Genomic DNA, 72,089 nt, shown 5'->3' on the forward strand with positions numbered 1-72,089 from the left:
GCATGGAGCTCAGGAGCAAAGGCCAGAAATTGTACCCATAGGGGTGCCTGAGATCATCCCCCATCTAGTACCACTATGTGGGCAGTTGCCACCAAGGCGTAGTGACAGAGTAGACAGAGAAACCCAGGATGAACGAAGGTGCCAGGTGGGTGGGGGGTCATCCACAGCATCTGCAAGGGCCTGTGCAGCTCTGCAGGCACGTTGGCACCAAAAGGTACCAGTGCAGAGGAGCGGAGGAAAGGCGGGCATCGCATGGCAGGTGGTGTCGGGGGGAGTGGTAATAAACAGAGGTACGGGGTCTAATGAAAAGACTACGAAGACCCTAGAGTTTTTGGCAAACAAGGCCAGGACAATTTTGGGAAAGTGGCACTGTTCATAATTATACCAGGCATAAACCAACTGTCTTGGGCAACTTAAGACATAAGGGGCTCTCTACCAAAAGCAAACGATCAGCCCTGATCAAGCCTTTGAGGCTGAGTTACGACTTTGGGGTCAACAGCCCAAGTTCAAACAGAAACACTACTGCTTACTGACTCTGACTTGGGCAGGTTGTGCCACTTCTCTGTGCTGAGCTTTCCCACTTGTAATAGTAACACCTGCAAAGCAGACTTGGGGAAGGGACTAAAGGCGTTCATTTCAAAGGCTGAGCACAGTGTGTGGCGCATGGATGTCACTCAATAACAACAATATTATTATCATAATACGTTTATTAAGTACTTTCATGTAGGTATGCCTATGGTGCCCGAGAAATATTTCATTCAAATGGCTGGGGGAAGAAGAGTGCACGAGACAGGAGAAAAGAAAGATATCAGAAATTTTCCTAGAGCCCTTGCCGGGTGGCTCAGTTGGCTGGAGCAGCATCCGTACACCAAAAACGTTGCATGTTGGGTCCCGTCAGGGCTTGTATGGGAAGCAGGGCGGCAAGAGTTCGATGTTTCTCTCCCATCGACATTTCTCTCTCCCTCGCTCTCTCTCTCTCTCTCTCTCCCTTTCTCTCTCTCCCAAATCACCAAACATATCCTCAGACGAGGATTGAAAATTTTTTTTCATACTCAAAAAGCGGCGTAATACTTGGTAGATTATGACAAAAATCTCATTAATTCCAATCTCACTAAGAAAAAATTTTTAATTGTGCGGCTACTTAAACAAGTGTGAAGTTATGGATGCAAAATTTTGGTTATCATATGTGTAAATATAAATGTACCATACTCCAGATAACAGTGGGAAACATGAAGCTCCCGTTGAAAGAAGTTTCTATGCCTTGTAGAATCAGCCCTTCAACATCACACTTCAGTGCTCTGCCATTTCCTCAGAGCAGGACACCCCAGATGGCGAGACAGTCCTTCAGCTGGTTTCAGAGCACCGACTACCATGACATACATGAAACCTTCCTCTCTCATTTCGGCACTTCGGAGACTCAGTCTGATTTTCCACCATTTTTATTCTGTAGCCTCTTCAATTTATGAGTATTCACTCGGATAACTCTAGTTAAAATTCGGCCCTGCTCTGGGTGAGTGGCTCAGTTGGTTGGACTGTCATCCTGTAACCAAAAGGTCGTGGGTTCAATTCCTGGTCAGGGTGTGTAAGGGAGGCAACGGATCGATGTTTCTCTCGCGCTCTTCCCCCAAACCCCCATCTAAAATCAGTAAAAACATATCCTCGGGTGAGGCTAAAAAAAGTCAGCCCTGATGATGGGCAGTGTTTCGGAAGCAATTCCTGTGCCCCAAATGGAATGCTAGATGCTTTATGAAAATTAATTCAGTGACTCTCTGATGTGGGGATGCTGTCATTCCCGTTTTACAGGGAGAGCACTGAGGCCCAAGAATGGTGTAGCGAGTCACCCGGGGCCACTGAGCTAGGAATCAAATATAATCCTGCCTTAAACCAAGCTCAGGCGCCTGCACCCACCACAGTAACTGTCAGCTGCTGCTGTGTGCCAGCTTACTCACCACGAGCAAGCCTAGGTCGGTCTATGCATGCAAGCTTTCACTATTTCTCTCCTTGACCAGTGCTTTTGGAATCACAAACATATAACTCCCCAATTCTGTAATGCCCTCGCTGGCCCTCTCCCACCAAATCTCATTCTGGAAGGCTTTGCTTGAAATCTGCTGTTCCCTCTCCCCGTCATTCCCCTGCCTTACAGAATGTTCTCTCCCTGGTCACAGAAAGAAGCTATCCGTTTGATTTTAATCACTCTCCATACAACCCCAGCTTAAGGGGATACAGGTAAAAACAAGAAAAGGAGCCAGCTGAGAAGATAAAGTTCTTGGCTCCAAGTTAAAAACAATTCCGAACACTCCATATCTAAAAAACGTGCACATGAGTCCTGGGAGGGATTTGGAAGAGTGTGTGCTTCTTACAGTAATATGTCAACTGTCAGCCTCTTAACATTGCAGGGTTAAAGATACATGCTGTTCTGGTTACAAAGGCGTGTTCTTGAGGGTACACCTGCAGCGATTTATGACTACTTCAAAATCAGTACTTGCAAATGTCACCTATGTTTAAAATCCAGCATTTATGTGCATTTTAGGAGGCATATAAAATAATCTTAAATGAGATAATATGTGTAAAAATCAGTGAAAAGTTCAAAGCTGCTTATAAATGGAAGTATTGTCATCATTGGAAGAACATTACCTTGTAATGCGTGTCAATCTTTCACACAATATTTTCCTGGAGAAGTGGGTTATGCTGTTAAAACTATTCCAGTAAATCCGACTTTAAATGAAACACAGACATTATTTTCCCATCTCTTGTTTCCATCCTCTGAGTGTTGACATCTTTCCAATCAGTGAATGAATCCATAAGGTGCTCAAAGGAAACATGTGGTCTTCTCCCTCCAGAACACTGTCACCAGTGATCTGTAATACAGCAGATGGGACAAGAAATGCTGAAAATAACTCTTTATTATTATCTGTACAACCTTTTCAGCTCAGACCCACTAATTTGAACATTTCAACTGAATCTGTGCTGAAATTTTTCTTTCTACCCTCTCTAATGAAACTAGTTGTTAAGCAAATAAAAATATAAATAAGAGTTCAGAGGAGAAAGTGAACAATCCTTTTTTGTTTTGAATACACACCCATGCAAAAGATCAAGAAATACTGTATCATGATTAAATATAGTCAATCACATATTCCTAAACTTTTGTATCTCTTTAAAAAAATTTTTAGTGGTTGCTCACAGGTTTACAATATATATGTTCAGTTCATCAATCTTTCTTCAAATAACATGGCATGCAAGATGGCATTCAAATTGCTTTCCTTATCTAATAGATGGAAATGAAAATATAATTAGAGTTACAATGCCCTACATTTGTCTATTTTCATTAATTCAGACTAACCAGAAACTTTCCCTCCCTTTACTCTTAGCTTGCTCTTAGATCCTGGGGTGCTACAAATATTCTATGCCTTAATTTGGGTGATGGTTACATGGGTGTACACATATGTAAAAACCCATTGTGTACTTCATTACATGTATGCGATACCACAATTTTTAAAATGTGATGCACAATCTAAGTCTTTATCATTGGTCTCCCAGAAGACAGTGCCACGTTACAGAAAATATGGCTGGAGCATATTGTGAAGGCCGTCTGGGTTCTCTGTGTCAATACGCAGAGCTCAAGAGGCTGAGTCTCTGTTGATCAGTTGTGACCATTCTAATCCTAGAATCCCAGCCAGCCAACTTACAGATGTTGTCTATTGCTCAAAAAAGCCAGAGTCACATCAAGGACGTTGCATCTTAACTACATTGCAATAACTACAGTCCACATTGCTACTGAAGGCTGGTGTTGGATATTTCGTGTTCTTGTCAAGTATGAAGAATGCCATCTAATTAATGATGGGAAATCCCAGGCAATTGAGAATTATTCACATTTACTTATTCATCGAGCTTTCACTGTATGTTCATTACGTGCCAGACTCTGTGCAGGAATGCAGTCATTACTCACCGTATTTGGGAATATACAAGCAATTACAATGCTGCAGCATGGTAAGCATATGACAGAGGGCACTGTGCAATGCCAGCGCAGGGCAGAGTGGGGCTCTCCTCAAGTTGGAGATGAAGAAGAGCAAAGGGCAATGAACTGAAGTCTTCTTGGAACATATGAAACATGATCATTGAAAATAGTCTATCAATCTCAATTTCCATCTTCCAATCAAATTCTCAACTTCCATTTTCTTCCACTTCTAAACATATTCCTCCCTCATTGGCCTTACCTTAGTTACACCATCATTCTATTCTTTTAGTTATTAAAATAAAAATAGAAATCTAGGAGTCCTGCAAAGAGCACAAAGAATTATTTAAGATTGGTAGAAATATTCTGTTTCTGTATTGTAGAGGCGGTTTCAAAGGTGTATGCAAAAGTCTACACTCATCTAGTTGAACACTTTAAAAGGATGTTTAATCAATAAAGTTGATTAAGAATCTAAGAGTTTTCCTTGATTAACCCTTTTCTCTCATCCCAAACTTATCCAAGTGCAATCCATTTAATATCTAAAAAAAATCCCAATCCATCCACTTGTCTTCATCGATACGGCTTTTGTCCAAGCCACCACCACATGTGGCCTGGATGATTGTGGTAGCCTGGTGACTGGTCTTCTACCTCTATTCTTGCTCTCTATAATCCATTTTCTCCATCTGTTTATAATGTAAATCTGGTCATCTTATCCTTTCCTTCAAACTCTCAAAGGGCTTTCAATCACACTTAGAATAAAATCTGAATTCTTTACTGGGGCCTGTAAGGTGCTATATGAACATTTCAACTGAATTCTAAAATTTTTGGTCTCAGGACTCCCTTATACTCTTAAAAATTAGTGATAAACACAAAGAGTTGGATTATATTTCTTGAAACGAAATTAGAAATTAAAGCTGAAAATTGTTTATGCCTCTTGTGATATAAATTTTAGTGGAATTCTCTAGAATTTACAGTATATATCTGTAGTCTACCTTCAATTAATATTACATGTTTCACATGGCAGGAAAGGAACTTAAAACAGTGTCTTCTGGGCCCCCTCCCCCCTTCTTTTACTGTTGTTTTATACATTTTACATATTTATATAATTTATACCTAAATTTTTAAAATATGCAATGTATTATTACTTGCTTTAGGCAGTAAGTTATCTTTTAGAGCAATTTAAAGTGAAAAAAAAGGAATTTTATATTTACCTTCATTAGTGCCATTTCCAATGCTCTTCATTTCTTCATATAGGTCCAAGTTTTTATCATAGTGTAGTCTTCTCCTGAAAATTTTCCTTTAACATTTTTAGTAGAACAGATCTGCTGGTATCTGAAAAAGTCCCTGCTTCATGACTTCATTTTGAAAGACATTTTTGCTGGGTATAGTATTCTGGGTTGACTTTTTCCTCCAGTGCTTTAAAAATGTCACTCTATTGTCTTCTGGCTTGCAGAGCTCTGATGAGAAGTCTCTTGTAATATTTGTCTTTGTTTCTGTTTAAGTGATGTCCCTTTTTTCTTGTATCACCTTTAAGATTTTATCTTTTGGTTTCAGAAGTTTGAATATGATGTGTCCAGGTTTTTGGTTTTTAGTTTGTTTTTGTTTTTTAATCAGTTCTTGGTATTCTCTAAGCTTTTAGATCTGTAATTCTTCATTGATATTAGAAAATTTTCTCAGCCATAAATTTCAAATATTGCTCCTGTCCTGTTCTTTATCTCTTCTCTTCCTAGGATTCCAATCAGATGTATGTCAAATTGTTTGATATTGTTCCACAGTTCTTGGATGTTTGGTTCTTTTTTCTCTCTCTGTCTTATCCATATGTTTCAGACTGGATAATTTTTATTGACCAGTCTTCAATTTCACTTATTCTTTCCATAGCTGTATTGAGTCTACTGATAAGCTTATCAATGGTATTTATCTGTTTTTCATTTCTAGCATTTTCATTTGATTGTTTTCTATAAATTTCATCTCTCTGTTGAAGTCCATCATCTATATATTGAGTGCTGATCATTTCTTCTACTAGAACCTTTAATATATTAATTATATTTATTTTAAATTCCTTGTCTGAAAATTTCAACTGAAGGACTTGATGGGGCTTTGTGCCTTTCCCAGAGGGGTTGTTGTTTCCCTCCTCCAGGCCTGTACCTCCAGCAAGGTTTACTTTGGAATCCCATTCTGCCTCTAATCTTTCTCAAGAGTACCCAGCGAGGACCATGAAAAAGAGCTTGTGAGTGGATGTCAAGTCCCCTTGAGTTTGAAGCTTCGGAGGGTTCTACACTTTCATATTGGCCATGCTCAGCCTTTTGCTCATTCATTCAAAGTTTTAGCTGACTTTTTTTTATTAGCTTGTTATGGCTCGTACACCTTCTCTCCATGGAGGCCCACATCTTACCTTCAGTTTTGGATTAGTTGTTACACTAAGACCTCAGAAATTTGAGGGATTCAAGAAAAGTTATATATATCCTCCAGAAACCTCTGTCATGTGCTCTTGAAGAATAAAGGTGAAAAGGGCAAACAACATTTAGTATTATTATGAAAATAATTTTAATGTTGTGCACTCTGAAAAGTTTGGGGAATTTCCAATTGAGCCTTTAAGGCCTGCTGTCCTACATGATTCCATCTCCACCCACCTTTCTAACTTTATTGCCAAACACTACCCCACCTTACACACTACCTCAACCATGCTGGTCTTTTAATTCTGCCTGCACATCAAGGTCTCTGATGATCCAGATTTGGGACCTCACTCTTTCTGCCACATAGGATGCTGTTTCCCTGGGCCTTTGAATGACTGGCTCCTTATTAATTTCCAAATTTCAGCTTGAAAGTAGCTCATTCAAGAGATCTTCCACAATCACTTTGGTTTAAAGAATCTACATAAATATTTTATCACATCCACTATTTATTTTCTTCCTTAAAAAATTATTTGGAGTGACCAAATTGTATCAGTCATTATCATGCTAATTATGCCTTTTAAAATCATTAAAAACAACAACAACAAAAAGATTCTCTTGGGATTGTTTTACTGGCCAGGTATAGTTAGTATATAGGGGCAAATGTTCTTTGAACTAAATTGGATTTTAGTCTGGGCCCAGTTGAACTCACTTCAGAGACAGGCTTAGCCACCAGAGACATGGAAGCACGGCTGAGATTCTAAAATATGATTTTAACACATGATAAAGCAAGACTGTTTCAACAGCGTGGGAGGTGCAATTCCCTAAACAGCCAACACTGGCTTTCCATATCACATTACCTGGCAAACTATTGCTTTCTTTTCAATAATCTTTGGTTTACCATCCTTAGGCAATGTGAAAATCTGAAAAATAAACTCTGAGCCAGGAGACTAGTGGAAATCCCCGGGTTTCAATTCTGCTCTACTTGGATCCCCAAAGTGATATTTCTACAAATAAAGATGTCAGGAATTAATGTAGACTCCAGAATTTGGCAAAAACCCATGATTAGGTACCTGATTAATCTCAAGGTGCTTTTTTTCCTATGGAAGACTAGAGAAGATTGGGGGGTGAGGAGGTAGGGTGGAGCATGGTTCTTTTTTTATTTGGAATTTAAGAATTTAATTTGGAATAGGTTTAAGTGCTGGTAATTTGGTGTTTGTTTTTTTTTACAAATTAAATAGATGTTTTAGAAACAAACTCTTACTCAACTCTCTTAATATAATTGATCACCTTTCCTTGGTGTCTGATTTTAAATGTATGTTACCAAGGTGTTAAATCTTTTCTCTAAGGCTTTGATAGGGCACATACAGAAAAACAAAAACAAACAAAAAAACACAAGGGTAGCGATCCATGCCAGTCTTCAATAGTCTGAAAAGCCCCTAACTCAGTCCTAGCAAAAAGGTATGATATGGTGGAGAATGGAAATTATGGGACCAAAAATGTAAGCCATATTCATCTATATGTATATATTCATGCATGTGCATTTATTAATTCAATACGTATTGAGCCCCTACTGTATGACAGGTGCTGTGCCAGGTGAACAATGGTCAATACACAGTTTCTCTCATACTAGGCTTCAGAGTCTAGGGGGAAATGAGGATAGAAGCATATAAGCAAATTACTGTGTCCTGTAAAATCAAATATGCTATGAGGAAAATGAATGAGTTGACATGTAAGACTGACATTCAAAGGAGAGATTAATGATAAAGTTGAAAATTTGGAGGATTAACACGCGAGCATTTTCTTAATGCTTGATGGGCAGCTTTCTGACCTAGAGTGAGAGAGTAAGTACAAGACACAAGGAATCAGAGAACACTTTGATTTACAGTGTGGTTCAGAGGTGAAGAAGCCAGCAAATAAGGTTAATTAAAAGACATAAAAGAAAAATTATAGAAAGCCATGCCACTGAAGGCAAGTCAGTCATTTCAAGGAGTGGATATTAGTTTCAAATACTGTGGAGAGGTCGATGGAAATGGGTACCTAAAATAGATGTTGAATTAGACAATGTGGGAGCCACCAGTGACCTAAATAAGATAATTTAGTGGTGCAATAAAAGCAGCAACCAGATCAAAGCAAGTTGAAGAATAATAGGGATTGTCTGGACCAAGTAGATGGACTGAACACACATTTAATTCACTTCCTTTCAAAACTTTAGTAAGACTACAATAAGAGGATATATCTATGTTTAAAGACACAAGCCACAAAAGATGGGGAGAACAGAAGAGACAAAAAACAACAAAATTTTGGAAGCTTGAAAGCAGATGGATGAGTAGTAAATGGCTTAGCAGACTCAGGAAAGCTAAGTTCCAAGCCAGTCATAAGGAAATCTGAGCACAAACCAATTTGCACTAGAGTCCTTAACAGACACAGGAATTAGCATCAGCTGGTAACCCTAGAACTAGGGGGTTTGAGAAGTTTACTAAAATCAAAAGGACTGGGTGAAAGTTGTTTGGAAAACAGATTCCTAGATCCCCTCCTCCGTTTCACCTTGTTGGGTAGCTCTCCCTTCTCTACTCCACAGAAGTCTAGAGGGTTTTTTTCTATAGAAAATAAAGCAGAAGATCTCTGGATTAGTTGATGAAGCGAAGGCTGTACTGAAAACAAAGCAGATTAAATGACCACATGACATAAAATGCTGAATACAGAGACAGTGATCTCTGTTTTCTTGTTTGGCTCCAAGATCACAGGAATTCAGAGCCTACTCCTTGAGGCAGGAGGTGGGAAGACACTTCCATGGGAACCCAATCAAATAAAAAAAAAAAAAAAGGATCTAAAGTTACTTACACACGTTGAGGGTTCACCCAAAAATGACCCACCTGGGTGCCCTGTAGTAGAGCTCAAAGCTGATAAGCCTTACCAATACACACAGGTCATCCCATTAGTTCAGTCCCCAACCCTCTTAATCATGGCCATACGGTCAAGGATCCCCGTATGAGAGAACATCTCTAACACAGAGGACAGAGGCCATTACAATATATAGGGGGAAAGTGACTTGGAAGAAACAGTCACTATGCAGAAATGAACTTCGAAAAATTACCATTTTTAATAGCTTCCAAATGGTAAAAGAAATATATTGCTTCCATAAGCAAAATACGACACTCTTGAAAATTAAATACATGATAACACAAATGAAAAATTATGTAGATAAATTGGGAAATAAAATTAAGGAAATAGCTCAAAAAGAATCACGAAATAAATAAATAAATAAATAAATAAATAAATAAATAAATAAATAAGGAAAGTAGAAGAGGGAAACGTAAGAAAACTAGGAAAAAGTCCAGAAAGTCCAACTTCTAAGAAATAGGAGTGCCATAAACAAAGGAAAGAATGGAGTAGAAACCATCAACAAAATAACTCAAGATTTCCTGAAGGACATTAGTAACTAGACTGAAAGGGCCCACTGAGTGCTCAAAATAAAAGATAAACACATCACTGTGGGTGAAGATAAGTGTCTACACATTTTCAGAAAGAAAAGAAAAAAATAATAGATCAGAAACAAAGGATCAGAAATCAGAATGGCTATGAACTTCTCAATGCAGGACTGGAAGCAAGAAAAATGATTTTCCACCTAGAACGGCACTCAGCTGAGCTATCAGTCAAGTTGAGGGTAGGAGGATCCTGGATAAACATGCATATCCTCAAAAGAAAGTGTCTCCTATGTTACATTTCTTTAAAAGATACCAAACAATGAGTTCCATTAAAAATGAGAAAATAAACTAAAAAATGGGTACAGGAGACCCAATTACAGGAGAGAGGCAAAGGGAAGAATCCCGGGATGGCAGTGATGGAGATTCCAGAGTGACAGGCATACACCAGGCATAGAAGGCTCTGAGCCCAGATTGGATCAGCGTGACTATGGAAACAGAGGTCCCAGGGCTGCCGTCACCATAACACCTGCTGCGAGTTCACTCTGACCTTGGGACAGAATGCCCCAGATTCTTAACTGTACTTGGCCAGCATAAGAAACGTGCTGAGGAGTCCCTGTTCCCCCTTCTGTCCTTGCTGCCTTGATCAGCTGAGGACATTTCACCATCCAGAGCAATTCTGTTCTGACATACTCCTCAAAGGGAGGTCATGGTTCAACTAAAAGCAGAATATATAGAGTAGCCCAAATCTTTCAAGCATATTTCTGCTGATGTCAGAACCTGTTCCAAATGTCCCAGCTCTGGGGAGCCCTGTGTTTTCCTGGTCCTCTCCTGCCCTTGCCCACTTGCTTCTCCAGAAGAGACCCATAAATTTTCAAGAAACTCAAAGCCAGACTGTGACTCAGAAATGCTGTTGAGCTTCTTTTGCCTGGAGCCCTTCCTCTAATCATGAAGATGTTGTCCTTGCCTTGCACAGCCAAGCTTGTGTTTGCTACTTAGTTTTTCAAAACCAAACAGTAGGTTAATACATACAAAGAAGGAGAAGGGAATGATTAACACAATGTCATAATATGCTTACTTTTGGAGTAGGGGATGTGGAAGGACACAAAAGAGGATTCAAAGATATGGATAGTACTCTATTTAAGTTAAAAAATGGTCCATGGGAATTCATGTTCATTTTATCCTTAACGTTGCATAAATACATTTTATACCCTCTTCCATATATGCAAAATACATCTGAAAGTTTCAAAAATTTTTATCATAAAATAAAGGAAATTGAGAACTGCCGCTGTTATGGTTCGCTTATCTGGGTAATCAAAGAAAGGAGGTAGTAGCCAGAGGAGAAGGTGGAGTCAAGAGAAAATTTTATTATGATGGGAGACTTGAGAGTGTGATTTTATGCAACAGAGAATTTGGAGCTGTCAGGAAAATCAGGAGCACCAAAGAGCCAAAGTCCAATTGTAATCTCCATAGCATAAACCCTCAACTGCAGTCTTTTGTTCCATTGTATGTAATTTAGTTGAAAATATTTTAATAGGTCATGTAAGTGTATGTATAAAAATTGAATCTAATCTAGAATCCAGAGTCAGGTGATTCAATCTGAAGAATCCTAATCAGGCTAGCATTTAATGACTAATCAGGAGTCCTCAATCAAGCCATCCTATAGCAAGCATTTCCAGTATCTTCACATAAAGTTATAGCAGACGGCTCATGCATCAACATAACAGATGTTGGAAGCAATATTTTCCTTGGTGCAGTAAATGGTATTCAAAATATGTAGTAGATTTAATATGTTCTAAAGAGTTTTCACCCTTACAAATATGAGGCGAAGGAATCTACGAATCTAGTAGCCTAACAATGCTACTATAGGGGTGCCATTCGTAGCATGTAGGCCCACATCATGGCTGTTTCTGCTGCCTTATACCACTAAGTTAGGTAATTCACTTTTCATTTTTAATCCCTGCCTGAGGATGTTTTTATTGAGAAAGGGAAAGAGAAAAAGAGAGAGAGAGAGAGAGAGAGAGAGGGAAACATGGATGTGAGAGAGAAACATTGATCCATTGTCTTCCATACATATTCCAGTGGGAACTGAACCTGCAACCTAAGTAAGTGCCCTGACCAAGAATTGAGCCAGCAACCTTTTGGTGCATGGGACGGTGCTCCAACAGACTGAGCCACCCGGCAGGGATAGCTTAGATAATTCTATCATCAGAGCCTGGCCACTTTTGTCTTAGAGTGACTCTTTCACTGAAGGTATTGTTTAGAGATCTTAAAACAACAGAGAAAAAGATTAGTCACGGAATTACAGACGAGGCTTGTTAGTAAGTGTTCATATGTGGGGTAGAAACGGGTTTGGGCTTGTCTCAGTGACATATCACCTGATAGAAAACTTTAGATGTAGGGAAAGAGACATCCACTCCCCACTCAGCTCTTATGGCCAGGCTACCAATAGTTACTGAATGATCTTGGCAAATGTGAATGAACAAACTAGGCTCGTTTAAGACACTTGTCCAGCTTAGTCACTGGATAAACAGTGATCAAATTTAATTTTCTTTTTGGATTCCATCCTTTTTTTCACTGCTTCCAGCTAAAAATGCCCTATCTTCTCTTGTAACCAAGCCCCCTCACCTCATTATAATATCAAACCATTTAAATAATTAGACAATTTATATTCTAATATCTCTTGACAACTCAACTGTATGCTCAGTTATCTTAACAGTAATAACAATTATAAGAAAAATTAATCTCTCTCTGACTCTCCTGTGCATACAATGTGCCAGACCTTGCTTTACATGCTTAATGTGAATTAATTCCTATGCTCTTCACAATAGCTCTCAGTGGCAGCAGGTACCATCAACATCCTCATTTTACAAGGGTGAGCGAAAATGATTCAGAGAGCGTTAAGAAAGTTGTCCAAAGTCATGCAGCTGCATTCAAACCAAGTCATCCAGGGTCTAGAATCCAAAACTCTTAACTCTGAACCCACAGAACTGTAAGATTTAAACCTGAGTTGTTTTTTAGGCACTGTTTGTCACAGTGACATCAGCAATAGAAAAGGAGAGTCCAAGACTACCCCCACACCCACTCAAACCACGAGCACAATTCCCTGCATAAACACATTTTAAAACATAAAGATTGAATAAATATATATTTGTTGAATTTATTACAACTACCAAAAAGGACTTAGAGATGCAGAAAACACAAAAATACAGTTATCGTTAAGAGAAATGACATAAATGTGAATTTCCAAGAAGTGGTGAGGGAACCAAGAGTAGAGATCAGAGACCTTGGTTCTAGGTGTCCTTTTATCTAGAGCCGCCTCATGACTTGAGCACATTTCTAATTTCTCTGGGCCTCAGCTCCTATGTTCAAGAACAAGCGAGTTGGATCAGGTCATTTGGTCTTCTTTTTAGTATTGGAATGTTTTTCTAAATATATTTTCCTTCTTTCCATTTATTTGGATCAAATAATAATGTACACACTATTTCCTCTGAGAGAGCCAAAATATATGATCCCAAGAAGGGCTAATAACCAGATTCATGATGAACTGCACAAGGAAATGCCCACAGCTGACCTTCAGGACCACTGTCTAATATAAACCTGAGGTTTCCTCCTTCCACTGTAACTGGTTCTGCTGAGTGGCTTGCCGTTCATCACAGAAACTGATCGCACAGACCACAAGAGTGTCAATCATATTTCTCGAGTCTATGCATTTGTATAACCTCATTGTCTCCAGAGAATGCACAGAATAAAAATTTCTGACATCCCTTTCTTGGCTGAAAAATAATAGGCACTTGTGTAGTACTTGTGATACTGGTTTTATGCTGGCCAGCTCAGTCGTTTCCAGTTTCCAGTAGAACATGCTTTTATGTATTGTTTTTATAACAGTACTGTTACTGTAAAAAAATAATGGGAAAGTGTGCTGGGGAGAAGGGAGGGGTTGGAAAAGAATGAAAGAGAGGAAGTAGGGCTGCAGTTGAGGGGGCTGGAAGGCGCTTGAAGCTCTTTGGCCTTGTATCCACAATTGACAAAAACAATTATTATTGTAGGTTGTGCAGTTCGAGTTAGGATTCAGTTGTCATTATATATATATTTACATATATATACATATATATTATATATACAAATTAGATGCAAGAAACTGAGCAGAACAATCATTATGTGCGGAAGATTGGCAGATTCAGGACCAACCTCTGTTGCAAATACTTGGACAGATGACATAGGTTGGGCACAGCGAACATCCTCACAGCCACACAGTAGCCAAGGACGAGCAGGACATTCAGCAAAGGGAACGCCTGTGAGATATTTTCTCAGCAAACAATCGGATTGCATCCAGTTTGAGTGTGGAAAACACAGTATCTTGCATAATGAAAGGATTAAAAATATGGGGGGGCAAAGTGGAGAAAAATTCCCTACAGATGCAACATCATTAGGTGACTGCGGGGAAAAGAGATGTAAGATAACAGGGGTTTCTGGGAATCGATGCCTTGGGTACCAAAGGAAGCAAAATATAGGCTGAGAAGGGAAAGAAAAAGAAAGAAAGAAAGAAAGAAAGAAAGAAAGAGAGAGAGAGAGAGAGAGAGAGAGAGAGAGAGAGAGAGAGAGAGAAAGAAAGAAAGAAAGAAAGAAAGAAAGAAAGAAAGAAAGAAAGAAAGAAAGAAAGAAAGAAAGAAAGAAAGAGGGAGGGAGGGAGGGAGGGAGGGAGGGAGGAAGGAAGGAAGGAAGGAAGGAAGGAAGGAAGGAAGGAAGGAAGGAAGGAAGGAAGGAAGGAAGGAAGGAAGGAAGGAAGGAAGGAAGGGGAAGGAAGGGGAAGGAAGGGGAAGGAAGGGAAAGGAAGGGGAAGGAAGAGGAAGGAAGGAAGGAAGGAAGGAAGGAAGGAAGGAAGGAAGGAAGGAAGGAAGGAAGGAAGGAAGGAAGAAAGAAAGAAAGAAAGAAAGAAAGAAAGAAAGAAAGAAAGAAAGAAAGAAAGAAAGAAAGAAAGAAAGAAAGAGGGGGGGAGGGAGGGAGGGAGGGAGGGAGGGAGGGAGGGAGGGAGGGAGGGAGGGAAGGAAGGAAGGAAGGAAGGAAGGAAGGAAGGAAGGAAAGAAGGAAGGAAGGACGGAAGGAAGGAAGGAAGGAAGGAAGGAAGGAAGGAAGGAAGGAAGGAAGGAAGGAAGGAAGGAAGGAAGGAAGGAAGGAAGGAAGGAAACACCAAGAAGACACGAAAGTGGTATAAAATTTTAAAAAATTAAAAAGCTGTGCCAAAGAGAAGAGAAAATAGAAAACCCCGTGCTGGGCGAGGAAGGTGTGGGGAGGAAGCGGGCCTCGGCCTGCCTGCCAGGGCACACATTAGCCGTAATGCCTGCCCCCCGCGGCCTCCTCTCCCCTTTCTCGCTTTGCACACCCGAATGGGGCAGAGAAGCAGGTGCCCCCAGCTCCCCTTCACTTCCACCTTGAGAGGGACCCACAACCTGATTTTCTTTCCCAACAAGACAGCAGAACAATGGGTCTCCACAAGAGATACTTTTATAAGGCAGCAGTGAGGTCCCCCAGGAGGAAGCCAGGGTGCTCTAGGAGAGGCAGGTGATGTTGGGCAACCACAGTACAATCCGTATCCACAAAAGAACCGGTTCTCTGAGCAGGTCCTGTCTTGCGCTGAGCTCTCACCACTCACAGCTTAATGAAGGAGAGCTGATGAGCAGAGATACCTAAAATATATGCTTAAAGCTTATAAAGGATGGAAAAATAGTTTTTCCCTGACCCACCCTCTTGATCAACACTACAAATAAGGTCTCAATATAGCTTTCCTGTGCTGCTTCTGCTTCTACAGTAAAAGGCCCCGATTAATTGAACACTGACTTCTTAAAATTTCCATTAAAATACAAAAGCATCATTTATCATCCCTCAAAAATTAAAATTAGCCATACTCAGTCATTTTGTAGCTTTAATGTTTATATTTTCCTTGTGATTTATGCACCCTGCCCCCATTTTTAAGAATTAGGTAGTCCAAATTTTATCACGCAGAAACAAACTGCTGCTTTTCATTGCCATTGCCTAAAAGACAAGCAGGTGTTTTTTGGGTTTTTGGGTTTTGCTTTTGGCTCATTGGTCACTGCATTCTTAATTTTTTTAATCTTGAAAAAACTTTTTTCAACAGTTTTTCTTCATTGAAAACACTATTCAACTCTCCCAGAATCTGTCATGTTATATTATTTTGCACCTAAAATTATACACTATTATTGTAAAATGCATTTATAAGTGACTAAATAGCAAATATTTACATACATATGTACAAACAGGTATATATTCAATATTTACCTTATACATAAATTTTGTGAGGCTGTGTGTGAAGTGGGTAGTTATTAAAACGTCAAAATCTGGTTCTAGGGTTCTAGTTTCATAACTTTGGGGTAATTATGCATTGATGAGAATTAGTCTAGAAATATTAAGTGAAAAGAATAAGCTGCGCATCAATATACACTTTGATCTAATTGAATTGAAAAAGCACTCATTGTAGATGTATGTATTCGTCAGGTTCTGCTGTGGTAACTACTTGACCCTGAAATTGTAGTAATTACACACAATGAAGGTATGTTCCGCTCGTGGTTCATGTGCCACACAGAGGCCATCTAATCACACCGTCGCTCAGGACGGAGGCGGCAGGGCTTCCAGCGTCTTGTGCCTGCACCGTTGGCACAGGGTCCCCCCAGCCTCTGCCACAAAGGAAGGAGGCGCTCGGAGACCTCCTGTCGTCCCTGCACCAGCCGGGCCAGGGGCTCGGCCACTCAGCCTCCGGCCCATCTGAGCTGCAAGGCAGGGAATGGGAGGAGAGCGCTGGCGTCAGCTGGCGGTAAATGTCTCTGACCCGCTAAAGATGGGTATGGGACGCAAATAAAGACCTCCAGGAGGAAAAGCCATATTTAATGAGAAGGGGGAAGGGGAAGGGCATCAGATTAAGGAGAGAATGAAGATCAAGTCCACATTGTGTATTATACGCTTCCAATTTTTTTCATTTTTTAAAATAAAAAGCAAGTTTCAAGTTTGCTATTAAATTATCTTAAAAACTGTTCATTAGGAGTCATTCTGAGTTACCCAGTTAAAATGAAACTGATAAATAAATGGTTAAAAAGCAATGTACAAACAGTTTCCATCAGCTGCTCGCATCGGGAAGGGGCAGTGTTCAGGGCTCAGCCTGATTTAGTGGCTGTTGGTGAAATGACAGAGTGGGGAGCTTGCTGATGAAGTTCACGGGGAAAGCTATGTTAACTAAAACTTCGGGGGGAGCTGTGATTAAGATCCAGCCAGCCTGTCAGGAGTGAGCTGTGCCGAGTGTGGGGTGCGAGTGTGCTTGGGTTTGAAGAATGAATCTCCGAAGGCTGCCAGGGTCAGACAGAAGTACTTTGGTGCCTCTGGATTCTGCATAAATCACCCACCAGATAAGCGTCTGGAATAGCTGGAGTTGTTCCAAGAACTGTGGCACTGCTGGGTGTTTCAAACGCTAAGAGAAGACAGGAATGGAAGGATGGAACACGCAGTGCTTGCTCTACTCAAGATCAGGAAAACAATACATATTTACTGAATGTGGTCAGCTGTGTAAAGCCATGTGCTACGGTGGCAAGTAAAGCAGACATCATCACTGCCTTCGTGGAGTTACAGTCTAGCTGCTTTTCTTACAGGCCCTCGCTCTCTCTGTCTCTTTGTCTCCCTCGGTCCCTAGCAGAGCTGCTCTCTTAAAGTCTTGCTATTCGGAGTGTGGTGCAGGAACCAGCAGCAGCAGACTCTCCTGGGCACTGACTGGAAAAGCAGAACCTGCTGTCCAACCCCAGTCCCACCGGATCAGGGTCTGCTTTTTAGACAAGGCTCCCCGGGGGTTCGTGTGAACACTCAAGTATGGGAAGCAGGCGCCTGCGTTCTATCTGCCTCCCCACCCACCCTATTAAGGAGAAAGATTCCTTACTTACTTTGCAGTCTCCTCGCCTTTGATTTTTTCTAAAATGGATAACAGGGGAACTGGAAGAGACATGAGAGGCTAAGCAGACATCCCTAATGAAGAGATGAGCAGATTCAGGCAGGGTGAGCCTGTGTGTGCATGAAGTTTAGGCAAGACTGCGACAGGAAGGAGAGAGAGAGGGCCTTTGTAAGTAGACACAGAGAGAGGCGGGGAAAGCGAATTTGCACTATTGCTGTGCAATGGTAAATGGGTCTCCACCAGCTGTTCTTTGGGGGACTTCATAAATTTCTGCTTCACTGTCTTTAGATATCATGACTGGTGTCGTTTCTGTGTGAAATCAGATGGGAGGGGCCACTAGGAACCCTGGCTTTAGGTGAGTTACATATTTGTGAGCATTTCTTGTCCACTTTTAGGCTAAAGGGCAGGGCAGCAATAAAAATTTAGGACAACTCCTACAATCCAGGAATATGCAGTTAACATTCTATACTATTTCCAAAAAGGAAGGCTATTTTTTACTATTTCGCAGTGTTTGCGTTGACTTTTGTCCTTTTGTCCATCTTAGCACTGAATATTCAATAACACTAACTTAGAGCTAGATCCCCAGGTAACTGTAATTTAGCAGTTACAATAGAAGGGGGGGGGGGGGGCTATAGTTCTGTATATCTAAGGCTCCTGTAAATGAAAATAATCTGCAGCTCCTAGAACTAAAATATCGGTAGGATATTTCAGCCTTGGTCTTCAGCTAAGTGAATTGCTTGAACATCAACAGCCTTTATTCTTTCTGTGTATGTAGCAGAGTATTGATTTGTGAGCTTAAATAAAGGAAGGGGATAGTGGAAAGGGGAATTTATCAACCAGTTGGTAAAATGCAGTAACCCCAGCACTTGGGACTGTTGTGTATAATCTGTGCACATCAAAAAAATTATAAAACAGCAAATCTGTCATGAGAAATCTTAAAAGTGGTTGGAGATGAAGTGATGGTTCTCCTTAGAAAACAACTTTCATAACACTTCTTTTTAAACAGTTTTTAGATTAGAGGAAAAAATATCAAGGGAACTCTTCTTGGCTCCTTTGCTCTTTTGGGTGCCTGTTGGATTTGAACTCAAGATTGGGGATTTTTATGACAACGAAATGAAGGTTTCTGTTTCAATTTAAGCATCACTATTGGTGCTGCGTCACCTGCACGTGTGACATACCATCCAGCTTGAATGAGACATGTTACCGTGTATTTAAGGACAGAACAGTTTCAAAGACCTTCATGGGTCTAGGTGCTCTTTCTCTATGAGGGGATATTTAATTAGCTCATGGAAAGAGGCCTTTAACACACACACACGGTGAGATAAGTGTTGAACTTCATCAAAATATGGTATGAGTGCTCAGTTTTTATGAGCTATTATCACTGATTGCTGGTGTGGATATCACCAGTTTTTCAGTTGAGAGAGAGAGGGAGAGAAAGTGCAGATCTGACTGTGCTTTCCAAAGACCTTATCAAGTGTATAATAAATACCTCAAGTGTTTCACAGGCTATATACAAATACGGTAAAGGCAAAAGAACTGTGTTGGGATCACTGCTCTCAAAGCTCACTGTGTAAACCTCCAGGGCATGGGCACTGTATCTCTCAGTAGACTTTTAAATCCTCAGGACATGCTCTGCTGTCAGTGTGTCTTCGGGCTTGGGTGTTAGTACATGAACTCTAATTACAGTTACAACACTAATCCTAGGTACTGATCTCCAGTCCCTCAGCTATCAAATCCATTGCACAATTGGCCAAAAGTCAAAGCCAGGGATTTTTAAGGGAAAGTAAAATGCTGAGAGTTACAAGGCTCTATTCGTCTTCTGCTTAAATGGTTTCGCATGGCTCTTGGGATTAAGACAAAATCTTCAGGATAAATTACCTGGTGCTGCACAACCTGGCGGCTCCCTAGCTCATCCTGCACCCGCTCCTCCCTCAGCTCCCTCTCCTTCAGCTATACCGCCTGCCTCTGCCCAAGGGCTTTGCCCAGGTCACTGCGCCGGGCCCACAGCCTTTCTAACCCTCCTCACCCTTTAAGTGACAGTGTGAATGTCAAGTCCTCAGAAGTTCACCTTCGACACCCAAACCAGAGAGTCTGTTCCCTGCGTAAGGTGACCCCATAGGACCCTAACTCTTTTCATAACATATGCCATCAGTGCAATTGTACTGTTACCTGGGCAGGTCTTCCTGCTCCCCTCGGCTTTACGCTCCACATTTCTAGCACTGTGTCCATCACACCGTCTCAGTAAGTCTTTGTTAACTGAATGAATACAGTGAAAAAGAGATCTGATCAGTCCAATAAGCTTCCTCAATACTTTACCTGTACATCTCTAAGAACCCCTTTTACCAATATTGTAAATTTTTGTTTCTTAACCTGTCACCCCTTGACCTTTGGACAGAGAGTCTTTGTCTGTCTGTGTGCAAAGCTCAGGGCCCAGCACATACACAGTAGCTTGAAGATAAACCACTTGGAGACACACTGGGGGAAGACATGCAGACAGAAGTGGATTACAAGAAGGAAGGAGAGGAGGTAGGGATGTGATAGAAATAAAAATGAAAACAATAAAGGGTAGAGCTTCTAAGGTCTCAAAAGATGGTCATAATCTAGATATTTATTAGTAAGTTCTTACAAATTAGATGAAATATTAATACAAGAGAAAATTTCTAATTAAAACCTTCCTTGGGAAGAAGGAATGGCTTATGCAACCTTCCTGGAGTTGATGCCAAACAAATGTGGCATGCTGACAGCAAAGTGTAAATAATACTGATTAAAATTACTTTTCTAAAGATAAACAGAAGGCTAAAATTCCTGCTGCTAATACTCAAACTATTAATAATTTTGATTCCAGTTTGATACTTTTGGGGGGAGGAGAATAGAGGATTTTAGAGGGCATTTTAAATAGTTAGAAACCAATGTATTACTGCTGGTATTAATGATTCTTGGGGAAATTCATGATGTCACTTGCTTTGAACAATATGAGGACCAGCTGTAAGTGGTACAGAGTGAAGACTAATGACAAACTGTTCACATGCAAAATTCAGGCTTGTTGAAGAGGACCTCTTGGGCAGCACCAGATTGTTAGGCTGAATTATTAGCTCATTTTAATTGCAAGTGTGAAAAGATATTGCGCTTTGCAAGATGGTACTCAGCCAGCGGTCTGATTCTTGGCTGAAAGAACTTCACTCAAAGTGCTGTGGTGTCAGAGCTCTCGAGCACACGTTGCAGATAGTCAGTGTTGATACCCTGTATTTTTATAAGGTGTGTTCAAAATGTATTTGGTTATATTCAATAAGTAGTTCTCACCCCAAGGTTTTCAATTATCTTATATTTTATACTTATCCAAGACAATATATTTGTGTACTCTCAGATGAGGATTACTAATCTGCCTTGGATTTTTTATTTCCAGCTCATACACTTTTATTGACAATCTTATGCTTTCTGTAGAAAAAAAGGAAACTTAATGAAATTTATTAGTAAGGGCTTCATTCATATTCAATAAAAGATGTTTGAATATCTTGGTTTGACAGTCTCTTAAGTCAAGCCTGATGAGTTTATAACGTAATTAGTCAGATTTTGGGCAAAAGCAGGCAAAAGCTAGACTGCATGCAGCAGCAGATGGTACCAATGAGTGGGATTTGCAATGACTGTGTAAGTGGCCACATCTGAATCCTGGGTCATAAGAAGATCTCACACGGAAGCTGGTAACCATAAATCAAGCAAGATCCCTCCTGTTTCCTCACCCCACACTATGTTCACTCTAACTCCAATCCCATTCATTTTACTTCCAAACTACATTTTGCACGCACGGTTTTTCCACTACCTGAGCTACCACAATGGATCTCTTGGTTTAGATCCTTTGTTTAATCCATGCTCCACATGGCAGCCCAAGGGATTCTGTAAAAACACAAATCTGATCATATCACCCTCAGTGAATTTTCTTGCACATAGGATAAAGCAAAAAACTCTTTACACCGACCTAAAATGTCTTGCCATCCTCCAAAACTCATTTTACATTACTTTTCATTGACCTTCTTAATATTTACTTTCATCTTAAAAGTTAAGGTTTATTAGCATCATGCACACATTTCCCCCGGTGTCCCCACCTCTCCTGCATCGCTCAAGTGGCTCAGCAAGTATGGCACTTTTCTGGATGAGGCCCACCCCTGGTGGCTTTAGAGGTCAGCGGGAGGCATTTGGGGCTATTTTAAATGACAGGGAGAGCCATTGGAGCACCGTGGTTGAGTATTATCTATTCTGATTCATGTTTTTAAGTTCACTCTGGCTGTGTGTAGAGAGTGGAATGTAAGGAAGTCACAATGGCAGCAAGAGCCACTCAGCAGACAGTGAGGTCTTTCACACCCAGCGCCACGCTCTGGGCTAAAGAGAGCCGTGCCCGGCTGCCCCGTGAACAAATCAACAGTGAAGAGTTAACAAACAGTAGACCCAAAGAACAGGTCAAACCAAGGGTGACTTATAGCCCGTAGAAACTCACCTCACATCCATTTGTGACCTTCCCGTCAGAAATCGGGACGACCGACCCCTGCTGCTCTGGAGGCCAGCCAGCCCTGTGCTCCTACATCAGGCAGAGTGCATTTTATGATTAATCTTAACCCCCCACCTCCCGTAGGAGGGAATCATCTAAATGTTTTACTAAGGGAGGAGAGACAGTAAATGATCTCTCCAAACATCCCCTTTAAACTCCTTTCAATTAAAGCAAATTTCCAAACCCACACTTTCCAGTGGGAACTCAATGGTGGTAAACAAATACCCTCCTTCTGCCCGTGAGATCTTAGAGATGGCCCTGCGTCTGTCATCACGGAACAAAGATAGTAGCACAGGCAAGATCTCTACCCTCCTTGTCACCTTCACTTGGGCTAACTATATTCCACAAGGCAGAAGTTGCCGCGTTAAGTGAGGAGGTTGCTGTGGTCTTGCCCACTTGAGTCCTCACACACCTTCCTTTTCTTTACTGAGCCTTGTTGCCTTTTCCTCCTTGCCATGGATGCCTCTCCCTGATCTGCAGATTTCCTCCGGGGTCTATCTAAACAGCAAGCTCCTTTGATCTAGAGCCCCGTCAAAGGAAGGATCTATATTTCCAACATCCAGCACCGGCTGCCTCCCTGTTGACATTCATCTTCTGTCTTTGCCAGATCCTGACAATAGGGGATGGAGAGTGTTAATCTAAAGATTCACCAGACACCAAACCATAAATCTGCCCTGGGGAAGGTAGACTTGGGGCATTTTCGATTTGCTCCTCACAGAAGACTCTAGGCTCTGTTTGATCCTGCTCTGCCTTTGTCCTGAGAGGTTGAATCACTCACAATGCTGAAATTCAGTTCCTGCAGAGCAACTCATATCCAGAAGAGCAGAGAAGGAGAACAGAAGCACCAACTATTCACTTCAGAAACTGAGTCAGAAAACCCAAGGGAGACATTGTAGAGATAGCATAGTTAGTTGTTTTGGGAAGCTTTGTTTTCTAATAGAGTAAAGCAAGGGAGATGTTTCTCATTTCATAGCCATATTCCTAATGAGCAACACTGAGATTTTTTTCTACTTGCACTGTCTGTGAGTGCTTTAAAAAAAAAAAAAAAAATCTGTTAGGATAAAAGTTCTTAATTAGAATCCAAATAATAAGATGTTTACAAGAGACTACTACCAATAAACTAGATATCTGCAGTATATTTTCACAAAATCCAATTGTTAAATAGCAAACCTGATTTCCCTGTATACAAAATGATAGATTAGGCCATTGTTACTGCATCATTATATCTTGTCTGCAAGCACAATTGATAAATGATTTCCCTTGCGAAGTGATTTCGTATTTTTGTTTGGACTTTTGTTTCCCCTGAGATTAACTGGGCTGTCGAGGTGTGTGGCTACAGACTTAAAGATCATTTTTCCTCTCTCTTTTTTTTTTTGTCAAAGAAATCTTGGACATACTAAATAAGTTACATCTCTTAACCCTTCCTACTTGTTCTGGCTTAAGAAAATCTCTATTTGAGAATGCCAGTCCTATGGACCAGTGCTAAAGCTTCATAAGTAGTGGGCAATTCTCTGTGTCAATTAAACATCTGCATTGCACCTCTCCAAATAAAGTTTAGGCTCCTTTATACTCTTGGGATCATCCATACATTGACACTTAAAAGGGATGCCCTAAAGTGTCCAGAAAGAAATGTTTCATTTTATATGTCAAGAATGAATTTGTAGTGGCTTCTTAGAGCTCTGTGTTTGGAAGGATTCTGAGGCTACATCCATCCTTAGTATGAAAGAGTGCCAAGATCAGCAAGGCCGCCTTCCATAGGAATGAGATGTTTCATAAGGGCATGCATGAGCTCCCTCTTCACAACTGACCTCTAATGTGTTTTCGATGGACAGACTTCACCTTGAACTGCTCACTTCACCCCATCACTTGATAAACCAAAGACTTTCCCCCCACTTTTTTTCCAGTTTACCTCCACGTGAGGGAATAAACCTGGGCATGCACTTCAGCCTCAACTTACCTGCAACATGGCTCAGTCTTTGTGCACTGGTTTCCAGACTAATTTTCTAAGTAATTTGTAGTAGAGTGAGCCTAAGGGAGAATTTCATAATGAATTATGCTTTCCAGATAATATTTTTATATTTAAATGCCAACCTGGGGCTTTAAAAAGCATGAAAAATAGTTTCTCCCCCACACAGGCACACACAGACTTTTGTGCCTTACTGCATCGTACCAAAATGGCCAGTCTTACCTTATTATGTCAGCCCTGGAAATCCATTCCTTTTCTTTGCTCTTGAAAGCAATGCTCAAGAATGTCTTGAAACCTCAAGATTAAGGTTCTATATTCAGAAGTGAGCTCTAAGCCTATGCACAGAAGAGGCCATCATCTTCTAGCATACAGAAAAGATTTGGGTTGCAATTTTTACTACAGTGCACTTTGATGAATGAAACTAGCTTAGCATTCCTTCCACATTAAATACTAATGCAGATTTCAGCTCTTTTAATAACTGGCAATCAAGAAACACAGCTTAAAAACCAAACTTCTTACAAAAAATAACCTGGGCCCGGCCAGTGTGGCTCAGTGGATTGGGAGTCGTCCCATGCACCAAGAGGTCATCGGTTCGATTCCCTGTCAGGGCACATGCCCTGGTTGCAGGCCTGATCCCCAAATAGATGTTTCTATCTCTCTCCCCTTCCCCTTCCTCTCTTTTTAAAATCAATAAAAACATATCTAAAATATAATCTGGGAAGAGGGGAAATAGTCACATGTGGTTAAATACACATTTGTAGTCAGTGCAGTAAATCATGGAACAGATTAGTTAATTATCCAGAAACATACAAAATTGTTCTCTGAATTGTTCTTCTAATGTGCCAGCTCTCCATTGACTCATTACTAAATTATTTGCCAGTTAATGAATTTTCTTTTCTTCAAATGGTTTTTGAGCTAGAAGGAGCGTGCACTGACGAAATCCTTTCTGAAAGGAGAGAGGCTGTACCCATACAGCCCTAAACCAACTGGTTATAAAGCTGAAAAATTCTGTTGAACCACAAGAAAGTTTTCTTTTTGTGTAAACCAGTGGTTATCAGCCATTTATTTTATAACACCCTCTTAACTATTCTGAAATAAAATTCACAGATAATATAACACATCAACATATCATTTAAATAAATAAATATGCCCTAAGGGAGAAAGTCACTTATAATATATTATGCATTTCAATATTTGCATGTTTACACACTAAACTAAAATTCATAATAAAGGAGTCAGAAGATTTCATCCGTGCATAAGAGCACAAAAGCTACCCATACTCTCGACCCTTGGAACAGCCCAAATTGTACTCAGGTACTTCCCCCACAGCCCCCAGAGGGATGCGCCTTGATTGAGAACCACTGTTTCTACAACACTAAACGGTTGGCTTGATAGTCCGTTTTTGATCGTATAGGTTCCTGGTTTGATTCATGATTGGATGAGCTAGTGCTGTCATAGCCATTGGTGAGAACTTAGAACCACAAGCCTCAAGTTTTTTCATCTCTGTTTCTAAGTATAATTCTCTAAAAGCACAGTTCTAATGAACAGAGCTTAGAAACTTGCCCAGTTCCATGGCCTGCCACACACTTGAACCCACAGAGAAAAACAGCAGAAACCTAAGGGGCAAATAACAACAGTCCACCCCACAGACAGCCTGAGGTTTGTCTTTTGGGCAGAAGTTGTAAGGTGTTCTCTATGTCCCTTGAGCTGGGCCTCTCTAAAACTCCACGAAACATCTTCCTTGTGAGCGCAGAGTCTGAGAGTGGCTTGCTCGTATCCCCAGAGTTTCCACACTGATTCCATTTCTCACTGGGAGTCAAGTATTTCACCTTCTCCGTGTCTCACCTGTGGGGGGCTGGAGCCGTACACAGGCCCGCACCCATCCTGGAAGGCAATGAGTGTGTTCCCTCCGTTAGGCTTCACTGGAAATACGTCCAAGATAGAGAGGAACAAATTATTCCCTCAGGGTTGTTCTTCTTAAGTTACCCTGGAATAAAAATAAGTTTGGGTTTGTCTTCAGGTGACTCGCAGGGATAGAACAAAAATAAATCAAAGCATTTCAGTATGTCAACAGTATGTTTCCTTCTTCACTTAGACCTATGATAAGATCTCCTGCTTGCTAATAGGTATCAGTGGTGGATATATATATATATACTCTATATCATATTATTCTGCACACAGGATCCAGGTATTCAGGCTACACATACTTTGTTCTTTTTATCAATCACTAACTTACAAGGAGTTACCCTCCAGTCCCTTGGATAATTTGCTGCCTGAAGAGAACAGATAATTTTCATGATCAGTCCATAAGCAGGCAATAACTAAAAATAACATAACTCAAGTTCTATACTTTCAGTATTGGACAAGCAGGACAGGTACAAACGCATAAGATGTCAGGACCCGAGTTTCATGTGAAGCAGATTTCAGGAGAATCACTCAGCATGTGCATTACAAAAATCTTTTGTTCTGGTTTTTAGACTCCACCATCCACGACACAGACGCTTCATCAGGTCAGCGCTCCTCGTGGTCACCAGATGGCTGCCACATAGTTCCAGGTTTCACGTGTGGATGAGGCAAGGTCCAACAGAAAAGACACTTAAGAGTGAAATAGAACCTTCTAGAAAAGCTCCTTCTGAGAAGGTCCCCCAGCTAGCCTCTCATTTTGGGGGTGGGGGTGGGGGTGGGGCAGAACTAAAATAATTGACAAGGGGAGTTCTTGATGAGCTCAGACAAATCAAGACCCACGGACCTACGCTTCAGCTGGAGAGGTTCCCTTTCCTGAAGGAATAACTTGAGGAAGATGGGAGTTCTATTGAAAGGAATGAGAGGACTCCCTTTTTTGTAGGGTATGAGAAAGAAGAGAGAAAATACTGTCACATAAGGTTTCTAGAAACTAGCAAGAAATCTTCATTTTCTAAGTTCCCTTGTTTGGAGCTTTCTCAGCCACTTCCACAGGCCACGCCTTCCGGACGGTGGCACCTTGCTTCCCACCCGCACTGCATCCCATCGGCGCCATTGCTTGTACAGAATTTTCTCTTTAATTGCTCACTGAGACTTCCAAGCCAAGTCATCAGGATGCCTAAAAGAACTCACTCAGTTGCAAATTGTTATTATTTATTAATAATCTAAATGACTTGAAAGTTGCCTTTTGCTGAGTGTTTACTAGGTCCTAGGTGTCAAGCATTGTGCTAAATGCTTCCCAGGTGCTCCCACGCGTGGACTTATTTAACCATTGTAGTATCTCAGAGGAAGGCACTTTTTATCATTCTTCTTTGATCAAGAAACCGAGCATCAGAGAGGTTAAGGAACGTGTTCAAGTTCACAAGTTGAAAGTGGCAGAGCAGGTTCTTACGCCTGTGCTTCTCTGACTCCATAGTCTATGTTTGATGTCTTCTTTCTAATTAGAAGCTATAGTAAATGAATTGATATGATTGATCGACTTCTGTGTTCATAATTACACATAGCTCTTGCCTTCCTAATAGCTCCGTGAGTACAAACATTATGATATCCTATCCTCAGAGTTTGTGAGAATTCAGAGTGGGCTGGGGTCATTCCCAGAATGGCTAAAGGTCACCAGATGAGTGAATCAGAGGAAGAGCTGAGAATGAAAATAAGAGTTTTCACTCTGAGATCATCAAATTCCTTATTCAAAAGACAAAACATTCACCCATGAAGTTTTGGTTCTTAGCATCATGGTCCAAGTTGCCTCCTCATGACTCTAGTGAATACTAGGTAATGATATTAACCTTGGTAGGAGGAAGCACACCCCATAAAGGAGAGTTGTTTTCCATGGCAAGGAGACGGCTCAGAGGTTGTGGATAGGAACCACAGTCATAACAGGTACCCAAATGCCCCTTCTTCCTAGCCCTGGTTACAGAAATCGCCCTTATAAAACTTGCTATCTCAGAGAAAAGTACAGTATCAGCTTTAACTTTGTCCACAGGACAAGATTGCTTATGACACATCTGTTGCCCAGCCAACCAAAAGAGCATCTTAGTCTGCAGCCCCACTGAGTGAGACAAAGTGATGCTGTGGTACTCAAGAAAGAAGGAAACCAAGACAGGAGAGGTGAGTGAGTCAGGAGAGGTGAGCAACATGCACCAGCTGCTCAAAACGTGGCCTCTAGTTCAATAACAAAAGTCTGAGTTTCAGAGTGCTGAGGAAAGATTATCCTTGCTGGTAGGTAAAGGGCAACTTCTCCATGGGAAAGGGGTGCCCTCAAATCATTGCCTTCTCCTCCCAAGTAGCCATTAGGCCCCTTCAAAGGTCAATCAGATTCAACATGGGGTGAAGCCATTGTGTTTGTCTAAAACCCATGATTTGCAAATAGAGATTGGCAGGATGAAACACAAGGCCTGAACCTTCAAGCATAGCACAGATGCACCTACTTCTAGTCACTGGTTCTGATTCAGGGCAGCCTGCCTCTGGGAGGCTAGAGAAACCCTTCAGCAACTGTTTGGAGTGTAGGGGTGCAGGCTTAATGAGATGATGTTCCTTTGGAAATCTATTTGAGGTATTTTTATGTTAGAGTATTTGCTTTGTTAGAAAATGGTATTTGTAAGTTAGAGGATGTTTGTTGCAGTTAAATTAGAGTATGTAGGGATTGATCTTAGAAAACCACCATAAATCAGACCTTTACCTTCTACCCTGTTGCCAAGTCCAAAGAGAGAGAGAGTGTTCCCTCTTGTAACCCATTTGCCACACCTCTCCCAGCAATTTTTCACAAAATCTGTCATATAGCAGCTTAACTGTCACTCCTTCAAAGAGATCCTCTTGGACCATTCATCTAAAGTAGCCATGCAACATTTTATTAAATCCTCACCTGAGGACATGCTTATTGATTTTAGAGAAGGGGGGGAGAGAGAGAGAGAGAGAAGGCGCGCATGAGAGAGAAATCAATGTAAGAGAGAAATATCAGTAGGTTGCCTTCCACACACACCCCGACCAGGGATCAAGCCTGCAACCTAGGCATGTGCCCTGACTGGGAATTGAACCAGCTACCTTTTGGTGCATGGTAGGACACCCAACCAGCTGAGCCACCGAGGCCAGGGCCCAACATTATTTTTTTTTAATATATATTTTTTAATGATTTCAGAGAGAAAGGAAAGGAGAGGGAGAGAGAGATAGAAACATCAATGATGAGAGAGTCATTGATCAGCTGCCTCCTGCACATTCCCTGCTGCAGATCAAGCCTGAAACCGGACATGTGCCCTGACTGGGAACAGAACCTCAATCTCCTGGATCCTAGGTCGATACTCAACCACTGAGCCACACCAGCCGTGCCCAATATTATTATTATTATTTTTTTTTTTTACCATGCTTATCTCCAAACGGCTTTCACTTGCTTATGACCTATTTCCCCACAATAAAGTGTAAACTCCATGAGAGCTGGAACCCTATCTACTGTAACAGTTAAGATGAGCATCTTTGTCAGTCACAGATAATCCAAACTAACAGTGGCTTAAAAAAGATGAGCACTTGTTTCTCTCTCACATAGAGGAATCCAGAAGCAAGCAGTCTCCAGAGCTGGCTCCAAGATCTTCAAGGGACTCGGCTCTTTCAATCTTTTAAATCTGCCACCTTCAAAAGGCTTTCTATTAAGGTTCAGTCATGGCTTCTGTTCTCCAACCAGCAGGAAGGAGGACTGCGAGGAAAAAGCAAGACCTTCCCTCCTTTAAATATACTTCCACTTACATCTCATTGGCCTAAACCGAGTCACATGGTCATATCTTCTGCAAGAAAGGCTGGGAAAGGTCATCATTTTTTTGAACAGGCCCAGGCAAAAATCAGGGGTTTTATTAATAAAGAAGAGGGGAAACTAAAGCCACACTGCAATAAGCAGTTGAGGAACAATTGTCTTATTTGCCGCGCAGAACCCAGTACCTGCTAATGCTTGGCATAATTTGAAAGGCTGAGAAAACACCTGCTGAATGAAAATGAGAGCCTGAGTGGCATTCTTGAACTGATTCACTCAAAGCCCTCCCATTGCTTGTAGGATGAACACTTAAAATCTTAAGATGGTCCACGAAGACCTGCGTTATCTGAACTCTAGACGCCTGCCCAGCTTTCAGTCTGCCGCTGCTCCCTCCCCTGCGGCTCCAGCTGTGTTCACTTTCCTGGATCCTGAAATACTCTCTCCAGGTCACTGCACATGCCACATCCTTGCCTGAGTTGTTCTTCCCCATTCTATCTATGGATTTCTTACTCCTGTCTTGGTCCTTTCCTATCCCTAAGTCATGAAATAGTTCCTGGGAAATAGGAGACGCTCAATAATTGTTTCTTAATTGACTGAACTTAAACATGTACTTTCTCAGAAGGGCTCTGTGACTCTCCAGACCAAGTTGTGATCCCTCATGTATATTTCAAAGCATCCTAAAATTTCCTTTGTGGTACTGTGTACTCTTAAATTATTTACTTAATTAGTTAGAGGCGTTTATTAAATATCTGCCTTCCTCTCTGGATAAAGATGCTAGGTTTATGTCGGTCTTACTCTCAGCTGTATCCTTAGAGCCTCGAAAAAGTATGTGACACATAGTGGGTGCTTCATAAATACCTGTTGACTATGGATAAATGCCTAATATGTGTAAGCTACTATATAAAGCTTTAGGTGAATCAAGTAAAATGCCCATTCCTTGCTCTCATGGAGTTGATGTTCTAAGGAAGACATATGAGCATACATACACATTCAGGAAAAGACTATGCAATAATATTTTGCACTGATTGAATTAAACAGACTTAATGAGCACTTGCTTTTTGCAAATAAATGAAATTATTGTCCCTCAAGGAGCTCACAGTGTAATAAGAAGTATGAATTGCTAATCATTTTGCAGTATTTATTTTCCACTTTTTCCCATTAAAAATAGAATTTTCATTCACTCACCAAAGTTTCAGCAGGACATGTGCTGCCTTGCTATAAAACTACTTTTTCTAGCCTCCCTTCAATCAGACATGAACATATAACCAAACCTGGCCAATGTGCTGTGAGCAGGAATGAAGCCTGCAACTCTAGGTCATGATCTCCTCAAGGAGGCTGCTTGATCCCTCTTTTCTTTCCCCCTTCCAGGTGGCTGGGAAATAGCAATAACTAGAGCTACTTCCTTGGACCCAGAGATAGAAGCTCCGTGTTTAGGATGGTACCGCCACTCTGGACTGTTCATTCCTTGTTCTGTGTTAGAAAAATAAAACTTGACTTGTATTTCAGTCACCATATTTGGAGCCTCTCTGTTACTGCAATTTAACATATCCAAATAAAAGGGGCAAACAAATAAATATAGTATGTTAAGTGTAACAATAACAGAAGTTCAGAGGCAGAGCCTGATCTTACCTAGATATTAGTGTCTAAAAAAATAAATGTTTTACATTAGCTCTAAATCGCCCCGAAAGTACAGCAGTAGTCAGTGTTTCTCAGGGCCTTTACAGAATGCTTCATGTCCTCCAGAACGTGGAAGTCTCGACCTTCCGAACAAAGGCTCAGCCGTCACTGTCTGCATTGGTGAGACCCCCGAAATCATTCCACCCTTCTTCCCCTGTTTTGCCTTCGTGCCTGGCTTACTTTCATCCCCTCCTGTTTCTGGGTGAAGCAACAGGGGCCTCGCCTGCTGTGTGCAGTTGAACTGGTGCAAGCCAGGTGGGCATTGGAAGCCCTCCATGGAGGTGGCCTAGAGAATTTGGTGCTTAACTCTGTCTGAAGAGTGAGCGCAGAATACTTCACAGAAGAGCTTTGCAGAATTCCAAGGGAAAGGGAAACAATGAATCTGTTCCTATCTCTAGAAAAAGACGCGGCATTCAAGACGTTTACCTTGCTGGATTTGCCGGATCCCGTCCTGGATGAGTCTGTATATCCCATCACTCACGGCTGCTCTCCAGAAGTGTGGCTACATCTCAGCCACTGTGGCCATGGGCGCGCCTGCACTGACTGGGGGATGTAACTATGACATGTGCATATGATGTGACACTGGTTTTGTCAAAAGCACTAGACAGAAAATATTTCACATTGTCTACAATAAGCCTCATACAAGGAAATAAGATGTCACCTAAGTGGTAGGTATTTTAATTTTTTACTTAAGCACATCCACTTGGCTTATATTGAAGGCTTACTGCCAATCAGTTCACAGCCTGGTCCAGTTCTGCATTTCACCTCAAAACAGAATCCCAGAGTCTATATCTTGTTACACTTTTCTCCTGAGAGCTCATGAAGTTGTGGTCAGGATACTAGGAAATAACTCAACAACCTAATTACCTCCCTGTGGTAGACTGTCTGCAAAAATAGCCTCCTGCAATTCCACCCATCCCTGAAATACGTGCCATTCCTCCCACGAAGAGGTGGAGTCTACTCCCCTTTCCATGACCCTGGGTTGGCCTCACGGCTCTCCTTCACCAGCTGGAGTGATGCTATGTGACTTCTGGGCCTACACCTTAAAGACACTTGGCAGGTTCCGCTTTGGCCTTTGGGATCCAGCCACCATGTGAAAAAGCTGGGGCTAGATTGTTGAATGATGAGAGATCATGGAGAGACAGAAAGAAAAGTAATTCAGCCCCCCGTTGTCCCACCCTTCCTAGCTGAGGCCCAGACCTGTGAATGAGGTCATCTTGGTTCCTCCAGCTCCAGTCAAGCCCCACCAGCAGGCACCACATGGAGCAGAGATGCGCCATCCATGCCAAGCCCTGGCCAACTGGCAGAATTGTGAGCCACTGAGCGGTTGTGGTTATTTTAAGCCACTGAATTGTGTGGTGGTTTGTCGTATGGCCACGTGAAACTAAAAGAGGCAAAGAGACTAAAGCACCAGGTTCACCACAGCTAGGCAAGTCACAAAGCTGGGATCTGAACTGGGGACAACCCAGCCTCAGAAGCCACACCTTTGACCACGATTCCACGTTGACTGTTGGATGTAAACAGAAAGCAAAACAGATGAAAAAGTAGATCAAAACCACAGCCTAAGAGGCAGCTACAAACAAAGGAGCGGAAAACACAAACAAAACAGGACTGGGTCAGGGCGCTGAGGTGATGGAGGCAAGAAAAGTAATAGAAAACAGCATGGTTCTTTTAGGTCCTGTCAGAGGTGGGACACATTTACCCTGATCTTCATGCACATATACTGTCCCTTAGGAGTTTCATGGGGGGACAGCAGTTAGGAGCTTGACCTCTCAATGAGGCATCTCCAGTCTCCACCCCCATCATCTTAGCTATGTGCTCCCGTCATATCACTTAACATTCCTGACCCGTATGCTATCCATCTGTAAAACCAGACACAATAATTTGGTCTAACTCATAATTTAATATAAGAATTAATTCACATAATACACTCTTGGTTATATCTCAATAAATGAGAGTTACTATTTTGATGGAAACCTGCTCCCCACTGTGGCCCAGAGACCCTCCTCCTTACATTTTTGGCATTGTGCTATGTTTGGTTTGGTCTCAAATCTTCCACATTCTATCTCCAAATTCATGTGCAGTGTCAGTCACCAGATGTCTGCTCTCCCACACGCCGTAGGTTAATTTCTCCTTATACACACACTGCTAAACTGCCATACCTGTTTGGCCAACAGGTTCAGAAAACTCTAGTTTAAGCCCCCAAATTGATTGCCAAATCTGAAAACTCCCTTTCCAACTCAGGAATCTCATTTTGCATCTCTTGCCATGTTAAACAGTACATAAATTACCCCCTGATCAAGGCCAAAGCTCTTTCAAAGGGTCCGTTCCTTTCTTTTCTTCTCTTATCATCAATCTTTGTTGCTAGTCAGGTCATTTATTTTTATAATGACATCTAAGCTCTCTGCTCCCATGGGCTTCTGATACAGTCTGCTCTCTCTCAATGTATAACGCCCCAGTCCTCCCTCTCTTTTCCCATTATCTCAAATTCCCCAACCACTAGAGTGATCCCAACAAGCTAGCAACTCACTCAGCTGCCAGACCTCTTCCAAGCACTCATTAATTCCGCTGGTTTGGGAGCAGCATGCCTCACCACCAGATGAGAGTCTTTCCTTCACCTTTCATTTCCCAGGCAAGGTGCCTGCACCTTTGAGTGGCTGTGATGGATTGGTTTTTACTTTAATTTATTTCAACATGCATAAAGAAAGCATGAGGATCCCAATTCCCTTGATTAATGTACCAATCCACCCCGAGAGCCTTCATTTTTTGCTCCCAGTCATGTTTAGAAAGACTCGCCCACAACATGTAATACTGGTAGTTGCCAAATTCTACTTGGGGCGACATTCTTTTCCGGGGTTTCCTGAGACTCAGTGTGGAACCATCCTCTGAGGTGGGGTGGCTCGAAACCAGCCCTCACCTTAAGTTTCATCTTGGGTTTTGCATCTTTGCCTTTTTGGGGGCTATCCCGAGCCACCTGACTCTTAGAACAAACATAGAACACACTCTTAGAGAGCCTGGTCTAACCAAATAATCATGCCTTGTGCTTCCAGCAGGGAGAAACAAGCCACCACAGCATAAAGCATCAGTGGCTTCTGCCAAAAATACTGGTGGCACTTACAGAGGGTATCCATAAAGACAGAAAGGGCATTTTACTCAAGAAAGGAAAGGAGAATGAAGTCCAATGACATTTGCTCACTTTCTGAAAACTTGAAAAACAACAGATAAAAAGACAAGTCAAAAGTGTCCTCTCAAACCTATTTTCCTAAAATAGATGAGAGATGGAAGCCCAGGTAGAGTCAACCCAATGCTGTCGGCTATTAGATAATAACAAGGATATTCAATGAAAGTGTCAGAAAAATAATATGAGGACATTTTTTATTCAAAGCCAATTTCCCATATTTTTAATACAAAGTATAAAAAAATATCCAACAGGTCTGGGGGAGTGGAGGAAGTGGCTTCCTTTGTTCATTGCATGTAGACAAACAGATCACAAAGATGTGAGTCTTCCCCTCTTGGGACCTGGCGCACTGCAAGCTGCAGGAGCCAGCAGAGGGAGGACCAGGTGGAGACTAGGAAGCTGGCGACAGAAATGCCGCAGCGTCTGTCTAGTTAAAGATGACTTCGCCATCAGCAACTTAACACTGGAGACATTCCCCTCACGGGGATCATCATGTCCACCTTACTCCCTTTCTAAGGAGTAACTGTCGGCCATGTGCAATTTCTAACCTTCTCGGGTGACACTTTGATTCCTTGGGAACATCACTCACACTAGTCCCTGTTTTGAAATTCCCCATATCCTCGCTTCTGACTGTTTTCTCTGACCCTTGTAACCCTATTTGCCCTATGTAGCCAGTTCAATGCACTCAGCTGTGCTGTGGAGAGTTCTGTGGTGCATCCAACTATAATCTCTTGCTCCTTTGTCAGGATCCCATAATCATCATGACAGCTGTCACTCACTGGATGCTGTATGGAGGTTCCTCAAAAGATTAAAAATTGACCTGCCATTTGACCCAGTGATCCCACTTCTAGAAATATATCCTAAGAAACCCTAAACACCAATCAGAAAGAATTTATACATCCTATGTTCACAGCTGCGCAATTCACAATAGCTAAGATCTGGAAACAGCCCAAGTGCCCATCAGTAGGTGAGTGGATAAAAAAAGCTGTGGGACATTCACACCACGGAATACTATGCAGCTGAAAAGACGACTCTCTTACCCTTTGGGATAGCGTGGAGGGACCTGGAGAGTATAATGCTAAGGGAAATAAGCCAGGAAGAGAAAGAAAAGTGTCACATGATCTCACTCATATGTGAAATCTAATGAACAAAATAAATTAATGAACAAAATAGATCCAGAGACATAGAAGCTTGGAACAGACTAGAAAATCTCAGGGGAAATGCAGAGACGGGGGATTGGTTGTGGAGAGATGAATCAAAGAGCTTATATGCATACATGTATAGCCCATGGACACAGACAATAGTGTGGAGAAGGCTTGGGGGCTCACGGATGCTGGATGGAAAGGATCAATGAGGGGGAAAAGGGGCCATCTGTAATACTTTCAACAATAAAGATAAATTGAAAAATAAATCAATAACTTTAAAACCCTCTGAAAAAAATAAATACATAAAATAAATAAATAAATAAATATAAGTCAAGAGGTTGGACAATATCACCAGAGGCAGCCACTGTCATGAGAGGAAAACAAGATACTTCAGAAGGAAACAGATGCTATGGAACAAGATGTTCCCCAACCAGGTACTGTCAAGACACACAGATACCCAGCCAGGCACTATTTGTGGCAGCCGGTGTCTCGAGAGGCAGCCAGTATTGGGAGAGGAGACACTATCGGGAGCGGAAGACACTATTGGGAAAGGCAGCCACTCTTGGGAGAGGCAGCTACAGGGACCGGACTATGTAGTGACAGGCATTTACACAAGCCATTTCCATGACAGGTTGAAGAAATGGCCATCGGAATATTAGGAAAGGAGCTGACAGGCTACAGCAAAGAGCACATCGGAATAGCAAGTGTTCTTCCACTTTCAGTCATTCACAATCAAGGACAGAAAAGGAGAAGTTCTGAAATAGACTGACTACTTGAAGGAATTGAGTGAGGACTTAAAACTAAGAAAACTGGAACTGCTAGAGATGCTAAAAGCTCTTAAAGATAAGAACAACCTCTTGTTCCAGAAGTTAATGTCTAACTTGGAGGAAAAACAAAGAAGTCCGCAGATTATTAGATAATCTGGCAGGGAAGGGGAGTGAAGAGTCCTCAGCCATGGGGCTCATTAACGACGCAGAGGAGATGCGGCAGAATCTGGAGATGAAAACAAGATGCTTCAGAAGGAAACAGATGCTATGGGACAAGACGTTCAACACAGAAGAACCCAGTGTCGACAGAAAGCACCGCAGGTGAAAACCAAGCAAACTTGCAGGATGGAAAGAATGGCTTGAACGGAGAAGCGATTGAGCTCAGAATCGAAGCCTTGAAGAACTATGAGAAGGCCAGTGACCTGAAATTATCAATATACTTACAGAAGAATTTTGAGCCAAAGCAAGCATTTTTTAAACTTTCCTGGGTCCCAAAAACGTACTGTGGGCACTATAACTACGGGAAGAGCAACTAAGGGCAAACATGAATCTAACGTGAGAATCCTGGGATCAAAGACCCACACGGAACAAGGAACTAAAGGAAGTCAGTTAACGATGCAGGAGGGAGGCTCTTATTTCTGAGGTCACTGCCAGATGAATCCCTGAAGATTTCGAAGGCTTTCACTCCATTTGCTTGGACAGATTTAAAGACTAGGCATAGCCATTTGTGTCCATTAAAATCTCTCAAACCTTTACCAAAAAAAAGAATTCTGAGCAAGGAAACTTTTTTCTCAAAATATGGCTTTTAGTTTCAAAGACTTGTTACTTGACAAGTTAGGAGATGTCCATTTAGAACAAAATCCCTTTTAAAAAGACATTCTTCAAATCACTGGATACTACTGAGCAAGTCGGTTTCTTTACAAGCTAACGTATGGAGGGTGGAAATAAGCAGACATCTGCCAACATCCTGAGCAGGGCCGCTCAGACCATGAGAACTAATGACTAGAGCGCTGGACATCTTCTCTCATTTCTGTCTTTCCAATACCTGAGAAATTTTGGGAAAATTAAGATCTGTTTCCTTGTTTAATTTAGGGCAGGGATAATTTGGAGACAACAGTGGGTGTAGTCCCAAACTCTTCCTATTTGCCCTCTGATGCCCTGAGTTGTTCTGCCTGATAAGTGACACACAGGAAAAAGCATAGTGCAAGGTCTGAGTCACTGCACCCAGGAATCCTACCAGGGCCAGAGGCATGGCGGGTTGAGAGGACACTGAGTAAGAGATGCTTAGAAAAATTCCCTCCAGACACGAGCACGGAGCATGTGTGGTCACCACCTCCAGGGTGGGGAAGATAAGCAGCGTGCACACAACAAACACATTATTCCTTAACTTCCTGGGAGGCCCAACAGTCAGCTGCTGACCGGGGCATGAGCAAAGGCCAAACTTTTCTTCCATGCTTCCCAAGAAATAGCCAAGCCTGAGAAACGTGGAAATTGCCATGGGTTTAACAAAGAAATGAACTGGTTAAAAAGCCTCATTGGTCTTTGCATCAATCTTAATAAAAGTAAGGGCAGAAGGGGGCTCAGAGAACACAGGTCTAACTCTAGCAATAGTAGAGGAAGCAATTGGGTCTCAGAGAGAGGAGGTCAGTCCCCCGGGATCACACAGCTGGGGACTGTGGAGCTAGCTCCCCAGGGGGGCATTCTGCTGCTCAGCCTTCTCGCCCTGGCATCATGCCGGGTGGCGGTACCCTCACCCCACTGCTGCCATTAGATCCCCCTGACCACCCATCATGCAACACCACAATGTCCTCCGGAGTCCTGAAAACCACTATGAGTGCAAATTCATGCTGGCTTCTGTCACCACCTTTCCCTGCCTCTTCCTGAACCTGCAAGAAAAACTGTGTGCTGACATTTGTGTAGGGTTGAGAGGCATGGGAGAAACAGCCATCACCAATAACTGGCAGGCTCCACCGTGGAGGGAAGGCCCTTGTGCCCCCCACAGCCTCCACACTTCCTTTGCCTGCCAGAAAAAGAAAAGTGGGAGACCAGACCACTAATCTTGCCGTCCCCGTTTTATAGATGAGAAAACCAAGGAATGGTGGGACTAAAGCACCACCAGGATTCAACCTCAGGCCTCCCAATTCCCAATGTATTGCTCTTCCCAATATGACACTCTGCTTCCAGAAACCCTTAGTATAGAAAAAAAAGTCAAAGAATGCAGAAGAGTCTCCAATCTTGACAAACTAAAACAGGCTCCTGTTGTGGGTTGAAGTGTGTTCCACCAAAAAAATATGTCAAAATCCTGAACCCTAGTAACTCAGAATGTGACCGTATTTGGAACTAGGTCACTGTAGATGCAATTAGTTAAGATGAGGTCATACTAGAGTACAGTAGGCCCCTAATCCAACATGACTGTTGTCCTCATAAGAAGAAAGCCATGTGAACACAAAAACAGAGAGAGAGGACACCATGTGATAATGAGGGCTGGAATAATGCATCAGCAAACCAAGGATGCCAGAGATTGTCAGAAAGCCCTAGAAGTGAGGAAGAGGTAAGGGGGGGATCCCCCTTCTGTTTCAGGGGGCGCTTGGCCCTGTGAACACTGGCCTGCAGAACTGTTAGACAGTGAATACCTGGTGCTCTAAGACACTCAACTTGTGTAGTTTATTATGGTGGCCCTGGGGAATTAACACAGCTCCCATTTAGACAATTCATAAACAAGGGGCAATCATAAACAGTCCAGTGCCTAGTAGAGAGAAAAGAGCACCCAAGCAGATACACTTGGCCTCTGACTGTGTGACTTTGGGCATGTTACTACCTCTCTTTCTTTCCACTTTAGCAACAATACAGTAGATATGGCAATAGTAGCTCCCTTGTAGTTCGAGGTAAAGATTAAATGAGGCAATACATGTTAAAACACATATACAGACAACACCCAGCACTTAATAAGGACTCAAAAATGTTATTATCACTATTATTAATTTTTCAAGGCAGATTTAAACACAAGGGAAATCTTCTATTACAAACTTAATAGTAGTCTCAATAATCAACCTACTGTTCCTAAAGATTACACCTTGCCAGTAAGGTAGCTACTAGACATATGTGACTATTTAAATTTAAATTAATAAAATGAAAAGAAAACTTAAGTTTCTCAGGCACACTTACCACATTTTCAAATGCTCAACAGTCACACGTGGCTAGCAGCTGCCATATTGAACAGCACAGAATAGAACATTTCTAGATTGCTGAAAGGTCTATCAGAAAACAATGCCACCACCAGCTACTTTAAGGCATAAGGTAGAGCCTTGACAGAGACAGAGGCCTAGATGTAAAGGGTATGCTATTATTCTTTCAGCTTATAAAGGCTTTCCAATGTTGCATCAGTAACTGGGCATTTATCAGTGGTAAGCATAGAAGTTGGTTCTTAACACAGCTTCTAATGGAATGCATAGCTACCGTGAATTTTTCATCCACAGATGGAGATGTCAGAAGCCATGAAACGGAGTGCACACTAGTCATGTGAACAGCAAGATATCAATACCTCCCTTAGCATTATCCATAAGAATGGGAAGGGCTTTGAATTGTAGAAGCAAGAATTGGTATAAACACTTGTGAACCAAGCCCCAAACTCACTCCAGTTTAAGAGAGGCCATTCTGGTGTAACATGTTGACCACACAAATACATTTTTAAAGTTCAGCACCTGGGATGGATTAAAAAGCACATGGGGGAATGTAGCCAAAGCAGAGAAAACACAGTAAAAAGTGATAGAACAGATATCAAAGTGACAATATAGTTTGCAAGTCTCTGGTTAGATGCCACCTAAAATGTTTTGTTCACTGTAATTGTTCTGTCAAGAAGACATTATGCAACAAACAGCTCAAGAGACAGCCCGTGAGGTCTCCAATCTTGATACAAGTTCTGGAATGGGGGTCTAATGAGAAAATCATTGCTGTTTCAATCAAGGATGGGGAGATCACAGTTCAAGAGAAAGCTAATCAAAATAGAGAAATAAAGTCTGGTTTCCTACTAATCAGAAATGACATTGAAAAGGACAACTAAACTCTTGGATGAAAGCCCAAAACTCTTAAGAAATCACTTAATTCCAAGCATAAGTGGGAAACAGGGTCATGATGCTGCTGAGCAGAGGTGTGGATAAAGTGGAGCTCAGGTCTCACTGAGCCTTTCATGGCAAGAAAATGGCCTAACCAACAGACATGATAAGGCAGAGACATGTGTTGGAAGTTAACCCAAAGGGGTCATCTTGAAAGCCCAGTGGCCGTCTTGTCCAGCCATGCCTTATCTCACCAACACAGCTCACCATCAAATGAGTTCCTAGAACAGACAGAGAAGACCAACCACGAGTGCCTGCCAGTCACCCTGTCAAGACTTCCCCACTCAGGAAGTGACCACATCCCTTTAGTCATGCACAGAGACTTTTACAGACTCTCTGGGTTATCTTCTTTCTGTCTCTTCAATGTCAGGGTGTGAGATTCGAGAGTGCAGGAAGCAGGACACAGTAAATTTCTTCCTGAAACTACCATCCATGGAGCCCTCTCCTTGAGAAAAAAAAAAAAAAAAAAGTAAAAGAAAAAAGATTAATGAAAGGGTTCAGAGAAAGAACACCTGAAGAAAGAGCCTTTGTCAAAGAGGAGGAATCCCTCACTACAAACTCACCACTGCCTCCCTGACAGCTCGAGGAGAAATTGCTGAGATTTCAACATCAAGGCAACAACCCACCAAAGTCTCCACATTCCTTTCCTATGACACCTGCCTGCCACCTGGAGAGATGTGCTCATCTCCTTTCCTGAGAGGGTTTCTGCACATGGCAAAGTGGCCTCAAGCCAAAGGCATGCTGCAGGTGGGAGACCTAAAGGACAAGTCTTGGAGATGTTTATGAAATCAGATCCTGAACTGGTCCTACCACCAGATATTACACAGCAGCTATCATACCCCTGCTATTTGCACTGTTAAGAAACACGAACAGTATATTGCATGATTTATTTCTGGACACCTCCTCTTTACATAAAATAGGTTTGTTCCTCTTCCTGAACAAGAGGTTCCAGCCTGTACAACCAGCTAGAAAATATGTACTTTGAGATAGCACACGCATGCTGCAAGATAACAACTAAATTCAGTGATGAGAGTTGAAGTTAGTAAAAACAGTGATATCAGAAAATTATTCCAAAGATATTAAAATGCCTTAGTAGAAATTCCAAGAACACTCATCTATCCATTCTAAAAACCCAACCCCATCAGAGAAACAGAGGTTGCTGTTTCTAATGGAGTATTGGTGATAAGATCAAAAATAGGGGCCAGTCTAGCTTAAAAGAGGTCTGTTTTAAATCAGCCTGGGCCCCTGGCTCAAAACTTCAGAAGGCACCTCTAGAGGGTCTCCACCCCCAGTTCTTTTTTTTCCCCAGTGTCTACATAATCTGATGGATTCCTGATCCCCACAAGAGGATTTCCAAATGAGAAGACTTGGGGATTATGTTTTGCTACTCTTAACTCTCATCTGCCTACATATTATAAAGAGCAGTGCATACAACCAGCCTTCATTCAATTGTGAACCACATGAAAGGCAAAACCGATGGGTTGACCCAAGGCTAAACACAGTTTAATAGCAAATACTAACAGAATAATTCTAAAAATAGCCAAAAATTACTGTGCTGACTACTTGGCTGACATTATTCTAAGCAATTTACATATAATTCACTAAATCCTTGCAACAGCCCTGACATGTGAAGAAACTGAGGCATGGCAAGATTAGGTAACTTGCCTAAGGTCACAAATCCAGGCAGAAAGCTTCCATAGACTCTGCTCTTGGCCACACTCCGCTGCTTGCGAGATGTAAATGTAACTGCATCCTTGTCACTTCTCTTCATAAAACACAGTCAAAGGCAAAGAGGTGAGAGGTAGCATTCGAGCAAGAACTTTAAATTCATACGAAGATACTTTTAAAAAGGAAATTGTCTTCAAGTGTTGGTTATAGAGAGGCATAGGTGAGCATCAAGTGACTGGAGACACCACTTACACTTGTGTGTCCTAGTTTTGTGGAAGTTGCCAGTGAGAACCTGTGAGCAGGTCTTGAATACATGTGCTATCATCCCACAAAATATTTTCAAGATTTAAAAAAAAAAAGTGCTGCCAAAATGCAAAAGGTGAAGATCTTTTTACATAAATATCCAGATTTTAGACTTTTCTAAGAGAAGCAGGTTTGTCGATGCCATCTCAGGCAACACATGGCAAGAACTAAAATGTAGGCTTGTCCTTTACATGGGACATGTGCTCTAGTTTGTCATACTCACCACCATTCCCTACTGTCTTATAACTAGCAACTTCTCTCATTTATATCTCTTGCTAGGACTTCATAGAGCATTTGAGCATGTGGGCCCTGATTTATGGGAAAGAAGTTATAGAAAAAAGGATCCAGGACCAAGAGGTGAAATAAAGGGACTCTAACTGTGGTTCTGGTAACACTACCTCATTCCCCATATATTCATTCTTTAAATGCGAGTCCAGGCTAGATACTAGGGTTGCACAGGTTTTAAAACGTAGAAAGGAGATTGAGGCAATAAATGTGATGCCGCAACAGTGAGAAATGAACTTTTCACTGTTTCGAAGTCGGCCTAGGACAGTCCCTTCCTGTACACGGCATGACAAAGAGAAGAAATGGCCTGAGCTGGTTAGATGTGACATTCACACAGCTTTGGGGCATGAGAGGCAATTCCCAGTGTTCTCATTGGTGTATTTAGCCTACTCTTCAGATAAAAGAAAATAACTCTTTCTTTCACTCTACAATGTTCTAAACTTTTCACTTTCACTTTGGTATTCATAGGTGAATGGTTTTTTCCTTTTTATTTACTCATGCATATATGTGCAAATTTATTAATTCATTTACTAAGTGAGGATGGCGCTCTGGGCGCTGTGCCAGGCACTATGACATAAATCTACAAAGTGAAATAATGGGTAAATGGAAACTAAAGGATACTTTCCCAGATGGCTGCCATTGTGCGGACGGTTACTCATAATACCTGAAGGTCACTGGTACAGATGACTAATGCATCCTTTCCTTGGGCTGTATCCCAACTCTTTATGGAAATTACTAATGCTTCACAAAATACTGAGGGTGACAGACATCTTATGGGAAAAGGAGAGTCAGAACTTCATGTTAATATCAAATATAGGACAAACAATGGAAGGCCGAGTAGATTCAGGAAGCAGAAAGGGAAAAGTAGAAGTAACTAATGCTGCAAAGTCATGGGGAAGGCTTACAGCTCGCTTCGGCTGTGAAGGATTCAGCTTAAACGTGATCTTGTCAGAACACACAACAGGAGCTCTCTTATAGTTATCTGTGCCGCTATTTTCCACCCAGAATGAAAGGATATGTGGACTGTGCAACCTACATTCTGATTCCAGTCTCACAACCCAAAACTACCCAGAGCAAGGCCCTTCATCCAAGTGGGCACAGACTCCTTTGCTTCATGATCGGTCCCATTCCACACACAGGAAGGTGCTGGCTTCTATCCTGCTTCAGAGGGTCCCTTTGACTTTACAGTAGCTCTGGGAGAATTGTGGGAAGGTACACACATGTCCCCAGATGGAGTAGAGAAAGGCCTTGTGGCTTGGGCCGCGTGTTGTTCCTGCTAACTAGCCACTGCTATGGGTACTTAGAGAGCCTTCTTATGAAGGCTGCACTGTCAGTCAGCTGGAGCTCTTAGCATAGACCATGTAGAGTGAGCAATACGCTGATAAATGTTCTGATCCAGGGCTCCTTCAGGGCCAATTCACTGGGCATCTCCTAAGTAGATCCTAGGTGTCATCAAATCCTTTCTTCCTGGAGTCATGGCTTCAGGCTCCTTTCTCTGTGCTTTTCTTTCCCATAGCCTACCACTCAACTACCCACCCACCCCAAATCCTACTTTCTTTGTTTGGCCCACTTGGAAAACTTCACTGCCTCATTTAGAGCAGAATCTAAATTCAGCAAGCAAAAATGTGGTTGGCATTCCTTCAGAAGAGAAAGGGCTTGGTTGTTAAACAAAATTCTTTAATTCTACTTCAAGGAAGTGAGAGGAAATATTTACTTGCCATCTCTCAGGAATAGACGTTCTTCTCGGATGGGTTAAATCACCTCTTCCAAAGCAGCAGCAGCAACTACAAAAGATCTCCCACATTAGAACAGGTTGGACTTTTACCTGCAATTGCATTTATACTGTGTATGTAACCTCACTCTCTGACTAAGCTAATTGAATTAGGAGAAAATGTTACTCTTCTTTTTCAAGTTCTGTATTTTGTTGGAGCCTAGTGAAAACTTCAATATGGACCAACAAAAACTTCTTATAGACTGGCCTGAGTTTAAAGAATATAGAACAATCACAAGGACAAAGCAATACCTTGAATTCTGATACATCTGAATCCCAGTTCAAACCTCTATTTAGATGCTTAAGTGTTGGACATCCTGAGGCAAGTTGCTTAACTTCTAGAAATCTCTGATTTCTAATCTAGAGAGTAGGAGCGATTAAGTTTCCCTACTCCGCACGGCCCTCAGCAATACACCACTGCTGATATATGGACCAGCACCCAGCACGTGCCTGGTACAGAGCAGGGACAAGACATATAAATAATATTAACATCTTGGCATGGAAGAGACAGAAGTTAAAACAAAAATAGATGGCTCTCACTTAGTGCATCAATATTTAACAGAGCACCCAGATAAAGACTAAAGCTTCAACTGGTAGCACAAGCTATCCTTAAAAAATAATTTTGGGGGGCAAAATAGTACCAAATAAACATATAAAAAAATTCACAAAGAACTTAATAGAGAGGTATTCCATGTTCAGAATAAGAAGACTCAATATTGTCAAGGAGTCAGTTCTTTCCAACTTAATCTATAGATTCAGTGCAAGGCCATGTTATTTTATGGGTGTCAACAAACTGATTCTAAAGTTTATACGGAGGCAAAAGACCCAGAATAGTCAACATAATACTGAAGAACAGCAACAAGGTTGGAGGACTTACGTACCTGACATTAAGGCTTAATACAGTACAGTAATCAAAACAGTGCAGTACTGGCGAAATAACACAAGTAGTCAATGGAGCCGAAAAGAGAGCCCATGAACAGACCCACATCAATACAGTACACTGACCTTAGAGAAAGGAGCAGAGGCAGGACAACCAAGCAGAGACAGTCTTTGCAACAAACGGTGCTGGAACTGCTGAACATCCACATGCAAAACATGAGTCTAAACACAGACCCAACACCCTCACAGAAATGAAGTCAAAATGAGTCATAAACCCAAATATATAAAACACAAAACTAAAAATTCCTAGAAGATAACATAGGAAAAACCCTAGATGACCGTGGGTATGAAAATGCCTTTTTAGATACAACGCCAAAGCACAATCCATGAAAAAAATAGTCGAGAAGCTGGACTGTATTAAAATCAAACACCTCTGCTCTCTGAAAGGCAATGTCAAAACAATAAGAAAACAAGCCATAGATGGGGATATTTGCCAAAGGCACATCTGATAAAGAACCGCTATCCAAATATATACAAAGAACTCTTAAAACTCAGCATTAAGAAAAACACGCAACCTGATTAAAAAATAGGCCAAAGACATTAACAGATACCTCACCAAAGAAGATATGCAGAGGGCAAACAAGCATATGGAAAGATGCGCCACATATGCCATCAGACAAGATACAGGTATACACCTAATCGAGGGGCCAAAATCCAGAACACTGACAACACCAAGTGCTTACAAAGACGTGGAGCACCGGCGCTCATTCTTTGCTGGTGGGAATGCGGAATGCTACAGCCACTTTGGAAGACAGTTTGGCCGTTTCATATAAAACTAAACATACTCTTACCATATGATCAGAAATCTTGCTCCTTGGTATTTACCCAAAGAAGTTAAAAATGTATGTCCACACAAAAACCTGCACACAGGTATTTATAACACCTTAATTCATAATTGCCAAACATGGAAGTAACCAAATTGTCCTTCAGTAGCTGAACAGACAAACCATGGAACATCCATAAAATGGAATATCATTCAGCACTAAAAAGAAATGAGTTATCAAGCCATGAAAAGACATGGAGTAATTTTAAATGCATATTTTTAATGAAAGAAGCCAATCTGAAAAGGCTATATGCTGTATGGTTCCAACTATATAACATTCTGAAAAAGGTAAAACTACAGAGACAGTAAAGAGATCAATGGTTGTTGGGAGGAGGGGATGGATAAATAGGCAAAGCAGAGAGGCTTTTTAGGGCAGCGAAAATACTCTGTATGATATCATAACGATGGAACATGTCATTATACACTTGTCCAAACACCAAGAGTAAACCACAATGCAAACTTTGAGTGGTTATGATGTGTCAGTATAGGTTCATCAATTGGAACAAATGCACCACCCCGGTGAGGGATATTGCTAATATCCTTCATTAAGGAGGCTGTGTTTATGTGGGGATGAGGGTATATAGGATTTCTCTGAACCTTCCTTTCAATTTTACTGTGAACCTAAAACAGTTTTGTTTTGTTTTTTATTAAAGTCTTAATTTTTTTAAAAAATCACTTGTTGAACTGTAGTAGGTAGTTAGATAGGCACGAGTAGGAACTATAGGCCAGGTGCAGAGGGTCACCAGGACAAGAGCCCTGGGTGCCTAGCATCTTGCAAAACTATAAGCCCTTACACCACCACTCCCTTAAGCATCAATCCCTGGAGATGACATGTAGGTTTCAGCTATGCTTCAGCTCCAGGCCCAGAGAAGCAGTGCTGCTGTGGCTGACATCGGGACCAGCTGCAATGACCCCCTGTCCTGGCTCCGACCGATCAGTGGAGACCACGACCCTGAGGGGGCACACCTGGAAAGCCGATGAATATTCTATTGAGATCTTCCCCTTAGAACTCCAGATAAAAGCCCTCACTTAAGATGGGCCAGGTGAATCTCTCTCCCCCCTTTTCGGGAGCACACCTGCACCTTTCCTCCCTCTTTTGTCTCTCAAGGTGCATCTCTCTCCTCCACTCCAAGGGCCCTTCTTTTGCCTCTGTAACTTATTTCCTGAACCCATTTCTCCTATGGCTCACTTCTACCCTGTGACTTTCTGAATAAACTTTGTTATAGTTTGAGACTTGGCTTTAATTTCTTAGCTAGAACACAAGTACCGAGGTTACTGAACCGAGGCCTATCACCTGGTGTCACTTCGCTGTCAACAGAACAACATTGATTTGTTGGACCAATCTACACTGAGTAACAAGTTTATGTCAAATGAGGGCTAAGCACGAGGGCTATGATGGTGAAAAGATCCAGTTCGCTTCTGTTATTATGAATCTGTGGGGAGACACAGGTCAATAAACAAATGACAATATTAAATTGAGGTAGCGCTCAAGAAAGTAGAGGATGCTCTGGAAACATATGCCTAACAAAGACCCTGTTGGGAAATGCAGCTTTTCCAGAGGCACAGCCAGCTCAGCTGAGCTCTGCAGGACCAGGAGGAACTAGGAAGGTGAAGGTGGGTAACAGCAGGCACAAAGGTCTGGAGGAGAAATCAAATGAGCCCTTTCAAAGAAATGAAAGAAGTCAGGGAAGGTATAGAATGTAATGGGGCCAACAGGCATGCTTAGGGGTTCAGCGGGCTGTAGGTCAGTGATCTAAAAATTGTTAGTATGGAGAAACAAGCTGGCCGCATAGGTCACAGCTGCACCCGCCGCCTCCCGCAACCACATCAAAATTACAACTAAAACCCAGAACCACCATCCCTCAGAGCCTCCTGAGACCTGGCTGCACAGAAGCCCCACAACCAGGGACCTGAAGCTGCACCGAGACCGGCAGGAGGGGGGAGACGCGGGCGGATGGGGCTGGATCCCTGAGACGCGGCCGCGGGCCCACACCCAGTGCTGCAGTTGGAACCCAGGCAGGAATCTTGGCGGTGGGGGTTTCTCAGAGGAGTGGGGGGTCCAAGCCCCACAGCAGGCCCCCAGCCCAGGGCTCCAGGACCGGAAGAGACGCCCCCACAACTCCGGGCAGTGAAACCAGCGGGGACTGTCCCTGAGGGTTGCGGAGGCTGCGGGAGCCCCAGCAGCTCCTCATGAAGGGCCCGGCACGGACTCACTCGGACGCTCCCTCTGAGCCCAGAGCCGGGCAGCAGCTGAAAGGACCCGGGACACTCGGGGAGGAACTAACCTGCCTGAAGTCGGGGCGAGAGCTGGAGGGGCGGCTTCCTCCAGGCAGCAGGGCTGGCAGAGGCCATGGCTCCTGTGGCAAGTCCGCCCCGCACACAGCCGGCAGGCAGGCGCCATATTTGAATCGCCAGCACCTGACTCACGCTTTTGGCCCCGCCCCGTGATTCCCGGAGGCCCCGCCCCTCCCCACCTGCAGCTCATCCGGGCCATTTCCAGGGGCTTTTCTGTGCAAGTGGCCTCTCGAGCCTCACGCTCAGGACTTTCCTAAAATCTCTCAAACAAGCAGCAGCGGGCCCGATGCGGCTTGATAAGCGGCCGCAGGCCTGGCACTAGAGGCAGCTGCACTGGCTCATAGCTTGGCCTCTCCTGGACATCTCCAAGCCCAGCACAAGCAGCAGCCAACTACGGTTTGCTGTGTAGCTCATGTGGGTGGCCCTGGGCAAGGCACTGGCAGAGGCTGACTTTGACCTCCCGGGAGGCCCCAGAGACAGTGCACCTGGTGGTCAGACTCGACCACACTGGATTACAATCCTACCACATCCACGAGTGACACGCTCAAGGGGCACACTTGGTGAACACCAAAGTTCCACTGAAGTAAATCCTGACCCATAGGGGTGTCTCCAGCACAGCAGCTCTTTGGCTGTAGTTGCAGCTGGTCCTCCCTCACAGCCGATTGGCCTGGGGGTAAATTCCTCCCAGTGACGCCAACAGCAACCAAGGCTCAACTACAACAGGACAGTGCACACAGCCCACACAGGGGAGCACCTAGAAGGCCCAGCTCAGGTGACTTGGGAGGCTGAGCCACTGGACCCTACAGGACACCTACTACACAAAGCCACTCTACAAATTCCAGGAGACATAGCAGTTTTACCTAATACATAGAAACAAACACCTGGGAGCAGCCAAAATATGGAGGCAAAGAAACATGTCACAAAGGAAAGAACAGAAGAAATCTCTACAAGAGGAACTAAATGAAAGAGATCCAAGCAAGCTAACAGATACAGAGTTCAGAATAGTGGTTATAAAGATGCTCAAGGATCTTAGTAAGACTATTACAAAAACAAGTGAGACCATCAATGACTTAATAAAGTACCAATCGGAAATGAAGGCTACATGAACTGAAATGAAGAATAATTTACAGGGAATCAACAGTAGAGTAGAGGACTCTGAGAATCGAATCAGCAATTTGGAACATGAGGAAACAAAAAACACCCAACCAGAAGAGCAAAGAGAAAAAAGAATCCAGAAATATGAAGATAGTGTAAGGAGTCTCTGGGACAACTTCAAGAGCCCAACATTCATATTATTGGGGAACCAGAAGGAGAAAAAAGAGAGCAAGAAATTGAAAACCTGTTTGAAAAAATAATTACAGAAAACTTTCTCTACCTGGGGAAAGAAATAGACTTACAAGTCCTAGAAGCACAGAGGATCCCAAACAAGAAGTACCCAAAGAGGCCCACACCAAGACACATCATAATTAAAATGCCAAAGGTTAAAGACAGAGAGAATCTTAAAAGCAGCAAGAGAAAAGCAATTAGTTACCTACAAGGGAGCACCCATACAATTGTCAGATGATTTCTCAGCTGGTTTCTCAGAAACCTTGCAGGCCAGAAGGGAGTGACAAGAAATATTCAAAGTGATAAAAAATAAAAACATACAACCAAGAGTGCTCTACCCAGCAAATCTATCATTCAGAATTGAAGGTCAGATAAAGAGCTTCTCAGACAAGGAAAAGCTAAAGGGGTTCATCACCACCAGAGCAGCACTACATGAAATGTTGAAGGATCTTCTTTAAGAAGAAGCTAATGAACAAAAGAATCTGAAGAACTAAATAGATCCAGAGACATTGACACATGCAATAGAGGATCATATTTCAAAGGAAAGAGGAAAGGGGGGTGAAGGGTGGGGAGAGATTAACCAAAGAAGTTATATGCATATATACATAGCCCATGGACACAGACAATAACAGGGTGAAGGCCTGGGGAAGGGGTGGAAGCAAGGTGGAGGGGGTCAATTGGGAGGAAAAAGTGGGACACCTGTAGTACTTTCAACAATAAAGATAAATAAATAAATAAATAAATAAATAAATAAATAAATAAATAAATAAATCTTTAATATTACAGAGAAAGCAAACCAATGATCTAGAAATGGGAGAGGAGTGAATACAGTATCTTTGGCTCAATGCATCAGTCAAGAGGCTTAGCTCAGCTGAGATGCAGACCGAGAGCTATACCCTTCAACATGAAGTTCTTAGAAATCAATATCTTGAAGATGTCAGAGAAACAAGCTGGAAAGTTTACTTAGAGACCTCCTAAGTGGCTTTCAAACACCTTTAAGAAAAAGCCTTTTTTTTTTCCATTTTCAAGTGCAATCTTAAACATAAAATAAGTAAAAGATTACTTAAAGGTTGAACTGGATGAGGAATGCAGTAGGGACACCCAAGCTACGATGACTTGATCTCCTTTACTTTCTAAGGTTAATTCCTCCCCAAGAACTCAAGGCAAGAGCTCCTCAAAACAGTATGAAATCTACTGACTTGGATTCAACATGGAAGAAACTGCAGCCCACAGAGGGGAAGCTGAAACTTTTAGCACTGGAAAGGATTTGCACAGTTTGTGGGTTAACACAGAGTATGGGCAGGAGCCCAGGCACATGTTTTACATTTACTCTGTCTCCCTTTGCTCAAAATAATGAACAAAAAATAATTGCCAGAAATTAGAGTGTTTGAGGCAAGGAACTAGAGTAGCAGCCAGAGCAGGGCATCTCTTTATGGACCTCCCTACCCCACTTCCCAGGATGCAGTCAAGTTTGCAGGTAGTCACTTTCCATCCTACAAGGATCTCCCAGGCAACTCTTTATATTAGTTTGGATTCCAACTCATGGAGCTTAAATAGCAACAACAACAATGGATCTTATTGGCTCCTTTATAAGGAAAGGCTAAGGTCAGTTGTTCCTGGCATGGCCAGATCTCAAAAGGACTCTTTCTCACCACCTTTTTGCTTAGCTTTTCTCTGGATTTCTTCATACTGAAGGCAGATACTCTCCACCAATGTGGCCACTGACAACCCTGAGTTTAAGTTCCCTGACATCTAAGATCCTGAAGACAAGTTCAACTCTTATCTAACAATTCCAGCAAAAGTCCTCAGGAAGGCTTTGATCTGCCTGATTTAAGACAGGTGCATATACATCCCTGAATTAACAATCATTTTGATCAGGGGAAATGAGATCTTTGGATTGACCCAGCCTGAGTCTTGATCCCACCCCTGGAACTTCAAAATAGAATTATCCTCATCTGGGAGTGTAACAGTGAGTAATTGTAACCCACCCTACCATTCCTTTGACATTGCTTCTGTAAATGATGACTCTGACTAATATGTAGCTTGTAGATAAACAGCATGTTTGTATAAGAATCCTAGGAACTAACTTCAGAAGACACAGACTTTAATGTTTAGTCATCCAGTTCCAGGAGATTTTCTGACTTTCAAACGTAGAACCAGAATGACAAAGACCAGGATGGCGCACACCAGACCATTGCTTGACCAGTTTCGAGGTCCTTATCGGAATGGACTGTGCTGGCTGCACACAGAGAACTATTCAACCCCTCCCCTTGATTTCTTTGTTCAGCTTTCCTACTCCCTCCTTATAAAAACCTCTGCCTGCACTAAGATATTGAAATAGGCTTTGTGGTAAGAGTCCCCCATCTTCTCAGGGTATCGGCACTTGAATAAACCTTTTTCCTTTTTCACCAGCATCTGTCTCACAAGTTTGGCTTTTTGTGGTGCAAAACTTGGTTTCTATTATAGGAAGTGACAAGGAAGATTGGAAATTACAGGCTTCTGGTACCTAAATGGACACTGGGGCTGCTGTTCTCTAAGGAAAGGGGCAGGAATACTTGGTCAACAAATATAAGGCATGTCCTTGACAGTCATGTCTATACCAGGTCACTTACTACTTGCTGAAAGTGGAACTGTATATAAAAGGGCACTCTCAGAGATATACATGATGCTACTTTTCTATTTACTGTTGTGAATAGTCAAATATCACAATCTTAATTGAATCAGGCCCCAACAAAAGTAGGTTGTGTCAACTAGAACTGAAACAAAGTAAATCCAGCTGAATTAAAAAATTTCTATGATTTGCTTGCAGTCAGAACAGTCCCAAACCGTTACTGAAAATGTAAATCCTAAGCCTGATATTGGAATTTATTCTTTGTCTCTACTATAGGCAGGGGAGGGTAACCTTTTTTCTGCCAAGGGCCATTTGGATATTTATAACATCATTAGCAGGCCATACAGAAACATCAGCTTAAAAATTAGCATGCTATATTTGGTCAAACATTTAATTAACTCCCCCCTGATGCGATGGCTGGAACTGCTTCTCTTTGGTGAGGCCTTGGCAGGGCCAGAACTAATGATTTCATGGGCCATATAGGGCATGAGGGAGGGACGTTCCCCACCTCTGTTACAGAAACAAAGAGTTTTGAATGCATTTTATTAGATTTATTATATTCACTTTGGGATAAATAAAAGAATTCAAAAGATCCAAACATGATACAAATTTTTTAACAGCAAATTTTAAGGATTTATAAAAAGATCACAGTAGAAAAATGCTGTGCATATACATATAATTATAATAGAATTAATGGTTAATTTTGTAAAGGAACAGCATCGTCTTGAGCTCAGAAAAATACTTAGAAAAATATTTACTACCTGGCACCATAGGAGTGGGGAATAAAGTCAAATGCATGTTTTGGAGCTTAAGCATTTCAAGTTTTCTACTCCTTTGGTTTCCAAAAAAGCTCTCAGATTTCCTCAAAGGTTTATTCACAAAACAGAGCTAAAATGTAATGAGAAAAGGCTGAAAGAAAAGCTCTAACCCAGGACGTCAGGTGGCGTTTGAGAAGCACTTGAATGACAAACCTAAAATCGCCATCTGTTAGCACCTTTAATCATGCCCCCTGGAAAATGCGCTGACTCCTTTTAACTCTTGGAATTGGACAAGAAGGGATTCTCCAGGTCCAGCAACTGTTAGATGCTCTAAAGGTGAGCAGTGGGGTGGCTCTGATGGGGTAAAGACAAAACAAAACAAAAAGGGCCAAAATGAAACTCACTTCTCTTCTCTTTGTTTGTCCTGCCCTGAAGGGAAAGCAGAGGAAATCCACAAGGGCTCCATCTCTGCACAAGTGAACCGTGGGGAAGGGCCTCAGGTCAATCCAGGACAGGAGGACGGCATCTGTTAATGTTCGGGGTTGGTAACATTCCCCAGAGAACTTTGGAAACAATGCCAGCTTGGAAATAATGCTGGTCACTCCCCCTTCACCCCATATAAACATCCTTTCAGCTTTAATAATAGGAACCAAACCTCATGCCACACTTCACATGGCAGAGTAGCCATCCCATGACTTCGCTCATGGAGAGTCCTTTTTTTTAAGTAAAAAACTTTCTCTACCAAGCCCGTAGAATACAATTATTTTAAAAATACATATGGTAAATAAATTCAAATATTGGATCATTTGAGGCTTAAAATGTTATCTTCCAAACCTCAGTTTAGCAGCATCTTTATTCTCGCTTGGATTACTCCTTCTGTACAAAGCAGTCCAAGTAATCCAGAACAATGTATGTAAACATGTTTCTTTTACCCAGAGCAAAGCATGCGTCTGTGACTACCTCTGTAGGAAGAATGAAATCTGGGGGAATACTGTGGAACACTGAGGAGCTTTGCACCTTGACCTCAAGTCCTCTAGTCCTGCTCTTTGAGCTGACATTTTTTTGAGGGCTTAATATATGCCAGACATTAGAAATACAAAGATGAGCAAAAGTTCAGTGCCATGCAAGGGAGGAAGACAAACACATAACGAAATGATTACAATACATGTGACTATTGAAAGCAGGGGGCCAGGGAAGGCAGGGAGGCTGATTTAGCCAGGCAAAGGGCGTTCTTAGGGAAGGTTCACTGGGTAGGTAACCTTTGACCTTTGAAAGTTAAGATTTCACAAGGTGGAAAGTGGTGAGTGGAGGGGACAGAACAAAGACTGGGGGTTGTAGTCTAGACCAGGGAATAAAAGTGGACTTCATTTCAAATCACCGCTCTCATTGATTGGGAGGGACTGCTGAAAGTGTGGCAATGAAAAAGTGTGGCTATGTGGCAGATGCTTCCCCATTCCTGGTGACACAATTCTCAGGTATGAACTGAACAACCTTCGAAGCCTCTCCCATGCGACTGAGCCCAGTTGCCCACATGAATATACCCTTTATTAGCTTATCTCTCTTCCCTCACTCATTTTCCTCCCTCATTTAACCTTTCAAACATTACTTGCTAACAAATTATCCCCAAATTCAGCAGCTTAAAACAACCATAAACATTTATTGTCTCTTATAGTTTCCGTAGGTCAGGAAGTTAGGAGAAGCTTCGCTGTGTGCTTCTGGCTCCGGTTCAACCTCTCATGAGGTTGTCACAGATCGAAGGCGTGACTGTAGCTGGAGGATCCAAGACGGTGCGCTCAGGGGCCTGGCAAGGCGGTGCCGGCCCTGAGCAGGAGGCCTCACCACAGCGTGAGGTCCCCATGACGTGGCAGCTGGCTGCCCCTGGAGGAAAGAATCTAAGAGAGCAACTCAGCAGTCACAATGTCCTTTTTGACTTATCCTCGGAAGTCACACCCTTACTTCTGTATTTTACTTCTGCAGTGCTATTGGTCAAAGAGACCAGCCTTGAGGGAACTACCCAAGGGAACTACACGGGACTCTAGGGTCACTGGGGTCATCTTGGAGGCTGACTATCATACTTTATCTTAGGATTTAACGGGAAAGTCTGTCCTGTTCCATTAGTGATGTCTGCCTTGAATGGGATGTGGGAATACTGTCACTAATTCATGCGTGTGTGCATGTTGAGAACCTATTACCCTAAAATTCCAGGCTTGGCTCTCCAAAACTTCCAGGGATTTATTCTGAAAATGCACTTCCATTTTGGATTTAATTATTCCTAAATTAAGCCAACCCCAATTTTCTACTAATTTGTTCTCCCTTTCGGACTCATGTAGCTGAACAGGTTTGGGACAATACCTCTCCACCTTAGAAATAATTTTCATATCTTTCCATTGTTTATGACAATGCTAGACAACCTCAGTCACCAACGCAAGTTCAAAATTCTAAAGACATTGTTCCTTCTAATTTGTAATTTATATGCATTCTTATCAAAAGGCGGTCACTAGGGGAAAGCAACAGAAAAGTTTACCTACCCTTCAAGGGTCCCATATTCATATCCGCATGGGAACTCCACAGGACAAATCACATCTAAACAAACAAGTTCTGACCCCACATTCCTGAAAATGTATAAGTGATATCAGATCATTTAGTTAGCAGATGACAGTTGAAAGCCTTCTTCTTTGCCCTCTTCTGACAAACCTAAGATAAATATGTCCAACATAGAATAATTGTCAAATTCACCAGGAGGAGGAGTTACACTTGATCTATGATGTTTCAACACCTCCCTGAAATAAAATGTCAAGCCATAAAATGAACAAGATCTTTTGTTTGCTCCTGTGGAATATTTAAATTGCAATCCAATTATACAATTACATTTCCTCAGGTGTACAGCCTTAGTGCACCAAGATCGTATTAACATATGAGCATGCAGAGCTTAAGCTAGCAAGCATAGAGAAAAATATAAATATTTATGCGTATGAACAGCTAAAAACAAAAATCTTAAAACTCAAATGTTGAAGTTTCTTACATGCTCCCTCTTTTTCCTGATGCCTCTGGTTATATCTAACAGCAATTAAAGGCCTCCCAGCAGGATATTATTGCCTTATAATATATTCTTGTGCATCCAAGGAACTGGGAATAAAATGTTAGCATTAGAATGTTAGAATAAAATGTGAGCATTAAATAAACAAAGATACTTACCTGGAAAGGAACAAACCGGACCAACAAGAAATACAAAGAAAGAGTTCAGGTTTAAAGTCACCTTCGTTGCCCGGCCGGCGTGGCTCAGCGGTTGAGCATCGACCTAGGATCCAGGCGATCGGGGTTCGATTCCCGGTCAGGGCACATGCCCGGGTTGCGGGCTCGATCAATGACTCTCTCATCATTGACGTTTCTATCTCTCTCTCCCTCTCCTTTCCGCTCTCTGAAATCAATAAAGATATATTAAAAAAAAAAAGTCACCGTTACCAAAAGCTTAACTCCTTTGCTGATGGTCATCTTCGATCAGGACACAGGTAGGAGAGCCTAGTTTTTCCTTTTCAAGGACACACCAGTCTTTTTTCAACCATTCTCTAACTTAAGAAAAAAAGTGCTAAACTCTGAGGGATACCAGTTTTACTTAGGACTCCAGGGAGACTGATTTTAATTAATTTAGTCACAGTGAGATCTCACAGTCTCATCTGTTGTAGGCAGTCAGTAGAAGGAGCCAAGCTGGACAGTTAAGGATCTAACGAAAGCCTTTTTTATTGTTCATCAAGGGAAGACTCAGCAGGCTTGCAATATTCTGCCTTAACCTCCCTTCCTCTTTTTCTCTGCCAACTCAAGCTCCGTGTAAAATGGCCAAAGCAACTTGGATGGATTTATGGGTAACCCCATCTCCATATGGTGTCTGTGAAGAAATCTGCTTTGTTTATCTCATCTATAATAGTGATATGTGATGATTACATTCTGTTTAATACGTTTGCTGTGTTGCAAAACAGTTTGGCTCTCTTAAGAATATAAGTTAGAAACTAGTGAGTTCTGCCTAGTCACTCATCAACAGATGACCTGAGAGCATTAATCGAGAACAGCTGGGGAATGCCTTTTTTTAAAAAAAAAAGAAAAAGAAAAAAAAAGCTTTATTGAGATATAATTCATATGCCATAAAATTCATCCTTTAAGAACATATAATCAGTGTTTTTAGTATATTCACAAAGTTGTGTAACCACCACCACTTCTAATCCCAGAGTATTTCTATCGCCTCTGAAAGAATCCCCACAGGCACCTTCTCTTCCACCCAGCCCCTGCACCAATTTACTTTATGACTCTACAAATTTGCCTGTGGACAACCCATATAAATGAAATGCTACAATATGTGGCCTTCCGTGATACAGTTCTCTCTCAAGGTTTCAAGGTTCATCCATGTTGTAGCATATAGCAGTATTCACTCTTTTTGATGGCTGAATAGTATTCCATTGCATACATATACCAGGTTTTGTTTATACATTCATTAGTTGATGGACCTTTGGCTTACTTCTACTTTTGGATACTCTCAATAATGTTGCTATGAACATTCATATGAACATTTTTGCATGGACATATGTTTTCAGTTCTCTAGGTTATATACCTAATATTGGTATTTCTTGGCCATATGGTATCACTATATTGAATTTTTGGGAAACCGCCAAACTATGTTTGAAGTGGTTGCACCATTTTATATTCTCACCAGTGAGAAATTTCCAGTTTCTCCACATCCTTGACAACACTTACTACTGTTTCTCTTTTTGATCACAGACATTCTAGTGGGTATAAAGTGATGTCTCATTAGGGGGTTGATTTGTATTTCCCTAGTGGCTAATGATGTTGAGCATGTTTTTATGTGTTTATTGACTATTTGTATAACTTTTTCTGAGAAATGTTTTTCAAATCCTTTGTCCATTTTTAATTAATTTCTTTTTACTGTTGAGTGGTAAGAGTTTGTGGGGGTTTTTTATGTATTCTGGATACTAGGCTCTCACCAGATCTATGACGTGCAAATATTCTCCCGTTCTCTGGGTTGTTTTTACTTCACTGATGGTGTTCTTTGAAGCACAAAAGTTTTTAATTTTGAAGATTCCAATTTATCTATCTATACTTTTATTGTTGCTCATTATTTTGTTATTTCTAAGAAACCATGCCTAATTCAATGTTGCAAAGATTTAGTTTTTTAAATTTAGACATATGATCCATCGTGAGTTCTTTTGTATATGAATACAAAATATAGGGACACAACTTCCGTCTGGTGCACATGGGTAGCCAGTTGTCCCAGCACCAGTTGTTGAAAAGGCTGTGCTTTCCCTACTGAACTGTCTTAGCACACTTGTCAAAAATCAATTAAACATAAATTTCAGGGCTTATTTTGAGACTTTCAGTTCTATGCCATTGATTTATATGTCTATTCTTATGCCAGTAGTAGCCTTTTTTTTTCCATTTTATTTTCTCCATCGCCATTTACCCTCTCTATGCCCTCTTCTACCTCCCTCCCCCCCACAGTCACTACATTGTTGACCATGTCCATGAGTTCTCTCTTTTTTTTCTTTTTTGCTCAATCCCTCCACACTCCCCTCCAACACCTCCCCACCACCACCACCAGAGCTGTCTGCCTGCTGTGAGTCTCACTATTTTGCTTGTTAGTTCAGTTTGTTCATTAAATTCCACATATCAGTGAAATCATATGGTCCTTGTCTTTCTCTGACTGGCTTATTTCACTCAGCATAATGTTCTCCTGGGCCTTCCATGCTGTCACAAAGGGTAAAATTTTCCTGCTTTTTACGGCAGAGTGGTATTCCATTGTGTAAGCGTACTACAGCTTTTTTATTTTTAATCATGTCTTGATTACCACAGATTTGTAGTAAGATTTGAGTCGGAAAATGTGAATTCTCCAACTTTGCTCCTATTCAAGATTGTTTTAGCTATTGTGGGTCTGCTGCATTTCCATATTAATTTCAGGATCAGTTTGTCCATTTCTGCAAAGAATGGCAAGTTGGATTTTGAAAGAGATTGTATTAAGTCTATAGATCAAATTGGGGAGTATTGTCTTCTTAACAATACTAATTCTTCCAGTCATAGACATGTAATGACTTTCCACTTATGTAGTGCTCATCAGCTTCAGTCAGTGATGTTTTTGAGTTTCAGTGTACACGTTTCACATTTTTCTTTGTTAAACTCATTCATAAGCATTTTATTCTTTTTTATTCTATTTAAAAGAAATGGCACTTAAAATTTTATTTTTTTATTTATTCATTGCTAAATATTAAAATACAGTTGACTTGTGTGTACAGTAGTTCCCCCATATCTGAGAGGATATGTTCCAAGACTCCCAGTGGATGCCTGAAACCACAGATAGTACCGAGTCCTATATATTCTATTTTTGTTTTGTTTTTTCTTATACATACCTTTTCACTTCTCTTTGGCATATCCAAATTGCCAGCATCACCACTCTTGAGCTTTGGGCCCACTATTAGGCAAAATAAGGGTTATTTAAACACAAGCACTGAGACACTGAGATGATCAATCTAATAACTGAGCTGGCTACTGAGTTCTGGGGGTGCAGTGTAAACAGCATGAATATGCTAGATACAAAGATGATTCACATCCCGAGTGGGACAGTGCAAGATTTCATTACTCTACTCAGAAGAGCATGCAACTTAAAACTTACAAATTGCTTATTTCTGGAATTTTCCATTTAATATTTTCAGACCACAGTTGCTCATAGGTAAATGAAATTATGAAAGTGAAAATTCCTTAAAATTTTCTACATAGAATTTGTGGCTTTCTCAATTCCCAAGAATATGTCAGAGAGTTTCAAAACCCCCTATGGGCCTCCCATTCCTCAATTTTTCCTTTCAAGTTTTTTGGTCAACCCCAACTAGTAATGGTGCCTCAGGCAGCTGTAATATTAAACAATTACCACTGATTAATTCCAACAAATACCCTAGATATAATACTGTTCATACAGAGTTCTGAATCAAATTAAATTAAAACAAATCTTGATGGTGGAGTTTTTCAGCAAGCTTCAGGCAGGCCACATAGTGGAAATTCTCTGTGAACTGAGTTTTAGGAGAGTCCCAAACCCATTCTGCCCCCACTCCCCGCCCCTCCAATGGCTGGCAGGAAGGAGGTTTTCATAGTTGTTATAGTGCAAGGCCGCTAGCTTTCAAGGCTACCAGAGCTGAAGAGGGGAATAGAATTATGGTAAGTTTTAAAATGCCATAAATCATGCTGTTCTTGCCAAAATTCAGCAATTTCTCTTGAATAAACATTTCCCAGACTGTCATAAGCCTTTGGTTAATTTCCGGAGCTCTCCAAAAGTTGATATGTCTTTTGCCAGTGTCCTCATTTCTTCTATGGAGGAGTGAATTTTGGGACATCCCAACTCCAAGATTCCAGAAGTTAGCCCAAATGTCTTTCTTTAAAAAATAAAAGAGATTCTTACTTTGAATTCTGGAAAGAAAAAAATAAAAAGATCAAGATAAGGCTTGAGCCAGTTTTCTTGGAATATGCATTTAATAAGAAGTAGGCAAGTGGAGTAGTTGTCAATTCTAAAAAATAAAGAAAAATTCATGTGCCAATTAACCTAAACTTTTGGAGGGGAAATTTTTAAGTGACACTGCATAGTCTTCATGTTTATAAGCTTCTTTTCCCTTTGCTTACTATTAACTCAGAACCAAAGAGAATTAGAAATATTAGTATTTTCATTATACTAAGCATGAGAGTCCTTAATTATATTTCTTCATGGTAATAACTGCTGAGTTTTTCCACGCCAAAAGGATGTCTCAAGTGCTGTGCGACCAAAAGGAGGCATGTTGTGGCAGCTACCAGAGATGAGGCAAAGTGTTGAGAAATTAAACCCTTTCAGACTTGTTCTAAATAAAACTTAACCCTTTAGTGTGATAGCAACATCTCAGGGATTACCCCCAAATTCATTGGTGTGCGCGGGGGGCGGGGGGGACGAATCTCAGTGCTAATAGTGATACACACATTTTTGCAGTCTGGATTTTTTTTTAATTTTAGAAGAGCACTTGATATTCAACTTTCAAGGTTATGTGGAATCTAAACACTTGTGGAAAGTACTGTATGAAATAGCAACAATTTGATATAATTATTCTATTTCATGACATGTGATATAGCAGCTGATGGCCCTAGGGAATCCATCCTTGTCATTTCCAAAATTAGTTGGTGATGTTAGCAGAGAGGGGGCAGCAGAAGTTATCCCCTTCACATATATCCAGAGAGCAGCACCTACTCCTACACTTATAGACCAGGAACCAAACTAACAGCTGCTTTAGTGTGATGGGAGCAAAGAAAGATTCCCAACTGTGATATAGACAAGCTTTAAGGCGGAATAATGGTGTACTATGTTCTTTTTTTGATTCAGCTGAATGACATTTTAATAAGCACCTGAAATAGGACAAACCTGCTATTTATATTAAAATCAACCTGGAGCCGCCGACGAGCATTTTGACTATAGAATCCAGCAGGAACGCCTGGGTACCAAGGCTGGACAAGAGACAAACACCCAACCAGTGCGTATCTTTGAAGTCCATAACCAAGACATAGGAAAGCTCGATGCCCTTTCTGTAAGTAGAACCAATGCCAACGACTAGATGGAGTGAGGGTGATTTCCCTATGTGCTGTTAAAATCCTAATCAGACTTCAATGGGAAAGTTCTGATTGTTCTTTGCTCTCATTTTATCTGAACTAACATTTTAAATGATTGGTTGGTGATCTTCCAGAAAACCTTGTTTCAAGATAAGCCCTTTCATCTTTCAAATGGCTTTGGGGCATCTTTCTCAGTGCCAGGAACACAACCATCCATTTCACAAATGAGGCCAAATAATGACATTACTTGGCCTTCCTTTCACAAACTTTCTTCCTCCTCATGACAAGGCAGTGAATGTTTCAACGCCATCTGAGGCCTACAAATTATCTCTGTAAATCTCCCCACACAAGGAAATCAATAGATGTTTTCAGAAAGTGAAAGAGTTCCACTATATATGAATTAGTTTAACAATTGGAGAAAAGATGTGTTGGAGGATTTTACTTCCCTTGGCCTGTTTTCCCACCTTAAGATTGAATCCTGAGAAGGACAATTTTCCTCCCAAACAGGCCAGGGAGTCCTTAGCCAAGGTCATGGTAAACTAAACAAATCACCTAAACCTCATTGGTCCAATCTCCTTATATACAAATAGGAATAATAACAGTACCTGCCCCGGTGGGTTGTACTGAGGCATAAGTTTACGTAAAATGCCCAACCCAGTGCCTGGCTTCTAGTCAATCCCCGATAAGTGATCGCTCTGATGATAAGGATTGATGTGTGGCCAAAAAAGGGGCCACACACTAAACCTGACAGCTCAGAGGAGTCCTGCATGGCAGCCTTGCAAACTCAGAGACTGAAGAAACCACATAGGATGGTCTGGACATAAAACGTCCTAACTAAAAGCAAGTCAAGAGGGTAGTCACGTCCTAGGCCTAGGCCTGTAGCTTCCTTGACAAAGGTCAGTCTTTACCTTAACTGAGCCTGTCTAGTGTCTTTCTGCCTCTAAGATAACAAACCTTTGAAATGTCAGAGTGATCCCCTTTTTCCAGGCCCCTCAGGGCACTGCATGCACCAGAGCAGAGACCACAGACCCTCACTGTTACCTTGTTCCCGGGACACCATCTCTCTGTGCTGTAATGTGAATTGTTACCTATCCTGCACCCGCCAATGTCAGAGACGTATGCTTCTCTCTGTTTCACTTTTTATCCAACCCCAGAGATTTCCCAGCTTTGCTTTCTACCACAATGGATTTCATGTAGCCCCCTTTTGTCTCCTCCTTTGATTCTAATATATAAACTAAGCTGCAAAACTGCCTTTCTCCAGAGCATTTTCTCAATTCTTTGAGATTTTGCTTCCTAACAGTCGTCGTCAGTTTGGCTCAGATAAGCTCATTAAAATTCTCTACAGGCTTGGACATCGATGATTGGTCGTGAAGATGATACTGATGACCGGCTGACATTGAAAGTTAGCTCAGCAACTCCCGATTCCTGGATCATCTCCTTTCCCTCTCCCTTACAACGTTCTTTTCTCAGTGCTCACAGAGCTCGGGTCCCCCAGAAAGAAAGAGCGCATCCACAGTGTAATAACTCTGGATGCCTGCAGTTTAAAGCCACTGCAAGGAAGCAGTGAGTAAAGCCCCACACGGCGAATCGGGTGCTGTGGCATCTGGCTGGGCCTCCTGGGGGTAGCCAAAGAGAAAGGAGCGGATGAAAACAGTGGAAAGCACAAGTGGAGCTCAGTGCAGAGCCCGCCTGGAGAGACGGTCTTCGCTAAGCCGGTTCATAGGTATCACTACGATGTCACCTTTGCTGGAGGAGCTGAGCCACAGCCACTTTCCCTAGCGCTGCCTGGTAACTACCTCACGGAGCAGCACGAACACAGCCTCCCCTTCTTGCCTCCTGACCCCTCTTTTTAATTTTGCAGATTCATTTGATTCATCAATTTAACTCTCCCGTTAATTAAGATGTTTCTTCCCTGCGCTAGGGTTATCCTATTTATTAGGTGATAATAAAACTCACTTGAAAAATTGAAGGCAAACATTAAATTTAATTCATATAAGAAAGTTCACTTCTAGATATTGTGAAGAAGAGTAAATTCTGACTCTAAAATTTAAATTCCTAGGTTTTTTGTGGTGGGGCAATGGTAGCTTTTGTTTGTTTTATTTCAAAGATGTGGGTACTGATGATCAAACAATTTTTTTCTGATTAGTTAATACAAGGACGGCCAATCTGATATACAAGTAATCACACACAAGTTGAAGACCCAAGACCTGGATTCGAATTCCATCTCTGGCTCAAATAAGTTGTGTTACCATGAGAAAGTCATTTAATATCTCCATGCCCAGTTCTTCCCCTTGTAAAATGAGAGAGTTTGGTAACCTATTTTCTTTTGTCCATGTGCATTTTAAAAATCTTTATATATGGTTATCATGGGGAAAATGCATGGATGTGCCAATGTAGCAGCAAACGCCTCCCCCCCCCAACTCATTGCCCACAATTCCCACTGCCCAGGGATAACTACAGTTGACAGTTTGCATGCATTCCTATGTGTAAGATAAAGACATATTTCACACAACAATGATTCTTCTATATCAACTATTATGCAATTGCTTTTTTTATTCCTAAAAATGTCTCATGAATTTCATTTCAGGTGAGTCTAGACAAATCGACTTCATCCCTCTCAAATATTACACAGCATTACTTTGCACCATGGTTTACTTAACCTTTCATCTACTTGGAAATTTAGGTGTCCTCACTTTTGTGTCTTAGCCAATACAAATGAAGCGGTAATGAACATTCTTGGCCACATATCTATGTGCATTTAAGCTCACGTGCCTGTAGACAGTGGTTGCTATGCAGTCCTTCTGAGAAATTCATTTTTCCTTCTTTCTTAAACCACATTTCTGGTCTGAAAACACGTTGTAGGAGCTTTAGCAAGCGACTCTGTGTCTGCTCACTCTGAAAGAAATAGAGATGCAAATGGAATGACATTTTACTGAAAATACAACAGAAAGTTTGAGGAAGGGCTTTCAGAATGTGTTATTTAATATCGTCAATAATGGGATACAATTTAACCTGTCAAGCCCCTCAGAATTTTAAAGAAATATTTAGAACTTGATGAATGAGAATAATAACAAAGTAATGGCATAGTAGGGGAGGGAAAGAGATGTTAATTACCTAAAGAAAACCACTCAGAGCTCAGCTGAGAAGAAAAATCTCCTTTCTGACTGACACAACTGAGCAAAGAGAATAAATAATTCAACTTCAAAGCCCAAACAAAAAAAAAAATTCACCACTCACCCTGACTTAGGAGTAAAGATTGACAGTTTGCTACAAAAGTTAATCCCTTGAGTCATGTTCAAGGCACTGACTCAATTGAATAGCATCACTTACAGTATTGCCTAAGATTTAATGAAATTTACTATTGAAGATTTTACAACTCTTGTATTTAAAAACGAAGGTCCTTTAAAAAGAGAGCGATGTCGTTTTAGCTGTTTGTGCCTCTTTCAACTCAAATGCTGTATATTATATCAAATCAACAAATTAAAACCAGTCCCATCTACTACGAAGGAAATGTAGGCTGTGGAGAATGGCGTGTCCACCTGTTTCCGAAGGTGGGTAATCAAGTCCAAGAAGGGGAGGTCAAGTCAAAGACGTCACCACCATCCTCTTTTCTTCCAGCAGTGCACCCATCCAACAATGCCCACTTAGCTTTCATGTGCTTTATTTTTACTGTGAGCATCCATCTTCATCCCTGAATGCAACACATTTTCCAGGTGTAAAGGAAGAGTTTCAAATTAATAAGTTATTTATGCAGAAAAATTTTCTGAAAGGAATAAGAAAAGTGCAGCAGAAGATTACCAAGCCCAAATCTTTGCATAGACAGAACGCGTATATTTATTTTTTAAGGTAACTTCTTGTAAGGGGGCAAAATGATTCCGAGGACCATTCTGGTTGGCCAGCTAGCTACCCCAACCAGTGTGATCTTTTTCCTCTATTCCTGAATCAGTGAGCCCAGAGCTGATAGTTTCAAAAAAAAACTAGTTTTTATGGCTCTGAAATTATTTATGTTAACACACTCTGAAGGAAATCCTGACTCCATAATAAGGAGACATAACAACTGAAACTGAAGTCTTTATGATTTCACAATATTCAATCCGTACTTTCTCAGAATTATACTTGTGAACCAAAAGTGTTCTATAGGTTCTTAGCATTTTCAATGTTTCAGAATTACTCCTGTTAACTGTGAAATTCCCACTAGAGAAACAGGTATGTTGTCTATAAATCTCACAGAGGAAATGCTTATTTTAGGTGATAATGTTTCACTTGGACATACGTCGTTAAAGAAGGTTGGATTTCTATGCAGTGGCTACTTTAGAGAGAACTGTAGCCTGGATGTGTTCTCTTGTTCCCTGCCTGACCGCCATTCCCTCATCTTTTGCACCTTGATTTTCCTGGCAGCACCCTTTCCATAATTTCAGTAGGGTAGGGTCCACCATCTCCATAGCTCCGGAGGTGGGCATGTGATTCAAGCCTGACCAATCTCGGCATCACAACACATCCCTGGGACCATAGTGATTATTGATTAGTTCAGGGATGAAAAAAGGAGCTCAATTCAGGCTGATTATAGCCAATGAGTTTCAATGTCAGGACTCTGTTTTGGAAGAGAGACCTTCTGTTTCCACGAGAGTTGCTTTTCATTCATGCATCTTTCCCAAGTAAGAGCTTCCTTGTTGTGCTTTTGGCCACCTTCTCAATTTGCTCAAAGCTTTTGGCAAATGAAATTCACCCCAAACTTGGATATTTTGCCCCTTTTTTGCTTTTCTTTGTTTTGATCATTTCTACCCCTCCTGCTGACTTTTTTCTTAAGTTTTACTCTGGCCAACTCTCTCCATGTCTAGTTATTTTAGAACCACAGTATCCAGGAACCATCCAAAGAAATATATATATATCAGAATCTAGTCACCAGGTGAAATTCCTTTGGAGAGTTTTTTACATTTTCTTTACAAAAACAACAAAACAAAAATAAACAACCACAGTCAAAATGCAGTCAACCCTGTGCTTCTCTTTTCTCTTGAAGCTTGGCTGGGCATCCTGCAAAATGGAGCAATTACTAGCAGTGCAAAGTTCATGTAACAGTTAAAAAGTTAACTCTTTTGCATGCTTAAAACTCAACTTGAACTGAATTAAGTTTTTTAAAAAAAGAATCTATTGGCCCCCTTTTCCAGAAATGTTCAGGGTAGAGGATGGCTTCGGGATCAACTGAATTCCAGATCAAAATTATAGCAGTACCCATTTTCCCTCCTTGTCTGCTCTGCCTTCCACTGTGCTGGCTTTCTGGTGAGAATCTTCATGGTGACACTGAAAAATCAGGGCTCAAGCACCCCTTACAGCTAGAAAAAGAGAAAGCATATGCAACCCCTTCTTTCACTCATTGATCCCTGTTTCTCTCCACACAGATGTTTTCAGTTTACAAACACATACCTGATCATCGCATCTCTAATATGGTGACTTCAGATCACAAGTCTTTATTATTTCCAACTCATCTCTCCAAGGTCAACTAAATTAGTCACTGTGCTAATTGCAAAACCATGGGGAGAGGCTCAAACAAGGGCCTCTTGTCTACCTCTAGTCAAATCAGAGGAGCCATGAACACTCTTCTGGGTTGCAAGGCAGAGTCCCTACAAAAGTTGAATGGCAAGAGAGGAAATAACCAACCTCTCAAGCTTAACACAGTCCCCACCACATACATTTGAAAGCTACTTAGGGGTTTTGCCAGTATGCCAACCTATTCTCCCATGTGGTATAGAAATGGAGAAGAGGTTGGACAGCTCTGTTCACTCAGGCTAGGCAGAATTCCCATTCCCAGCCTCTCCCATATACTCCCAAAGTAAAAACTTCCTCACAGATCACCAACATAGGGTCAGAAAACCCCTCAGATCACTTTAAACACAAATGAGTCCAGTAAACCCTTGGTCAACTCCAACTTTATTTATTTTTAATTTTTTATAAAACATTTTATCATTTTTTATTTTCGATTACAGTTGACATACATTATTATATTAGTTTCAGGTGTACAGTCCAGTGATTAGACATTATATAATTTACTAAGTGACCATCTTGATAAATCTCACACTCATCTCACACTATGCATAGTTAGAAAATTATTGTCTATATTCCCTATGATGTACTTTACATCCCCATGTCTAGTCTATAACACCAGACTTGTACTTCTTAATCCCTTCACCTTTTTCATCCATCTCCCCCAAGCACCCCTCCCATCGGGAAGCTGTCAAAATATTCTCTGTGTCCATGAGTCTGTTTCTGCTCTGCTTGTTCGTTTATTTTGTTTTTAGATTCAATTTCTTGCCATTTTATGGTTCATATATTTTATCTTCTTGTTGTTAAAGAAGACCTTTTAACATTTCATATAATACTGGTTTGGTGGTGATGGACTCCTTTATCTTTTTCTTATTTCTGAAGCTCTTTATCTGTCCTTTGATTCTAAATGACAGCTTTGAAGGGTAGAGTAATCTTGGTTGTAGGTCCTTGCTTTTCATCACTTTGACTATTTCTTGCTAATCCCTTCTGGCCTGCAAAGTTTCTTTTGAGAAATCACCTAACAGTCTTATGGGAGCTCCCTTGTAGGTAACTATCAGCTTTTCTCTTGCTGTTTTTAAATTTTTTTCTTTGTCTTTAACCTTTTGTATTTCAATTATGATGTGTCTTGGTGTGGGCCTCTTTGAATTCATCTTGTTTGGGACTCTGCACTTCCTGGATTTGTATGTCTAATTCCTTTACCAAGTTCTGGAAGTTTTCTGTCATTTTTTAAAATAGATTTTCAATTTCTTGCTCTCTCTCTTCTCTTTCTGGCACCCTCATGATGTAAATGTTGGTATGGTTGTAATTGTCTCAGAGGCTCCTTATACTATCCTCATTTTGGGTGGTTTGTTATTGGGGGTTTTTTGGATTCTTTTTTCTTTTTGCTGTTCTGAGTGTGTATTTTTTGCTTCTTTACATTCCAAATCACTGATTTGATTCTTGGCTTCATCTACTCTACTGTTGATTCCTTGTAAATTATTCTTTATTTTAGTGTATTCTTCATTTCTCACTGGTTCTTTTTTATGCTGTTGAGGTTCTCACTAGGTTCATGGAGCATCCTTATAACCAGTGTTTTGAGCTCTGCACCCAGGGGACTGCTTGTCTCCACTTTGTTTAGTTATTTTTCTGGGTTTTGTTCTGTTCTTTTATTTAGGACGTATTTCTTTATCTCCTTATTTTGGCAGCCTCCCTGTGTTTGTTTCTATGTATTAAGTAGAGCTGCTATATCTCTCAGTCTTGGTAGGAAGGCCTGTGTGGTCCAGTGGCACAGCCTCCCCGATCACACAAGCTGGGTATTCAAGGTAACCCCCTGTGTGGACTATGCACTCTCTTGTTGTAGTTGATCCTTGATTGCTGTTGGCATATCAATGGGAAAGATTTACCCAGGTCAATCAGCTGTAAATACTAGCCTTGACCACTTACCACCTACCTCTCACCACCATGGAGGATCAGCTGTGCAGGGGCCCACCACACAGAGTAGGACTTACTTTAGCAGGGCTTTGGTGCCCACTGAGTCCACCCCTTGATTATGTTGCTTGTGGAGGTGGTTGGGTGGTGGTGCTTAGATGTGCTCTGAAGCTGTCCACTGGGTGCACTGGCTCTGTGACCTCCTGGGAGGTGTAGGCCAAGTTCAGCCACCACCTGTGTCCTGCCTGGGACCATCCTGCATAAACTACAAAGCAATCTGCAGATGGCTGCTTTTTATGCTGGGCTTGAAAGTACCCAGGCAAGGCCAAGCTGTGAACCAAGGCTGGATGCTGCTAGTGCTGGACCTGGGGCCACTTAGCAAGGGGCACGCTGAGGCAGATGCTCCTTGTTTGACAGATTTTCAGAAAACCTGAAACATGAGCCAAGATAGGCCATTCATAGGGAAAAGCCATTGTAAACAGCTTGGGTGGGCTCAAAATTTGTTGAGGTGGGGCTTCAGGGAATCACTAGGGCAAGGTGAACAGTTCGAGCCAGGTTGATGGAGTCTCAGATATGACGCCTGCCTGCTGGCTCTGTGGGGGAGGGCTCATCAAAGGAACAATGGCTTCTGCCAGAACTTCTGTCTGGGAGGAAGCTCCCCCTCCAGCTCTTACCTGATGCCAAGCAATTCAGTTCCTCCCCGTATGTCTCTGGTGCCTTTCAAGCTGCTGCCCCCATGCTGAAGCTCAGAGGGAGTGGTTCCAAGTGAGTCTGTGTGCGGGCCCTTTAGGAGGAACTGCCTGGGACTCCAGCAAACTCAGTCTCCCTCACCCTCAATCCCCGCTGGTTTTTATAGCCAGAAGTTATGACAACTACTCTTCTTAGCACTGGAACCCTGGGGTGGGGGCCTGGGGTGGGACCTCTCACTCCTCTGCCTCCTGATTTTTATCCCACACACATGGGTATGGGGCCAGCCCTTTCTGCGTCTCCCTCCCCTCCTACCAGTCTTGATGTGGCTCTTCTTTAATTCTGTAGTTGTAAGACTTCCATTCAGTCAGATTTCAGGCAGTTCTGAATGATGGTTGTTCTGTGGTTTAGTTGTAAGTTTGATGTGGTTGTGGGAGGAGTCGAGAACCATGTTCACCTACACTGCCATATTGGCCGGAAGTTGTTCCAGCTTAATTTTTAACTAGGAGAAATTAAGATACGAACTAGTAATACTAAGATAGGAGTTCAAATTTTGACCCCATAAATTATCAGCTATGTTGTAAGTCACTCAGTTTCTCTTTGCCACATTTTCTTTGACTGTAACCTGTAACCTTCATAATCTTTGCAGTCCCTCCTTCATAGCATTCTGTGGGTCACAATTTTCCACAGTGGGCCTGTTTGTTGGTAGCCTCTTACCCTTAAACCTTTGTTAATGCTTTAAGTTTTCTAATACCAAGTAGCATCCAAATGATTACATGTTAAGAGCATCAGTGTGGAGATACTAATCTGAATTCTCAGCCCAGCCCTGACCCCAGTCATTGTGTTGCCTTGAGAAGGCACTCAACTTGGGGCCTCAAATTGTCTCCAATAAAATGAGGGAATTGGAGTAATTGTCTCCATGTTTCCTTCCAGCTTTATGCTAATAATACCTCTAAGTGTAACAACTATTTTAAGATGGGACTTGAGGCGACTTCAGTGTTATCGTCATGGAAAAATTAAGGTTCCTTTGTTAAACAAAGGAAGTACCGGGATGCTGTCAAATGTGGAATTGTCTTGTACACATGTGGGAAAAAAAATCAGAAAGCTACCTCTTAGCCAGGCTTCTGGTAAACTATCTGAGGTAATATCCTGAGAGAATAAAGCTCCTCATTCAGATGCCCGGGACCAACACAACAGAAAAACAGAGACTATCTGGAACACTTTCCCTTGTAAAATGTTGCTGGTCTTTTGTGGGTCCGTATCCCCCCCTTGATTCCATTTGTTGTTTAACTACTAATAGTTTCCTTGGCCAGGCAGTCGCCCCATTTGTGACTGATAAAATGGATTCCAGAGCAATCTGTGTTTTGTTGCAGGCAGAGAAATTGGCTTGTTGTACCTACGGCCTTGGGGTTCTGAAGGAGACTTAACCTGAGCAGAATATTATTTCTGAGTAAGGAGCCAAGCAGTCCCTGGGCTGTCACAGCCGTATATTTGTTGTAAGCCAGGAAATATGCTTTGGTTCAAGAATCATCTCAAGTCACTGCCCAGGCCTCTGCACTAAAGCAAATGCCATCCTGCCACGGCGTTCTCTCTGAGCGCAAATCCTCTGCAGAGACTCCAGCCTCAAACCATCCCATCAAAGACATGAATAGAGGACACCGAGCTTGGCAGCAGAACTCATTTTGAGTTGGTGCCCTTTTTTGTGTGAACCTCATCACACCTTCCATATAAAAAGAAAAAGAAAAGAGAAAAAAAATTAGAGAAACAAA

At 41.7% G+C, this 72,089-nt stretch overlaps 1 pseudogene; it reads left to right on the forward strand.

The window, feature by feature from the left end:
- The first annotated feature begins 31,641 nt into the window (after positions 1-31,641).
- LOC148091472 (coiled-coil domain-containing protein 196 pseudogene) lies at positions 31,642-37,492 on the forward strand (annotated as a pseudogene).
- Positions 37,493-72,089: the final 34,597 nt, after the last annotated feature.

Source organism: Miniopterus natalensis, chromosome 15, assembly GCF_054644295.1.
Source record: "Miniopterus natalensis isolate mMinNat1 chromosome 15, mMinNat1.hap1, whole genome shotgun sequence".
Taxonomy (NCBI): Eukaryota; Metazoa; Chordata; class Mammalia; order Chiroptera; family Miniopteridae; genus Miniopterus; species Miniopterus natalensis.